Below are 72,089 nucleotides of genomic sequence, written 5' to 3'. Positions count from 1 at the left end.
GAAATAGGAATTGTGCTAATAGAGGGAGAATGATACTTAAGCTCCGTTCAAGTAACTTGCAACACACTGATATAGGTTACACATAAAATAATAAACACCAATATTAGTCTGATCTGACCAGACTTCACATGTCTAAAATAAGGGCTGTAAACCAAATAATTGATTTTTTAAACATAAGTTAGAGAGCCACTATAGTAGCTACAGCATCATTATCAGTCTCACCCACACACCCAAGGCAAATACACAAATACTCGGCTAAAGCCTTGGAGAGACACTATGTCATCACCATAGTGACAGGAGGGAGGAAGGACACAGGTGGTCAAAACACCTGCTGTTAACGAATAAGATGAAAAACATGGCCACTCCCATGACAGTGCATCAAACTATGCTGGGTCTGACTGGGAAAATGTACATTTTAGTGTATGCCATAATGATTTTTAAACGGTATGTCTCCATGAGATTTATCAGTCAATACAGAATTAATGCATGACCTTTTCAAGTCTGTCTAATCCTTCAAATATGATACTTGGTGATCCAAGCATGTGAAACTACATGGTTTAGCACTCTGTGGGGTCAAATAAATGTCAATAATATAAACATGCCTAAGAGGATGTGTGATAGTATCTTTAACAGTGGTATTATCAACACCCTAAGACACTTTGCTCTGAGGACATATCATGTCAAATAATAGTATTCCACTGAAACCACAGCCAGGGAGGGAGGGTCACTGAAATGAAGTTTCTCACTAATTACATGTTCCTGGGGCGACACAGATACCGTCCTCCCCCTTTTGACCGAACCAAGGAGGAACTTTTTTTCTGTCTTTGTTCCCAACACTTGAATGGATTGCCTCTAATTCATCTCAGCATGAGAAATAGCATTGGTGGGCTCAGGAAACAGGCTTTGTGGGATTAAAACAAACCAAGACTGGCAGGGTTACAAAGCTTGACATGGAGGGCTCATTGCCTCAGGTCACAAGGGTTTTTCACATGTCATAGGGACAATGCTGAACCCTATAATACAAGTGAAATGATACACTGATGTGCAGACACAGCGCATGACATATGCCACAACGCCCACAGAATGAATTTGGCTTAACTTTATTCCTTGAATTGAGAAACAAACAATTCAGTCTGAAATGGTCCGGTCTGTTACCAAAACACAGATAGTAGCATAACTGTCCCAGTCCCCATAACAGTCCCTTTAATCCAGTACTCAGCATCACGTTAATTTACATTCAATCAGGTCTGTTGTAGTCCAAATGTAATGATTTAACCTGTAGTATTTCAAATCTACTGCTGATTTATGTTTAGGGTAATTGTGCTGAGGGACCACATTCCGTTTTACACTGGAGGATTCCATGGAGAAGTTGAGTATTCGAGATGGTACCGAGGAGGATTACTATTTAATGAGTTGCAATCGATAACAGGACAACTCTTAATGCCAGACAAGGTTGTAGTGAACATTAGGACTCAGACGAATGTTGCCTATTCTACCATCAGCTAACATTTCTTTCCCATAGATTGTTTACACACAACAATCCATCTTACACAATCATCTACCTAGACTGCGTACTTAAACTGACAGGCAATAGGTTAGGTTACATGTTCCCCACACGTTACCGAGAAACATAACCTCACCACACCACTAGGTTTTAATGTAACGCCTTACCCATAATATAAAAATTATACATGCAACATGTAGGCTAGACCTTTGGTAAAAACTTACAGCAATCACAGTCAGAGAGAGAGAACATCATGTGATATGATGTCATTTTACACTTGTACAGTGACATTGTAATTTGCTCGGACACACATTAGGTAAACCACCAAGTAGGCTACGAATAAATTAGTCTACTCACCGTGACCGATGTGAGGCTAGTAGGAATCACTAGTGTCCCGGTCAAAATTGGGGAATAAAACTAATGCATTTCAGAGAGGGGGTTCTCTGCATCCTCCGGGTAGTGTGGACATCACACTCTGTCCGTAGTCTGCGGTTCCTTCAGAGACCTGCAGGATACTTTAAAGGGCGGCCGCAGCAGCAGCACCAGCAGCGATCGCTTCTGACGCATGCGCATGCAAAAGTGGCACTCAGGTGAAGTCGACCCTCCCGCGCATCCATGTAGACTACGATACCACGACACTAAAAATACAACGTTCAGTGTTGACTTATTGTTTATGTTAGAAAACAGCAGCCTTCTGTGCAAGTAATTTTTTTTATATAAAGGAGTATCACCATACCAAAACATGCATGGAAGGTCTAAATAGAGAGGCCTCTTGGCCTTCTATTTAAATGATGACTTGCCAATAAATAAAAGATTGGCTATGACCGTGGTCAATACAGTATTGTAAGGTGTTCACATAAACAATACAGACCATTGAGATGGGGTTCTATAGAAATTGCTAAAATAAGTAGGAGAAATTATAAGGACAGTAGTCTTAACCTACAGTTTAATAGTACACATGATGTGGATACATAAAATGCAATAATTGATGTAAGTGGCCATGTATTTCTGAGGGATGAATGCAACACATGCACGTTGCTGCTAGTGTTGAAGCATAAACGCTGAATCCACAAAATTAGCCTAATTGCACTCGCATTCAGACATTTACATATGAGCGTGATATGTTGCAAAAGGTTTAGGGCACAATTATTAAATTAAGACAACTCCAATTTGGAATGTAATCCCTTTAGTGGAACCAAGCAAACTAATAGGGAATGCCAATGAACGAAGCCAGGCTGGCATGCGTCTGAGCTAACCGGCTGGAACTTCATGTCTTGAGAACAATTTGTTGATCAGCTTTTGCCTGAGCTACACAGATTTTATTATCCAGGTGTTGCCATATTAAGGTGATTTGGTTTAATGGGTCAGGCAATGAAAATCCAACTTGTGACGGTGTGTCAGATGCGGCTGGATAACATTTTCTTTGTTTTTTTTGCCATGTTAATTCCCTAGGGGCAACCTTGTCTTACATAATTCCAATTTATCTTAGGAACGGCAGACTGGGAAAAAAAAATGCACTCTCACTTCCAGAAAAACAAACACACGAGTTTAAGAAGAAAAAATAGTTTAATTTTTTTTTCTCCAAAGATGTTACACAACATTAAGAGGGTTTCTTACACTCGAAAGCCCATCACTGAACATGCATCATATTAACAGTGTGTCTGTTAAATGATGTGCCACCTTCACAGAGGAGTACACCAAATGGTGAGGTCTTCAGTACAATGCCCATGACAGAGATCATTTATACAAGATTAAAATACAGGAACGTACAAATATAGAGATATTTATATATACTGTATGTATATCTACCTATGCTTACATGTTTGTGTTAGCAAACACAGAATCATTGTACAGGTATACCCCTATGCAGAGAAATGCAATACAGATACACAACTTGTGAAGGACCTCTAGTGCTGCAGGACTATGCTTGTGTTCAGGAACGGGATTCCACTGCAAACATCTTGGAGTTATATTTTTGGACAGAAGTGTTTAAGTGAAACTAACAAAACTTCTTGTAATATAAAGTGGTTTCTTGAGGCTGTTCTAGCTTTAAACAGTGATTATTTTCTGGTCTTGGTTGTAGCATAACAGATTGAAAGGAAAACGTTTTGTGCTCTTCACAAATTTCCCTTCAAAGAGCAGTCCAAATTAAAGCTCAAAGGAATGATAAACTATTTGACATAGACGCTGGAGAATGTGCTTAAAAAGTGTTCAGGCACATCATTCTGTGGTGCAGCAGCTGCACACCAAATTCTCCTGGTAAAGGACAGCTAACACAAAGTACAGGGTAGAATTCCAAACAAACACAAGGTTCATCAGTAGAGGCTTCCTATGTACAAAAATCAGATGTCTTTTGGTTTAAATATTCAAGAGTTTTGTTATCCTTAATAACAGTGTATGGGTACAGAGCTCGATTCAATTCATAGTAACTGTTTTTACTTGAAGATGACCTTTATAAGGCTATCTATGAGTGAATAATAGATTGTGCTGTGTCAGGCTAGGATGTGGGTATGTATTTTTGGCCTGTTAGATAGTCCACGGCCAGGCAGTATGGTCGTTTTCTGGGTGTTTTCATTTCAGTACGATGACCACCACAAGCTGGTCTTGCATGCAACATTAAAAAAGGCACATCAAGTAATTTCATGTCATGTAACACAATAAGGCTGGTCTTTCCTTCTTTAAGAAGTAACAATATACCCAATCAAAACACCCAAATCTGTATCATCTATATAATCAGTGTGAAGATCAATCTCTCCCCCCTACCCTTTGTGGAGCCCATACCCAATAGGATCTGCACTGTAAAAGCCTCCTTGTCCTGACCATCACTCTTCCTTTCATTCAACCTTCCCTCACTTTCCTAACTGAACACCCAATGGGTACATTCTAAAACTGTTCCAATCTTCCTGACATATATCATACGGTTCCCCAGCTGGCCTATATAGCACAACCTAACCAAGTATTCTGAATATTTGTATAGTCTACCTGTTGGTATCGTCCTAGTTACTATGACCTGTCAATGCTGGTGTGAGAGCAGGGTTTAGAGGAAAGGGATTTTTAAAAAAAGTGTGCAGACCCTTGCAAATTCTTTCAGAGCAGATTCAGACTCCAAGCCATACTTCAGTCCCTACATTCATTTAGCTGGGGTCAAAGGTCGTTCCCATAGCCCAGTATGTTTAATGTCAGATTTGTCATATCACATCACAAAAGTGCATGTCCCTTGAGTCAAGTGATTTAGGGTTTTTTTTCCATTAAAGAGTAAAAAAAAAAAAAAAAACATCTTCTCAGATACGAGGACACAATAAAAATCTTTAGTTTGAAAAGTGAGCAATAGAGACAAGGAGAGAAAAATAACCTTTATCTTTTTTTTTCTAAATTTTTCTTTTTTGCCGAACTGATTTAAGGTCGTAGTCAGAAGAAAATGATTAGCAGACTGCCCTTTATTTGGGATTGACAGTTTGCTTGTGAAGGAGTGCATGTTACTTTCCATCTTCAGTTGCTGATGATGCCTTCCTCCCTCTGTGTTTCACACCACGAAGGGCTGGACCATCCATCAGTGCTCCTCCAGCCAAGAAGGGGAATCCCCGCCGGGCATTTTCAGCTTGATGTGGAACTGTTTGAGGGTCTGTTCTAGTTGCTGTTGATTGCCTGCATAATATGCCGCTATAGCATTGTGGAAGAGAATGAGCTGATTGTGCAGTACTTTGACCTGAGGGAGAGAAAGGTACTGGTTAAAAGGGCTAGCCTCATTCAAGCCACACAACCCTATTAATCCTTTTCATTCAAATACAAATTCTCCTCTATCCATAAACCAGCTCTACAAATACACAACCTCTTTAAGCCATTTCATTCAGACTTATCTCTAAAAATGCATTAGTTTCCAAATGCTTGTCTACCTAACTGTTCTATGTCTATTCTACACAACTCCATTTTTAAAGAGAACCTTCCCCAAAAAGCTTCAGAGTTTTTTTTTAACTCTGCCTTTAGCACCTGAACTGGTTGCTTCAGCATGGGCATCCTCATACCATTTACATTTACATTTACATTTAGTCATTTAGCAGACGCTTTCATCCAAAGCAACTTACAAGTATGTATATACATTTTCACATTTACACTGATGGCACACTGCACATCAGGAGCAGTTAGGGTTCAGCGTCTTGCTCAAGGACGCTTCAACAGGGAAACGAACTAGCAACCTTGTGATTACTAAACGACTTCTCAACCTCCTGTACCACTGCCGCCTCATACCTTATTCTCCTCTAGAAACTTCAGTTTGACTGACACATCATTCCGCATCTGCTCGTATTTCTCGCGGTGGATCTGGAACTGCTGTTGGGACTGTTCAATCTTGGGCAGTGTGGTGCCATCCCGTGGTCCCAGGTTCAGCTCCTCCAAGTCAGTGCGGTAGGCATCATACTCAACTCTGCAAGTTCAAGAGTCAAGTCAAGTCAAGTCTTTTATTGTCTGATATACACAGAACAACAGAGTCGGACTGGGCACTGAAATTCTTAGGACAGGACACCGTACCACACTACCATAACATAACAAGACATAACATAACATAACATAATTTTCTCTATTTAAAGCATACAAGATATCCATTTCAAACTTCAGGAGAGCACACATTACATATAGTGGAAGGCATAATGAATACTACTGGTTATAACATCAAATGCATTGTGGACAGCACATTATTCAAAGCCAAACCTTTTCTAAACTGGCCATTCATACATCCCATTAGGCTGACAGCATCGGGAAAAATGGCACCAAATGCTGCACAAGATGAAGTACTGAAACTCTTACCTGGCTGCTTCATATTGTTTGATGTTAATCAGGGTATCCTCAATGGTCTTGTCCACTAGCGTCTTCACAGAAGAGATGAAGAAGGTGATTGCTCCTAAGAGAGTCTCGCCATTTTTGGACAGGAGTTTTTGGGTGTCAGCATTATAGCTGAACTCCTCCTGAAAAGAACACATTATCATTCATCTCTTCCTCACCTTTGCGTTGAATAACCAAACAGTACTAGTAGAATTAGCATATAAATATTAGCTTGCAATGCAGGGATTTATGAAAAATGCTCTATTTAAAGCAGCCAAGGAGGCCATGTACATGAGAGTGAACTCTCTGCTCTCATCAGTCCAGCCTGCTCGTGGGTTATTAATGAGCAGGCAGGTAACCTTTCAATGTCACAGATACACTGGTGCTTAGACAGGACTGCAGGCAAACACCCTCTTGTCAGGGTTCAGCCCAGTACCGCTTCCTAGTTTGTCTTGTTTGTTTTCGTTCATGTGTTGGATTGCCTGTGTGAGTTATTGGGCATGTCTGCACCATGTGCTTTTGTTTACAAGTGATGCTCCCATTCTTAGACTAAATTACCTCCTGGTTTCCCTACATGGCTGATTGGTTGTTGCTTGCCTGAATCCTGCGCCTCATACGTCGCCTTTTTATGTTTTTGCCTAGAACTACTGCTTTTGTCAGTTTTCAAGGATTGTATTGAAACAATAATCACAGATGTTTTATTTTTCTGAACAGCATTTCTTTTTGTATTGCTGCTGTCCATTTAAACCTTTGGTAAGGGGGGGGGGGACTGTGGCGCAAGCAGCAGCCCTGTACCATGAATGGGTCGGAATACCCATGGGGACACGGTTCGAGTCCGATTCACGGTCATTTCCTAATCCCCCTCCCGATCTATCTCCAGCTCACCTCCTATCTCTCTCTACTGTCCTATCTGATTAAAGGCATAAAAATAAAAAAAATAATAAAAAAAACCTTGGTAAGGACATCCCTCTGTGTCTGCGCCTGCACTCTGATCTGAGCTCTGCTGGGGAGCGCTGACACTCTACTCTACTGACACTATGGATTAATTTCTCACGACCGTTCATCATTCTCACTAATGGCGTAGAGAGGGAAATACAAAATGCAATTAAGGAGCAGCGAATAACTCCACCACTCAAAAGTACAAACCATTTGTTACATCACTTCAGTTATTTTAATGACTGAGCTAAACTGCAAGAGCAAACTGATCCATTTACTGTTGACAATTAATTTACATATGCATGCATGGCATGCATACACTAACAGTAAATGTTATGTCAAGATTTAACTGCAACCACCAAAATTGTCCAGTCATTTCTCAGGTGATTCTTACTAATTAGGAAAAGGAAAGGAATTTGGTGTTCCTGCTGTTAGGGCTAGCTCTGCTCATGTACCTCTTTTCTGTATGAAATAATTTACACACACACAAACACTGTCACCTAGTGGGCAAAGAGAGGCACTACTGAACTAATGGCAGATGATTAAGCAATAAACCATAAGTGTGACTCACATGAAGTTCAGGTGATTTCAGACTGAGATCGGCAAAGGCGTCTCCCAACTGTCTTTGGGTCTGCATCATCATAGTCAGCTGGCCGGCCAGTGTCTGAGCTAGCTTGATCACTTGCTCGTATTTGCGCTTGTTGTCGCGGAGAACGTCTATCTGCGACTCCAGCTCCAGATCCACCGTCCGTGACCCCCGTCCCAGCTTCTCAGACAGGATCTGTTTAGTGCACTGTGGGACACAGGAGAAATAGTCAGCTTCTCAGACAGGATCTGTTTAGTGCACTGTGGGACACAGGAGAAATAGTCAGCTTCTCAGACAGGATCTGTTTAGTGCACTGTGGGACACAGGAGAAATAGTCAGCTTCTCAGACAGGATCTGTTTAGTGCACTGTGGGACACAGGAGAAATAGTCAGCTTCTCAGACAGGATCTGTTAAGTGCACTATGGGACACAGGAGAAATAGTCAGCTTCTCAGACAGGAACTGTTTAGTGCACTGTGGGACACAGGAGAAATAGACACTGTTTAGTGCACTGTGGGACACAGGAGAAATAGACACTGTTTAGTGCACTGTGGGACACAGGAGAAATAGTCAGCTTCTCAGACAGGATCTGTTTAGTGCACTATGGGACACAGGAGAAATAGACAGCCAGTGATATGTGACCATTCTATTGCATTCTGTGCTGTAAGTATGAGCCCATATGAACATTTTTGCACTACTTTCCACTACTTGCAGCTCTGTCACAAGAAAAGCACAATGTTATATGTATATGTTATATGTAACCATCCCACCCCCATGTGTACAAGTTCTCCCTATGTGTATTGTTTGTGTTTTTGTATTTATTGTGATTTTTGTATTTATTGTGATTCATGTTTGTTTGTAAGTATAAGCTACTGGATGACATTAATTTCCCTCGGGATCAATAAAGTATCCATCTATCTATCTATCTATCTATCATACGAAACATAACTTCAGAGAGCATAGCTTATGAGGCTTATGAAAAGCCAGTGTATGATTCTTCACTCACCTTGTAGGTGTTGATGCTCCACTTTCTCACCAGTTCCAGCTTCTCCATGGCCGGGTTCTTCAAGTCGTCAGCGAGGACCAACGCCCCACTGGTTGACTGTCCTGTTGCTGCACCTGGTGGAAATTTAGAACACTGGTAAAAGACCTGATAGATGTCTTTAGAACGACACCAGGCGTCACAGAATAGGAGTAATGTGTCAGCATGACCCCGGAGAGAACAGCTGGGCTAGGAAACGATTTTGCAGCATTCCAGAGGCGGCAGAAGACGGAACATCTGCAAGGGGAAGAACAGAGGGAGAAGGGCTGCAAGAAGAACTTGGCAAAAACACCCGGTTAGAGTTTCTCTAAAAACCCACAAGTCCTCACTGTCAGTGCTAACCTGAGTGCTGTGTTAGCATGAACCACCACATTGCAGAACAGTGGTGATATAAACTTAGCATGTGCCACAGGAAGCTTAGCCTGAGGGCTACATACGACGACGAAGCTGCAAATGAAGAGGAAAATCAAGGAAAAGAAGCAGGGAACAGGCGCCATTTCCAAAGGAAGGTCAATTTGGGTAAAAAATTTATATCCACGTCATAACGCAGAATTTTCCTGCTATCTGGAACACAAAACATCTGTCATGGCCTGTGTGTATATGGCTATTATTCATAGATTTTTGGCTCCAAGGTAGTGAAAATATCTCACAAACTGGAGGTGGTTTACATAGTACAATCTTATGACTAGAAGCATGCATCTTCATCTTATTAACAGCAATACAGATGTATCTGAATAGCTGCAGAATAACTGAATTGCTAGGCCAGGGCAGATAACTGATGTCATTCCATGATAGAGGTAGACCTGTATGACGGAGAGGCTTAAGCATTGTCCCACAATTAGTTTGGGCGCTGTGGCCTGGGTGTTCAGTCCCTGATCACCAGTACCTTTCTCCAGCTCCACCTGACTGTCACTGGCCACTCGGGCCAGACGGCTAGCCGCCACTGAGCTGGGGCCGACTGTGGGGGTCGTAGGCTGACTGGCCGATCCTGGGAATAGTCAGTGTTGATTTAGACATTTTCATCCTAATATATTGATGTGCGCATATACAGCAGCAGGTTTAACTGATTCTACATTTTGATGTGGATGGACTGAAGGATGAAGAAACCTGGGTGTTTGTACAGGTGTGTGTGGTAATGTGAAGCCTGTATTAGGGATCCTAGGGAGCAGAATCATACAAGTCCTAATTAGATTGACTATCTATCTGGCATGTGTTTGAACAACATCTCTGAAGCATGATCCACTTGCTGTACTAGTATCCTGAAGAAAAAAGAAAAATCAGCCTGTAAATATTACATGATGTGGATGTCTTGGCCCTCCAGGTTCACTTATTAGAGATTTAGAGTCAAAAGGAATAGGAATCAAATGAAGATCACAGGCGATTCATGAGCGCAGCTTGGCACCTCTCTTTTCAAATGTAAATGCTGGGGCTCTCATCTGATTCACTCTCATGGTAACAGAGTGCATGCAAAGACGTACGGATGAGCTGGCAAACTCTTGAGCAGGACGGACAGGAGAACAAAGACAGATGTGAGCCACGTCAATGAGGGCTTACAGATATCACACAATGGCCGTGATTTTCAACAATACCACAATACCAAGAGTCACAGTTTGATTTACCACAAAACACAATAGCGTGCTAGAAGTATATCACAAAGGAGAGCATTATGGACAAAAGCACTGTACGCTGGCCCAGTGTAAGTCGGGGGAGCGATGGAGAAGGGGATCTGTACCTTTATATGGCCCCACTTCAACAACGCCCTCGGAGGTTGAGCCATAACTGTCAGAGGTGACGTGGGCCTGGGCCATGCTTGGGAAAACGCTCATTCCTGGGTCCTACAGGGGCGGAAGGGACAGGTTCAGTTCAATGCAATGCTATGACACATGTGTATCGCTTACAGCGGATTGAATTTGAAATTTTGATTTGATGAATAGTATATAATAAAACTTCATAGACCTTTCAGTTTCTGACAAAATTATCGTCATTCTTGAATCTGAATCTCAAACCCCAACAATGAATTCTGATTTGAATCTCTGACTTGCTTAAGAATCTTTCGCGAGCAGAGTGTGGTATGAGGTCAAGATGAATAACCAACCATTTCATGCATGTCATGAAGTATAGACCTTCAGCCCATCAGATGAATAACAAACCATAGCATGCATGTAATGGAGTATAGACCTTCATCCCATGCTACCAACATCACATATTTAAAGCATCTTCAGTTATATGATGCTTTCAAATTACACTGATTTCAGTTGACTGAGATCCAAAGAAAAGACACCACCCAGCTCAACATAATAAATATTATAATCAGACAGACAAATGTAGTGAGCTCATTTTCCTAAGTGAAGATGATGAAATATGTGTGCTTTTTTGTTGTCAGCAATGGAAGTGATTTTCATTGCTCTCGAAAATGTTCCAGCGGAGTTGATTAGGGTAAATTGTTCTGAGAGGGTGTGCCAAACATATACTGGAACTGTGACGGGGCAAAGTGCTGATTTCAACAACCTTTTCACTGTAGTCAAAAAGTTATACAAGTGTGTGTCTGTAGTTGTGTGTGTGTGTTTGTGGGTGACTTCCTTCTAGGGCCTGCAAAACTAAACCTTCACAGCAATGCAGACAGACCTAATCCAATGATCTTAATGCTAGAGGTTAGACACCTTACAAATCAGGACTGATATTGTAAACATTCAAATGATCTAGGCAAATCCGTGTGTGCCTTTGTGAGTGGAGTGTGGCTCCAGTGTTTTAGCCCTACCCTCTGAAACACATCATCATGACTGCTCTCCGCTTCACCGTTGCTGGTCACTGAGATCTCAGCTGCTGAGCTTCTGTGCGGCTCCTCTGCCATGGTCTCCTGCAGAGAGGGAAAGCAACCGACCACAGCATTACAGACAGCCAGGGAGGTGTTCAGTTACCCCAGCGAGAAGAGTCAACGAACAACAGCATTACAGACAGCCAGGGAGGTGCCCAGTAACCCCAGCGCGAAGACTCAACCAACCACAGCATTACAGACAGCCAGGGATGTGCCCAGTTACCCCAACGAGAAGACTCAACCAAGCAGCTACATGCAAAATGAGTTATATTTAAGGATGTAGGATTGCCGTATTCCAAATATATTTCATTCCATTTCCAATCATGTATAATTATAGCCTAGCCTAGTATAATGCAGCCTATCAGAAGTCTTATCATCAATTTGCAATTGTGGTTCTGGTCAATGTATAGCTGTGTTTAATTTAAAGGGTTGAATATGAGCCTAGCCAACGCGTTTCTGTACCTTTTTGTTTAGATGACACCACCAAAGCTTTTTTGTTAGTCAACAAGGAGAGGCTTCCACCAGCAGCCTATGCAGAGATAGAGGTCATATTAACTAAGAGATGTCAGAGATGTGAAGGACATGCTAAGTTGGTGTGCAAGAGAGAGAGAGAGAGAGAGAGAGACCTGAGTGTTCAGGTCAAATACTCAAGGGTTAGAATACTTATTTTGTTGCTATTAGGGCTGTAACGATATTGGATCGAACCGAGAAATCGCGACACTCTGGGCCACGAACCTGCATCGCGATGCGAGGAGGCAGAACCGCGACATGCCCTCAGCGGTCACTTGATACAAAAAGTTTGGTTCGCTAGTAAAGGCGGCTGCTTGCTTCAGCGTTGGGGTTAATTGTTGCGCAAAATGTATTCAGTGCAGTTCATGCTCCCAAAGGTTGCGCGTGTTGTCATGAGCCTGCCATTTGCTTGGCAGATAGAAAGCTGTTTCCCTAACAGAAAGTCTGAAGCTTGAAGTTCTTTTCAAACCTTTGCTTGGGTAGCACTGCTAAACTGAGCAGACATGCAGACTACATTTTAGTAATCTCATCACGTAACATTCGTTTTCTAAAAACAATCACATAGTATTGCATGTTTTACTGTAGTAGAAAATACCTTAGCTTAATGCTAACGTATATGGGAAATCCTATAGAGACCGCGCTAGGTATTAGCGTCAATTAATTAACGTTAATGTTTTTGTATGAGCCTGACATTTGCTCTGCAGATAGATAACAGGTTCCGAAGTTTGTTGAATGTTTTTCAAAAGCATTGCTTTGAGTAATAAAAACCTCAATATTTGGTTATAAATTGTTTCTTCATTTTTTTATAGCTCATACTTATTCTAATGTGAATTAGAAAATATATTTTAAAAATCGCGAGGTAAAAAAAAAAAATAATAATAATAATATCGTGGGGTGTATCGAACCGTGGGTCAAGAATCGTGATACGAATCGAATCGTGAGGTAGGTGTATCGTTACAGCCCTAGTTGCTATCAAACAATGAAGAACCATTTGAAACAATTCATTTGTTTATGAAGTATCTCTAAGGTTGAATCTTTTAAATAGACCTATACAATATTAGTCAACATGGCTGTTCAAAGAGAACACAGCCATCCGCAAAATAATTCATGTATTTACTTCAAAACTATATTTCATCAACTGTGATTTTAATAGCTGTGTATATAAGTTGATCTGTAAACACAAGCTTTAGATAAAATAACCTCAGCTTATAAGAATAACCATGGAGATATGTCATCTCAAGTTCTAGTCTCCATGGTAATGATTTCTGCTGGCCTTCAAGACAATGCAGCCTGTCTCACAGAGCATGCCAAGACAGTTCTCCTTGGTATAACATCACACAATGCATACACTCAAAAAGCCAACAGTAAGAAATGCTATCCGAAAACGCATCAGAGTGAACTTCTGGCTGTGGATATGTAAAATTAACTCATTACAAATACAACCCATCTAAAGAAGAATCTTTATTAGTGAGAATCTTCTAATCAGCTTTCAGAGAAAACCATATCAGATTCAACACTGAAGAGTATGTGTAGTACTCAGATACCTGAGCATACAAACATGCTCCTTGGTGAGGTTGACTATGTTAGACTATGCTCCGACATGTGCAACAGGTACTGCTTCTAAGTGCACTGAGCCCACGGACATCATATGACTACAGCACTGATGCCTGCAGTTCCTCTCAAAGTTATACACTTTCACACTCCTCCCCACAAATCACCAGCGCTGCCTACATGAGGTAAAAATAAGACAACACAAAGCACTTTAGCATGCTAAAAGACATAAAACACCCAGAGCGTATGCTATCTTAAAGTAAACCTTAAATATACAACGTTTACAAATGCACTGTTTTAGTTTGTGCTCAAATACAGCTGAAAATGTCACGTCACAGTGTAAACATTTCCATGGCTTGATAAAATACAAACAAAAAACCCTGCAATTCATTTTTATGAGGAGTCAAAAACCAAGCGTATGATGGCTCATATCCTGGCATAAAGCTCCTTATAGCATTTCCATGTTCAGCAACGGAAGACTGGCTCGCTGTATTTGTCTCTGACCACTGTGGTTGCCATCTGACCACCCAGAGGTTTCTCATCCCAGTTTGAACTACTAATTGAGGCTATGTTTTGCTATATATGGGTGGGGTACTGGACGGTGTAACGCACGTCTGACACAGAGATGAAACCCCAGGTTGACACCAGAGGATATGTCAGGCTGATTAAGAGGCTTTTCAGAGAGGAACCTCCTTGGAGAGAAGGCAACCGTCCACTAATAGGAGTCAAGGGACTCATGCTAGCAGGGAGAGCTGTGTTTGTAATATCCAGCAGACCTCCACATGCTACTCAAATAAGAGCTCCAATGTTCTACTGGGGTTCACAATTGATATCTTCATCAATATTATACCACATGTACCGATAAACTCAATAAGAATGACGGAAGAAGAATTTGTTAGTTCTATGGTTATGCACAGAAAACACATTCATACATTTTCCTTTAACAGACGATCACAACTAGTTTATATGTGGGCTGTATATATTTTTTTAAACATACAGCACACAACAATATATCTAAGCATAATCTTGCCCACTTCACATACAGCACACACTTCCTCCAAACCAAGTCTCACGAGCCGGTGTTCATCCTTGAAGGGATAACTACTAGGAGTCATCTTGACACACAGGAGGATTTGCTTGGCAAGGTCTGTGAAGCCGGTCTGGGGTGAAAACGGCACCAGATATATCCGGTAACACACAACATGAATGTTTTAAAGCCACCCGACGCCCACATGCAGACAGGTATCGTCAGCCCTCAGGTAGGCTAACACATCAGACAGACCGAGGGACTGAGGACAGCACATCTGGCCCTCTCTGGGGCATGTACCTCCCGCTACAGACCATGATGTTCATCTGAGTGTAATCCTCTTGGCCCTGACAGTGTTTTTACTCGTCATATTTAAGTCCAAAGACCCAGCCTGAGGTGACCTGAATGGGAAAATACTTCTGGAGAATGGAGAACTTCCATAACAACAATATATTGAAAGAAAGGAGGCTTTATGATTTCATATTCAGGTCAGGTTCTGTGGAAGAGTCAGAGTCAGGGTGTGATCTGTGGGTGGAGTTCTGTGAACCCCCTAGGGATTAGGCCACTACCCTGGTAACACTCTCACCATGCAGCTATGTTGAGGAGGGCCATGTGATCCGCCATTCAGAACACATGATCTGAAACATTACTTTCTCTGTCCACCCTTACTAAACCAACACAACAGGACAGGGACAAAGAATGCCAGGCTTTCCGATTCTCCACACCTCCAAACCACCATGTCAAGCCTCTCCTGTTCGCTTCACATTCTTCTACTCTTTATAAAATAATTCACTAGACAATCATACCATACAGTGGACTGACGGTAAATTGCTGTTGCTAAGTGACAAATAGCCATTGAATATATAGGAAACCTGCGTTTTAAAGTGGATACAACAGAGCCTAAAACTCAAAGTAAATGACAAACGGTGTTCCGCTAATGAAATGAAGAACTAACCATAATGAATTTGTCAAGAGGAACTCTACGTAACAAAGGAAGACACTATTGAAACAGCCATAGCACAAAAATGCAGCTGTAATGTTAAATTCTCATGTCAACAGATTCAAGCACGTTCACAATGAGAGTCATAACAACTGAAACAAAAGGGTGTGTTGTTATCACTGCTTGGAGACCTATACAACAGGCCACTTAAACAACTAAAGCTAGGTTTATGCTGGCCGTTGCTGTCTTTGCACCCTTGGTGTCGTTTTGACTGGTTGCGCACCTCCACAGTTTTGTAACCTGGCGCTTGTGGCACAAACTGTTGCGTCCAGAACATGGATGGCTCATGTTCACCTTTCTGTCAATACCATGACTTCTTTTTCAAAACTCGGCATACAGTGTGTTTTACAAACACACATCAGTTGAGCCTTCCTACAAAATGCACTACAACCACCAAAACACCTGATCTTTCACCTACTGCTAACCTAGAATTAATGTTAGCTAACAAGCTAATTTTGCTAGGAACTATCACAAAACTAACACAAATCTTTTAGGATCTGTCCAATTTAATACACAAATGAATATTGTCTTAATACACTTTAATGTGCTTTAATCTGGTACATAACTTATTTCTTATTGCTGCATTTAGCAGTTTAGATGGTATTTGTCTCAGTAGTGACACCTATTGTTTAGAAGAAAAGTGTATAACATCAAACGCGCCTCTAGCACAAGTATAAAAGGTTATGGCTCATTGATCAGTGTGCTAAGCATAACAACGCCTTGACTTTGCCCAAGGCCAAGGCCAAAGGTGACGCAAGAGATTTCACCTTTAACTCTAAATGATGGCGAAGGCAGACAAAACACAGATTCACTGTTTAAAGACAAATAAAAACTCACTACATTTCTATGAATCCTTTTAACTCAACACAAGTAAACATATTTTCAATCAAGAGAGGTTCAAGACAGAAAGAATGCCGACCAAAGCAGAATAGGAAAAGCATGAGCCCCACATTCACAAACCATGGCTGCTTTGCACAGACACTGGGAAAGCTATGAGAGGAAAGACACACTGATTTCTAGCAAAAGACACCAAGACACAGTGTGAACCTGCCACCACTATCACAAGAGAACACACTACCACCCCACTGATAAGACACCAAATACACCACTGTAGCCCATGAATTAAAACGGGAGGAATTTTCATAGATCTCGATTCATGTTGCTTACTGCTGAGAAACACATTGCTTAAATCGCAATTTTTCTTAAAGCTCCCTTGACGATACAAGCAGCAAAGCAACATGAAGCAGGCAGAGAGGAAGAGAACGACGATGCAGCTGGGTTGGCGAAGGACAATTGTCACCTTTAACTTTGCATCCATCGAAGATTCATTACCAGTGGGAGCAGCAGCTTCACTGTCCTTTAGGGAGGCGTCTGTGTCCAAGTGTGCCTCTCTCTTGTGGTTCAGAGAAGCGTCACCCTCTGCATCCTCACCACTGTCACTCAGATCCACATCATACACAACATCAGCATATTGGTCAGCCCCGGGGCTGTCTGTGCCCCGCAGGGCTCCTTCATGTGGGTCCTGAGCGTCTTCGGGGTATCTCTGGGCCTCCTCGGCTTGGCCCTGAACCCCCACCTCCGACCCGGGGCCCTCAACTTGGCCCCGATCCCCAACATCAGGCTCCACCTGAGACCTTGGGCCCTCGGGTTGGACCTTGTCCCCCACCTCAGACCCAGGGCCCTCGGCTTGGCTGAGCTCTGTCTCAGACCCGGGGCCCTCGGCGTCGACCTGATCCCCCACATCATGCTCCACCTGAGACCCTGGGCCCTCAGCTTGGCTGGGCTCTGTCTCAACACTAATGTCTGTCATCCCTGAAAGCAAACACGTATGATGGCATGAATTAGCTTAAGCTCAGATGGTTAAGGACTCGGGTTGCATGTCTTAACAGTGGTGGAGTACCCTGGGAGGATGGTAAAGCAGATTATAAATAAAAATGGCTGTTGCAATAGCCGTGACTTTTGAGTAAGACGCTACTGATATGGTGCTATTTCATCAAACTAATTTCCTTTTTAAGAATGCTTTGGTAAAATAACGGTGTGATGCTCGCATGAAATAAAAGTCACATTAGGCTCCATTAGGTTGTTAACTACATGGTAATGCCTCTTCTAAATAGGTCTCTGAGATAAGTTGAGAGGGTGAGGAAACTTTTAACATCTCCTTTCATTGACTGAGATGTTATCCAGCAACTCGGTGGTCCAGGGTCTCGTGCTCCATCATTAGAATAATGCTAATAGCTCAGTGCTGCTGATGCATTTTGTTTTCTGTTGATGAGGTAAACATCATTTTGTTTTAGAACTGGGAGAACTGTTGTGGCAACCTTTCAATATATACAAACAAAACTGGTCTTTCAAAAGTCATATTTTTCATTCTAAAGCATGAATGGGACTACAGCTACAAAGAGCTGCATACTCAAGTCATTTTACCTGCCCATAGTGATTTAACACGTAGCATTATTTTGCATAAACAACAACTGATCCCTTGTTTCCCTGCAAATTCTTTTGCATTGAACACATCAATTTCCATCGTCTGCCCTCATTTTGATATTCCCTTAGTGAAAGCTGCTTACTGTATTATTCGTTTTATTCTGCACAGGATAAACAACGTCATTAGTGCTGTAGACAACTCATTTTATACAGTTCATTTCATTGGAATATGGCTTCATTAATTCTAATTCCCATTCGCTCACTTCTCTCTGAAACACAATTGTCAATAGTCTGAATGATCATTTGGTTGATTGTAAATGTCTGAGTAACTTGAGAGGCATTGCTGTTAAGCAGACACTCAAATGGCACATCTCTGTCTGAAAGGGCAAATAACAAATGACAGACAGAGGTTTAAAAAACAGCGTCCGAATTCAAGTAAAACTTGATGTACTGGAGGGCCAAGCTACAAGAGGGGGGATGGTTAGATTCGATACGATAGTTGAAGTACCCTTTACCCAGCCAGACTGGAAGAACAATAGGTCAAAGCAATAAATGTGCAACAAACAGACTCATCATAGATATCATGCAATTTTCTAAAGAGAAGTTTTCTGCTTGTTCCTGGTTGATGCAACAGAGGATCAGCTGAGCACAACTCTTTCCTGCCATGGGCAACAGAGATTGAATGTTAATAAGAAGCGTTTTTCGGCCAATGATGGTCCTTCCGTTTTGATAACCAATACTATCAAATTCTCAGGAGGCCCTCCTCACTATTTTGTCAAGTCGTGAAAGGAGAGTGATAGGACATAACAATGGTTAAATGATACCAGAGGACCGTTGTCGCACGAAAGCGTTCAAAGTTACTAGGATGATAGGGCAGGAGGCAACTGATTAGCGTTTGCAAACACGTCACACTTCTGCGTACGCTTTTCCACTGAGTAGTCCTGCCTCCTATCCAACCAGCACTGAAGTATAATACAATGCCCGGTCATGCGGTTCCTTTAAGGCTAAAGCAGGAAATATTGGACCAAATGTCAGGGACACGTAAACAATATTCTACCGTAACTGTAGAAATGAAACTACTGCCACACCAAACATAACATCGACAACGCGATTTAAGGCTTCTAAATAATAGCCTACATTTCAGTTGACAGGATGACGGCCCCTATACCTGTTGAGTGTGACAGTAGTGTCAGTGTATATAGGACCCCTGTAAAAGCCTATGATAAAAGTGTAGAGTTTGTCTCAGAGTAGGCTAACTCAAACAACCATCTGAGATAGCAACGTTGCAACTGTGTTGTAGGTGGATACATTCAACAACAGTAACAGATATCACAAGTGTCCAAAGCGGCAACTGTATAGCTATACACTTCGATTATGGCAAAACAAAAAAAAGTCTGACTAGCCAGCAAGAAGGTTATCTAGATCCTGACGTTCCAAGAGGGGCAATTTGACAGTCTCGTTTTAGCCGACGTTAAACGTGGCAAGCATTTTGGAGGCTAACATTATAGGCAAGCTAAGTTTGAATGCTCCCTTCAAGCTTCTATCCCCATGTTGTCAGCCCGCACCACACAGCTCAGCAACGGCAGCACCTTGGTTGGCGCTTCTAGCTAAATCCATCGCGCTCTTCTTTCGAACACTGTTCATGACTGATGCATTAAAGTGTTCGTGTATTTTTTTTTACCTGTGGCTGGTGTCCAGGACACGAAATCGCAGCCCGCTCCTATGTGCAATTCTATTTCGTAGAATAGTTTGTCCAATTTATTCAACAGCAAAGCGTTGATCAGTGCCCATTGGAAGTCACTGAAACACAGACCCGGAAGGGGACGGATCCCAAGAAGAGACAGGGAAGCTCGCCAATGCAACAGGATCAACGGCGCATGCCCCGGAAGACAGATAATGGACGCCAGATAACATTTCTGTGGACGGTTATGTGCGTTGCCTGTGTCCCTGACGAGGGAATAGATACAGCCGTTCTCTAAAAAAAAAATGTAAACTCCAAAGAATGTGTGCGGTTAGGATCTATAAACAGTTTTCCAGAGGAATTCTGGAAGCATTTTGTGGGCAAAAATGCATGTTTTGTGTAGCTAGTTAGAGAAGTGCGTAAAATTCAGATTACATTGTAGTCTACCTCATGCCAAAACAACAGGTGATATATGCAGGAATGCACTTGGTTTCATTATTTTCTCTGAGGGACAAAACTTGTGCTTTGTATCTGAATAATAGCCTACTACTGCATCATTGGTATTTCTTCCCCCCCTTGCCTGCCTGTCCCTTTCACTTACATCTCAAATACATGAGTGCTCATTTACCTACAGACATGCATGTGGTTGGTCATTGTGCTTGGTGACAGGTAGTCCTTGACCAAGTTGAAATCAGAGGGGACCAGACTATAAACATAATGAAGGCTGGACCCTAGTGATCAAGTCCTCTTTTTGGTGGCCTACAATACCATGAAAATACCATGGAGTATTACTCAACTGTAACTCACTAATTGTAAAAAATGTCTTTTAAGACAAAAACCTTCCTTGCTCCCTTGAGAGTACTGATTACACATCACAAAAGAGAAAGCCATAGCTCAACGTCTATGCAAACCTTACAAAGCCACAAAAATTCTTTGAATGTTATTTTTTCCATTAATTATACCTGTACGTAAAAGTGTAAATAAACATGAGCATCCCGCAGATATCACTAATTCATGAAGATATGAAGCAAAATCAGGCTACCTGTTGATGAGGGCTTTCAAAAACAAAACAGCCATCCAACTTATAGGCCTGAAACAACAAACCAATATAAATAAAATAAACAGCCATACTGTGAAATATCCATTCACTTGCATCACTATGATTAGTCTATAAACATTTATTTTGGCAACAAAAACGACATGTTTTACTTTCATGTATGATATTACAGCAGCAACAGAAAATAGAAATTTGATCACTGTATTTTCACTCCAATCCACTATTTATCACTATCTCACAGGTGTTTTGTGTGACAAAGTATGTTGAGAAGACAATCTGCATGTCTCTGGAGTCTAGCTCCTGTCTCTTGGGGTCTAGCTCGTGTCTCTGGGGGTCTAGCTCCTTGAAGACAGCCTGCATGTCTCTGGGGGTCTAGCTCTCGTATCTGGGGGTCTTGCTCCTTGAAGACAGCCTGCATGTCTTTGGGGGTGTAGCACCTGTCTCTGGGGTCTAGCTCCTTTGTGATAATAGTACAAACTAGAATGCGTTTCGTGAACGAACTGCGAGAGTGTGCTTGCTCTGTTGCGGCCATGACCGAGAGAACAAGTGCCTTGGAATTGGGGCAGGTGTCAGCTCTCCAGCTCTCCCTGCTGGATGAGCATGCACAAATGAGTATGCATGAGTGAGTATGCATGAGTGAGTAAACATGAGTGAGTATGCACGAGTGAGTATGCATGAGTGAGTATGCACGAGTGAGTAAACATGAGTGAGTATGCATGAGTGAGTAAACATGAGTGAGTATGCACGAGTGAGTATGCATGAGTGAGTATGCATGAGTGAGTATGCATGAGTGAGTATGCACGAGTGAGTAAACATGAGTGAGTATGCATGAGTGAGTAGAGCCCTGGTATGGAAGGTGTCTCTTAATATTCCTAGTTATACAGTTGAATGGAGAGGGACAGAGAGAGAAGAGGAACCGTGCGCAGGTGTCAGTGAGTTGTCAGTGAATCACAGGTGCAAGCCAGTTTAATGAGCCTATTATGATGTCATAATGCTCAAAGTTCTGCCATGCAAGTCTATGGAGAAAAAAGGTGATGGAAAAAGAGGAATAAAAAAGGAGTGGCAAGGAGTACCGCCACGAAAAGTCATAGCAGCTTGCACCGGATCGGGCCGGACGCTTTGGTGTTTGAACGGCGTCTCTATCTCAATCGGGCGAGGAGTAGTTAGCTGCAAGAAAAACTACTAGAATAAAAAAAATAGTAAAAAACGAAGAACAATAGTGTGCTTCCCTTCGGGCAAGCACACTAATAACATGTTTTTGGTTTTGATGTACATGTTGGACCTAGTTCAGAGGAGGCCCTTTATAAGAGTATTGGGGATTCATGTTGTGTAACTCCAGGACTCAAGTTGTAGAGGAGTGACCATTTATCAAGTCTCTGTGCACAGTGCATAGCTTTGTGGAGTAAACTTGTAAAGCCCACTGGCTATACTGTGCTCTGTGCTTGTTGTAAAACGAATAACCTTTGTTACTGGGCATGTAACACCTGTTGCTCGAACACAGGCAGAGCACTTTAACTGTGTTGGCAAATCCTCCTCCCAGCAGCCGGCATGAAAACTTACAGTAGGCTATATATAGGGACTGCTCAGATAAGCACCCAAAGCTATCCATTTTGAAGTGCGGCCCGTTCAAATCGGCTAGATGTGAAAGTACTTATATGCCAAGTAACTATTATTCAAAGTTGTACAATGTCTTCCCTTCAACTCTGTATTGGCTTTAAAACGGAGTTAGATGTAAGCATATTGAGAGGCTTTGAGTTTGGCGATGGTGCCAAACCATACTCTTCATCAATAAGAACAGAATAAACGATTTGATTTAGCACTTTTGGCCTAGCAGCACATGGCAAGGCCAATATAAACCCTGGATTATCAATAAACCTTCCTATTCTTTTTAGCGCCTATCCTGTATTCCAGACGCAGTTATTTTTTAGAATGAGAAATATTACTAATTGCCCTTCAAAATAGCCCTAGCGACACCCATGGTTGCTACACATGCATGGCCTGGTGAAAAGTAGGGAGCCACTGCATGATGACTGTCCCATCGGCTTGGGGACTGGTCACCAGAGGTCATGACTGACCCCTGTGACCCCTGTAGCCTGCTCACACAACAGTAGAACGCATGAGCTTATACGTTCATGCAAATGAAAGAACTGCTTTTAAGTGTGCATCCACGATATCCAATGCAGTCAGAAAAGTGCCTCCCTACAGGTCCACATTAAGAACATATCGAAGTTATACGTTTGGTGTAAACAGATGTGCCACTATAGGGCGTTCACTACATACTCCAATCGTTACATCACTAAGTTCTAAATAAATCAAATGCTAGAAACATAGTATATTGGCATGCCCATTAATTAAACTGTATGTGTTGGAGAAAACAAATACTACAGTTTTAAAGTGTTTTAAAGAGTGTAAATAGTTTATTCAGAAGAAAGTATATAAAAAGAACAGGCAAAGTGGACAAAACAAGACATTTATATCTGAAAGCCAGAATAGAAAGCAGAACAGGGCAACACTGTTCATTTAATTTTGCGCAGTGGGTTCTTGCGCAGAGGGGACTGGATGTTCCACTGCCTTGGGGTCCTGTAGAAACCAAAACAGGAGTCAAGGACATCACCTCTTCCAGACACCAAGCAACAGTATACATGAAAAAAAACAATGGCCTAAAAACATCAGAGCAGGGTAAGGGTGTGTGTGTGTGTGTGTGTGTGTGTGTGTGAAGAGGGATCCTTACTCTTGCCCCAGAGTCACATGAAAGATTTCGTTCTCCTCATCTTGCGGTGTCTCTGCAGGAAAGACAGCAAAATCAAGGCCATTTATTTCATTCACATTTAATTCTGATACCCCCATTACTTTGGGAGAAAATAAAGACAAAAAGGGATAACGTTTTACCTTTGCCCTTGTGATATCTGATAGCACTGAAAGCTTCACCAAACGTCACGTTGTGCATGCTCACTGAGAAGAAAAGTGATACAAACTGTTAGAGTGCAGAAAGACAAAAACAAAGAAAGAACATATCTGTCCGAAAAAGAGAAAGACAGAGAGAGAGAGAGAGAAAAAAAAAGAGAGATTTCTGACCAACTCACCTTGTGGAGTGCTGATGGCTCTTCCAATATTCCCGTTCATCTCTACTGTGATGAAAACAGAACATGAAAACAACACATTTCAATACTTAATAAGAATTTAGACCTTTTTCCTAATAATTGCGTGTGCATGTCCAACTCACCTGTTGAAACAGATGTGTCTACTGACGGCTGTGCATCACTGGTCTCTCTACCTTCAGATAGCCTGTGAGAACACACACATACACCCATATGGGTCCAGATTGAACCAAAGCATATACAGTGTTTGAAATGCCTCTAGCACAAACATCACAATAATAAATACATCTGAAAATGGCAATGCTGGGGGCCAAGGTCCAAGGGCATGCTGCAGTGTTTAAGGCAAATCAAGACCAATCCTTTGAACTCAGATCATAAGAGGTAATATGGCAGACAGAATGTATTCAAATTCTGTATTTATTCGGAGGATAAAGCGGTTCTCCTCTCCAGTTAAAGGTCTGATCTGATTGGCTAAACAGGTGATGAGGTACCTTTGCAGTCCAGTGGGGTTGGAGCTGAATGTAACAGAGGCAGGAGCGCGGCCAGGAGTTAAGCCTTGATCAGATGGTGCAGAGGCGCGTGGGCCACGGTGACTTTTACGCTACGGTAAAGAGAAGAAAGGAGAAATAGACAGAAAAAGAAAAGAAGGTAAGCATGTTGCCATCTATGCAGTGGATTTCTACATCTTTCCTCCACCCACATGTAGCTGCTACTGCTACAGCTAACACCAATGGAGTTACAACACAACTAAAAGAAAATTAGGAGAAGAGGAACTGGAAGAGAAGATGTACAGTGGAAGGACGAGGGGTGGTCTTGGTGAAGGTGAGGCGCTGCAGCTGGTGCTCCAGGGCGTCATCACCCTGCTGTTTCTGGTACTGCTTCAGGCCAAACTCCAGCTCCTCAGCCAGCTGCATGTCGCCCGCAAACACCTCCTTCAGCTCAGCCCGGTAGTCCTCTGTGATCAGCTACACATACACAAACACGTGGAGGAGTTCAGCTAACAAGCCTGCCAACAGACAGAATCCCTGCAGTGGGACTGCTGCACACATACTTCAAATCACTAGTGACGGGAATCACAGGTTAACTCACGATCCAATATCACAATATTTTTCCTACTATAACGATATACATCACCACATAATTTCAAACTATTTCAAGTCCAATTCTAGCCAGCAACTGTTAAAGGTCTATTTAAATGGAATGTGTTAGTAATTGTTCTGGGTTAGAAGATATTAACATACAACTAAATTAATATATACAGTTTATCTCGATATTTCAGTCAGTATATCAATAATGTATCGCAAGCAGAAATATTGCAATATATTTCTTCCCAACCCTACTTCATGAGGACAACAACAGGAAGTGATTTTTTTTTTTTTTTTTTGTTGCTTGCATGCTTCTGATGTTTATCCACAGGTACAAAATCAGTGGCACTTGGAAATGGTTTGTTCCATTCTAACCTGTAGATATCTCATGAGGTTGCCTAGCACAGGTGAACGCTTCTCTTCCAGCATGTTCTTAAGCCCCAGGACAATGGGGATGACGTTCTCCATTAAGTTCTTCTTCTGGGCCTGAAAAGCACAAAGAAAAGAACACGAGAGCCCAAAATATCATCAGTCTCATACTGATGGCCCAGCACCGTGTGAAATACTCCATGTCAGTGGAATTCCCAATGGGATAAGCATATGAACGTTACACAACCCAGTTAAATTGGTTGTGGTACAGGAAGTGGAGAAGGAGTTTAGTAATCAGAAGGTTGCTAGTTTGATACCCTGTTGAAGCGTCCCTGAGCAAGACACTGAACCCCTAATTGCTCCTGATGTGTAGTGTGCCATCAGTGTAAATGTGCAATCCTTGTAAGTCGCTTTGGATAAAAGCATCTGCTAAATGACTAAATGTAAATGTTAATGTGAAATGTAAATTAAATTGAACACCTAGAGGGCATTCTGAGGTTGAAGTGGCCCTTACATGTGAGATGAGCTTCTTCTGCATGGTCTTGACTATGATGGCCTGCTCGTCCTGAGGCTCGTCTGCGCCCTCTGCTGCACTGGTGGCAGACAGCTTCAGCTCCTTCAAACTCAAAACGTCAAACGTATCCGACAGCAACGCAGCGCCGTCCTCGTCCAAGGGCATTGTCTGGTCCACGAAACCAGCTGGAGAAAGGAAGGTGGGTTCAGAAATGAACATTGACACGTGTTTTTTAATGTGTACGTGTGTTTTACACGCTAAAGGTTGTTACCCAGGATCTCCTTGCTGATTCTGTTGGTGGTGTTGAAGCGCTGCTCATCAGTGAAGTGCTTCAGCAGGAACTTGTAGATCTTAAATCGCTTGCCTTGGTTCAACTGGCCCCGGAGAGAGAACCGGGATCTCTCACTTAAAGGAACACAATGCAACAATTATACTTCAGGATTAGGATAAGCAGTTTTACCTTAAAATAACAGCTTGAAAAAAATTGGTGCGCTAAAATGACTTGGATATGGAGAATTGCCTCCGTGCCATTGCCATACCATAGTAGTCCATAGGCATATAACTGCTAAATGTAGGATTGCCTGACGCCGCCCGGCTTTCTACTGTCTGCTGAACTAGTTAGTAGCTTATTTGCCGTCTTGCTGATGTTTGACTGTGTTAGGACAGTTGTTGAGTAACTACCTTGTCATAATGACAAAGTCAGCACATTTTAAGAGATTTTGTTAGTGTTAGCCGCTAGCATATTGTTAGCGAATAGCAATTGATCAGGAATGCTTCTTTAAACAACAGACAAACCACCAGCATTAATTTGTCACCTGATGACAGCTATGATAGATACACAACAGCATTCAAAGAACTTGGGCTCAAACCCTAACTAACCCTAGCACAGCAACATTTCAAACACAGCCGATAGAAAACAAAAATTAAATAAATCTACGACACTTTTATCACTTCACTTCTATCTATTGGGAGTGTTTTGATAGCAATGAGACATGCAGTGAAGCAGGATGTGTAGGCTACCTTTCAGTCTGGGGGAACTGGTTGTACTTGCTGTGCTTGTCATAGGAGTTAAAGTGGACGATGCACTCAACAAAGTGCTGATAGAACATCAGTGGGTTCTTCTTCAGGAGCCGGTCCACCAGACAGTACTCGCAAAGCCTTGAAAGAAAGGGGAGAGTAGAATCAAGCAACATTCAACAAACTAGTTTTCTATTCTATTGAGAAGGATGAAGACAGTGCTTTATGGAGTTCTTTGCCTCTGAAATAATGCATCTGTGTACATTGTACCTCGCAATCTCACGGATAGGATCAGCCATAGCCACTGCATACCGGAAGAAGAGAGAGTCCTTCCACTTAAGAAACTCCTCCTGCAGGCAGTGCACATAGAAGTCATTCAATAACATTTCTCTCTCTCATACATATACAGACATGCACACTCCATAGTTAAAAATATAATGATTATTATTATTATTATAATAATTAACTATAACAGTTAACTTAAATTACAGCTCCAGTCCATGGGTTTCAAAGCTCTCAAGAAGCTGCCAAAAAAATTGGGGCCACTACTTGAATCTTTACAAACTAACCCTCATCTTTGTAAAATAACCAACAACCTTTATCTCAGAACTAAAGTATTTCTCCAGAACTTAAAAAGTGTGTGTGTGTGTGTGTATATGTGTGTGTCTGTGTGTCTGTGTGTGTGTGTGTGTGTGTGTGTGTGTACCTGCAACAGATTGGTGAGCATGATGAGGGTCTTCTCCCTCACGTCGGGCACGGGGTCAGCGAGGCAGGCGGAGATGTTAGGGACGTATAGCGTGGCCATGTTGGTGTAGCGCACGCACAGGTCACACAGCACCACCACCACGTTGCTGCGCACGGTCATGTGCTGGCCCTCCTCCAGCACACGGGCAAAGGCTGGCAGGCAGCGATGGGCCAGCTTCTCATGCTGCAGACACAGCTGGCCTTTAGACACACACACACACACACACACACACACACACACACACACAAAGGGGAAAGAGCGGTCAGTCAAAGACTGATCTGCTAAATTTTGTAATGGGACTGTAAAGAGTATGGGAAGACATTCATGAAGTTGTTACCAATGTCAGAATCAGAGAACATGGTCTGAAACAGCTCACCCAATGCTATTACACAACTGGTTTTATGAAATCTATCCCCCCCCCCCCCCCCCCCCCCCCCCAATTATTTTTAGATTAAATGGAAATCAGAAGCACAGGATGACCACTCAAATGCATTCACTAAGGACATGGGCTACTATTCTTTTAGACCCCTCATCTTTGATAAAAGCGCCTTTTTCGGAGGGTAGAAAAGATGATGGGCTATAACCTCACCTTCAGTGAAGACTTGCAGTCAGTCAGCCTGTTCATTATCATACAGTACATGTACGTATGTTTGGTCATGGATGGGTATTCAGGATTATTGTGTTACAAAGGCCCTATTTCCCATTCTGTTCATGACGCACGGGCACGAGTGGTTTCATTAACTTTGGCTACTCTTCTCCAACAACATATTTGATATTACCGCGTCACGAGAGCAAGAACATAAGCCCACATGTAACCACATGAACATGAAACCAACATACATGACACTAAACATTAACTTAATGTTAAAATAATGAAAAGAAATGAAATGAACAATAAATACATTTAATCTCATCTTGAGACCTTAGCACTCACTACACTGTTAGGCTTATGACTTTATGAGGGGAGACACACACACACACACACACACACACACACACACACACACACACACACACACACACACACACACACCTTACCTAAGGTAACAACTGCATGAGCTTGCACCACAGATGGCATGGGGGTCAGCTTGAACTGAGACAGGGGCTGACTGCCGGGCAGCTCTGTAAAGCCTTCTGCTGGGAAATTGTGGGAAATCACAATGTCTTAGTTAAACAATAAGAAAAAAGGCACACTTACAAAACTTTGCAATGCAAACAAACTCACAGCAATTCTTATACATCCATACAGATTTACAAATCAACCCACTGTGTGTATGTGTGTGTGTGTGTGTGTGTCGGGGTGTTTGGTCTGACCTGGCTGTAGCTCCACAGCCGTGGTGAGGAAGGAGAGCACAAGAGCGAAGACCCGCTCCCCCACTTTCTCAGGGCAGTGCAGTGATGCTTTACCCAGCATGTACAGGTGCCTCGCCTGGTGGGGCCATGACAAACAGATCAACATTGAACACGCTGGAAAACAACTTAAAGCGCTTCTAAAACGTAGATTTTTGGGGGAAATAAGGAAGATCAGTCTAAACTCTGCTCCACGGGGATAATAGCAATTGCTGGTAGTCCCAATTCTGTTCATTTTTCATACCTAACTCTTACTGTATATATCTTATTTATTCAATTATTCCACTTTACATATGCACATACGCACTTTTATTGCTATTTTGCACTTCTGGTTATATGCTAAACTGCATTTCGTTGGCTCAGTACCTGTACTCTGTGCAATGACAATAAAGTTGAATCTAATCTAATCTAAAGTTTTACTGGTTAGCTCTATGAAGCAATGATTTCCAAACCAAAAAGAGACACGGCCTTACCACCATCTGCGTATCCATGTCCTCTGCTGCCTTCACGGCGTTGGATAAATAGTTTTGACAGATGGTCACTAGCTCACCACAATGCTTATTCATGAAGTCCTTAAACTCAGGCACCTTAGAGAGAGCGAGAGCAGAGAGAGAGAGAGAGAGAGAGAGAGAGAGCAGAGAGAGAGAGAGAGAGAGAGCAGAGAGAGAGAGAGAGAGAGAGAGAGAGAGAGAGAGAGAGGGAGAGAGACTGACTTTATTTTCTTTATGCTACTCTAAAATCTAACTGGATCATTTTATCCTTTCCATTTGTTTAGGTGCAAATATCTGACACAGAGTGTACACAGCTTTGAACACATGTATATTTAAGTAGAAAAGCTTGGCTGGGCCTGGAACTAAAATAATCGTTCTCTATGTGGTGACTATGAGTAGGGCCGGCAGACTGCCTGCCCGTGCAGTGAGCGATGTCGTCATGGGGAGGGACGCAAGCGCACCTCTTTGTGTTCCGCACGGCCCAGCCTGCACAGCGTCTCTACCCCAGCATGAGTGATGTCGGAGGGCATGGCACAGCTCCTCAACAGCCCCTTCACCTCACCTGGAGGGAAACAACATAGCGACAGCTGCGTGAACACAACAGATAGGAAGGCATATGGTTCAAAAGGTCTGTGTGTGTCTTTACCACGAACACAAAAAAAAACTAAAACTGGGCTGCGGTCTTAGTCAAAAATGACGTCATACGTCCTTTCCTAACCACTTTTCCTTGACGTCGATGAAAAAAGGGTCATGAGGTCAAGGAAGGATGTGAATGAAAATAAGGAACGGCAGTGCTAAGAGAATCCGACCGCAACGACACTAGGCTACGGAATTATGCGACGGGGGATGTTATTGACGCTGGTCTTTAAATGTTGTTGCAGCAATTCATTGTGGGATGGCATTATCTATTTTCCTTTCATTAAGGATGGTCCAGTGTACCCTATGCTAAAGGAGATAAGGAAGGAAACATTGAATCACCTTTCACAAGCTCACACAATGCCACTTAGATTCTTCCAGGTCATTTGAACTAAGTGAGGAAACTTCTTAAACAAATAAAAGTAGGACCGCAGCCATAGTCTTTATGAGGTAATCTCACACATAAACAGAGAAGAAACACAAAAAGGAGTGGCTATAATTGAGAAAGACAAAAAGGAGTGGCTATAATTGTGCATCCACACACAAAGAAGAGTGACTAACCCACAATCGTTTCTCTGGTGATGTCATTAATGTGCTCGGCAATGTCACCAATCACAGACAGGATGTGGCAAGTGGTGTCCACCCTCACCTCCTTCCTCCTGGGAAGAACATGAAGACAACAAACTTTTAAACATGAAATGATGGGTGGGAGACACAAATAAGAACATGAAGATAGCAAACGTTTAAACATGAAATGATGGGTGAAAGACACAACAAAGAACCTGAAGAGATAGCAAACGTTTAAACATGAAATGGTGGGTGAAAGACTCATCTACCAACATGAAGATAGCAAACGTTTAAACATGAAATGATGGGGGAAAGTCACAACTAAGAACCTGAAGATAGCAAACATTTAAACATGAACTGATGGGTGAAAGACACATCTAAGAACATGAAGAAACCAAAGTTTAAACATGAAATGATGGGTGAAAGACACAAATAAGAACCTGAAGACAGCAACCGTTTAAACATGAAACGATGGGTGAAAGACACAACTAAGAACAACTAAGTTTGGGACTCTGAAGGGCAGCAGATTTTCCCCTGGGTGGTTCAATGTCACCATCAAATGTCCTATTTTTGTACTGACAGCTTCAGTAAAATCAGCAGAATAGGACAATCTAGTCCTCTCGGTCAGCTGGAACACAACACTTTAAGGTGGTACAGTGCAACATCAGCAGTTCAGCATGCTTAGTGAAGCCCTGAGGGCAACTAGGACTCCTTACTGGAGCATGTTGTCCCATTTGTTCAGGATGGTCTCGTAGTCGAGGCCAGGGGCAGCTCTGGCCACTTGGGACAGCAGCATCCAGGCCACAGGGGCGTGCTCCGTCTCTGTGTGCTTGATAAGCGTGTTTACAAACGCTGTGGAAAACTTCTTCTGTCTGGACCACACGCGGAAGGCTTTGCGGAAGTAACATCTGGTGAAAGGGGGAAAGGTTTAGAGGGCAGGTGTTATTATATTTGCAGCGGTATGCTATTTCCAACAATTCATTGTTTCGTAATCAAAGCACAACAAAGGTCATTGCTACTGATTTTTTTTTAAACTGTTTTAAAACTGTTTTAAAAGCCAACAAAGATTCGGTTGCCATAAGTAATGTACCGTAGAGATGAGGTAACGCACCAATAGGGATAGAGACATTCTTACTTCAGTGTAAGGGTGGGGAAAAAAATTGATTATTATTGCTTTAGAATCGATAATAGGTTTAGAATCGAATCGTTGACCTCTGAATCGGAATCGAATCGTGAGGTGGCAAGAGATTCCCACCCCTACTTCAGTGTGTGTGTTTACTGCGTGTGCGTGTTTATTGTGTGTGTGTGTATCACACCCACCCGAGGTCCGCACACTGATCACACATGAGCCCCAGCAGGTCCCAGGCCAGCCTCTGGGCAGCGTCAGCGAAGTGGCGGGGGTCCTTAATGTGCTGCAGGATGAGCAGGTCCAGCAGCTCCAGAGCTTTCTCCTGCACAGACGTCTCTGCGTCCATCACAGACACCACCACCCCACGCAGCCAGGCCACCTGCACCAGGCTCCGGTCCGGACACGCCTGGAGGTGCACACACACACACACACACACACACACACACACACACACACACACACACACACACACAGAACATTTATTAGTGTGCTTGCCCGAATATTTTTTTTATTCTAGTAGTTTTTCTTGCAGCTAACTACTCCTCGCCCGATTGAGATAGAGACGCCGTTCAAACACCAAAACGTCCGGCCCGATCCGGTGCAAGCTGCTATGACTTTTCGTGGCGGTACTCCTTGCCACTCCTTTTTTATTCCTCTTTTTCCATCACCTTTTTTCTCCATAGACTTGCATGGCAGAACTTTGAGGCATTATGACATCATAATAGGCTCATTAAACTGGCTTGCACCTGTGATTCACTGACAACTCTCACTGACACCTGCGCACGGTTCCTCTTCTCTCTCTGTCCCTCTCCATTCAACTAGGAATATTAAGAGACACCTTCCATACCAGGGCTCTACTCACTCATGCATACTCACTCATGTTTACTCACTCGTGCATACTCACTCGTGCATACTCACTCGTGCATACTCACTCGTGCATACTCACTCGTGCATACTCACTCATGCATACTCATTTGTGCATGCTCATCCAGCAGGGAGAGCTGGAGAGATTTATTTTTGAGCTGGAGAGATTTATTTTTGGGCTTTTATGCCTTTGATCAGATAGGACAGTAGAGAGAGACAGGAAGTGAGCTGGAGAAAGATCGGGAGAGGGATTGGGAAATGACCGCGAGTCGGACTCGAACCGGGTCCCCATTGGTATTCCGACCCATTTATGGTACAGGACTGCTGTTGCTTGCGCCACAGCTCCCCCCTATTATTATTTTTTTTAATACGTTTATTTTACAGGGACAATATAGTATGACCACAGAATATTGCCAAGGGTTAATTTACATCTGCGGCAAATGAATGGCCAAACAAAAACAATGTGGAAAAGGCAATCGACACTGTAACAAAATAACAAAAGAGAGCAAGGATGCAGTGCTGGAACCAAGAATGGCCGAGAGCAGCTGACGGGAGGAGAATGGAGGACTTACGACGAGCAGGTCGGTCAGACACTGCATGGCCTTCTTCTTCACCAGGACAGACGTGTCTCTGCAGCGCTCGGACAGCAGGGTCAGGTGCTCCTTACTGCAGACGATCACGTTGTGCTTCAGTAAGCCTGTAATGGCCTGGGAACACACACACACACACACACACACACACACACACACACACACACACACACACACACACACACACACACACACACACACACACACACACACACACACACACACACACACACACACACACACACACACACACACACACACACACACACACACACACACACACACACACACACACACACACACACACACACACACACACACACACACACACACACCAAAGTTAGACCGATAGATAGATTGGACAACCAAAGAAGAAAACAATTTGGGTGGTCATGACAGCCAGGCCATCACCTCCAAAGCAGCCTTTCTGACGCTGGCCTTGGCATCGGACACCCGCTGCTTCAACAGCTCCATGGTGTCCTGATCTGTGCGAGCAAAACACATTTAAAAAATAATAATTAAAAAAATGTCAAAAATAACATTGGTCACCTGCCTGTGACATTTTAAATTCATGCCACCACAATGAGGAAGAGGCAGAACCTACTTTCGTCTGATGTGTTGGCATGTGTGTTCTGTGTGTTCTGAATCGTCCTGAAGGTAGAGAGTCCATGCTGGGTGGTCGTCACAGCACCTAGGGAAGGACAACAACAACAACAAACCCCCCACATTCTTAGTTATTTGACATTACGGTTGTTAACTACACTCTGCCAACCCCAGACAAATTACTATGTCAATTAGAATTACAACGGCGTCATTATGTCTCATTGTCAGAATTTACAAACTCATTTCCCAGCTCACCTTCACTTCCCTCCATCTCCAGTAGGCTCCGGGACTCCACAGCACCTAGGAGAAGCACCACCAACAGTGAACAGGAGGCCATGCACTGATAATGCTATCAACTTTGGGCACCAAAGACTTTTTACCAATTCATTGAAAAAGCAAAAGTAAAGCATAGGATGATCGATAAAAGAAAGTGTGAAATTAACCACCTGCTGATCCAATTACCAACAAAAAAAAGAGAGATAAGAGAGACAAGATAGATTTCTGAAGTCATTTGGTGGTTGTAATTGTGTGGTGGTAATAATGTGTGACCCCCACTTAACTCTAATAGAGCTTTTAAATATATTCTTAACTTCTAAGACTATCAGTGGTTAAGGTAAGAAAGAACTAATGAAAGATTTACTCTCCGGCAGCTGTGTTTGGCCTACTGCAGCATAATACATCATGTTTGAATGAAGAAGGGCCAGAAGACAAGTAAACCCTGTAGTCTGGGTTACAAGCACAGACTCACTAGCTTGGAAGAGCTCGTGCACATATCTGGTGGTGTTCTGTGACTGGAGGTCCAGGCAGCGTGAGAGGCAGTGCAGCGCGTGGGCGCGGACGGTGGGCGACACGTCAGAGCTGCGGCCGAACACCAGCGTCTGCACCAGGAAGCGCTGCGTCAGGAACTCCGCCTGCCCTGCCTCCAGAGGCGGCTCCTGATGCTCAGGCCCCTCCTCCACCACCACCTCCAGCAGCACCATGACAACGTCCAGAGCAAACAGCCGATACGCCATCTGATTGGGAACATGGCAACAAGAGTCAGCTAATGCTTAGAGTCTCAGAGGAACACTGGATGTCACATTTTTTTGTTTTTTTATTTGGCATATATTCGACATTTTGGGAACTCATTTAATTGTACAACGTAAAATGCTGAACAACTTTTTCTTTTTTTCTTGGCAATACAACTTTGTATTGCCAAGAAAAAAAAAAGAAAAGAAAAAGACTTCAGGCCTACGTGACTACAGGTTGGTGGTCTAGATCTCCAGTAGAAATAAGGCGACCAACTTTTGGTCTTCGCCTTATTTCTGGTTATCAAAAAGAAAATGGATCGGTCAAAGTCAACTACATGCCACAGCCTGACAATATATACCACAGTCTGTGTGATCCATCTTACTAAGCTTTTCTTGTTACTGAGCTGAGCCCATCATAGATCAGAGATGTTCCAACATGCAGGAGCAGAGCTGGGGAGAACACCGCGAGCCTCTGTGCTGGAGCAAAATGATATGTGGCATCATTAAATCAGATCCAACCCTCTACATATGTTAAATGTTTTATTGTTATAGTGTTACGGAGTTATATGTTATTTTTTGGTATATTTTACTTGTTATCTGTATGACGTCTACTGTGTAGATGATGATGATGATGATGATGCGGGCCAAGTCTTAAGAATTTTGCTGTGCTGAAGCAATTTGGTGCATGCAACAATAAACACTTTGACTTTGACATGCAAGAGGTCTACTTGAGGGCACTTACCTGTGGTTTCAGAGAGTAGCTGTACAGCCACCGGATGAAGGTTGCCCGCCTTGCCAGGGGCATCTTGGCCACCAGCTGCCCCACAGCCTGAGCCCCTTTGTTACGGTAGTCCGCTTTCTCCACCATCTGCAGCCAGAAAAGATGGTGATAATGATGACTAATGCACACTGTTAAATAGGGCCAGATCTATCCTGTATCTGTAAACACCCCACCCCACTCACTGTGTACATGTTCTCCCTATGTGTATTGTTTTTATTGTGATTCATGTATGTATGTTTGTGAGTTAAATGTATAAGCTACTGGATGACCTTAATTTCCCTCGGGATCAATAAAGTATCCATCTATCTTTCTATCTATAAATGTTAAGGCCATATCATCTTTTTCTGTTGAGTCGACCAACTCCACTAAACCCAGGCTCAGCATGCTCCCTTGAAAAGTGTCTTACTGTGAAGAGTGAGATCAGCTGGTCTAAATGAGGAATCATCAGATCCGACCTTTCAGCTTTTTTGCTTCAACATCTGAACACCTAAACCTTTCAGCCAAGGCAGACTTAGGCATGCCTTTAGTTTGAGTTCCATTCAACGTTACCTTGTCGCAAATGTGCTGAGCCAAGATGTAGAGCACGGGCACGGCAGCATCCTTCAGCTCATCAACAACGTGACTGTGAAACACAATACTGCTCTGTCAGTACACCTCAGCAAAACAAAGCACACAACAATAGCATTGGTGAGGGGAGGCTGAGGCACAATCGGTCATCGTCGTTGCACACTTTAGGCAGTACACATACAGTATGCCACCAAATATCATCAACGTTTTGCTCATAATAATAATTATAATAATAATAATTCATTTTATTTTTAACGCACTTTTCATTCAAAAGAATCTCAGAGAGCAATCAAAACAAAGCACCAGTGACAAAACACATCACATGAACACGCCATGAACACGTCATGAACACGTCATGAACACGTCATGCTCACCTGACAAAGCGTAGGGCCTGGTCCCGCGCAGCAACAACGGCATGCGACGGCAACAGCAGGGTGGGCTTGGACTGCATGTCATCTTTGCTCATCATGAGAATCACGAACAGCAGCCGGCGGAACACAGACCTCAGACACTAAAAAAACACAGACCCCCAGCAGTCAGTACACAAAGTACTCAGTCAGCACACATGTATTTGTAGATAAACATTTTACCATTTACTTTGGATGTACTAAGGCCAATTGTATAGAGAAAAATAACTGTTCAGGCACCGTGTCCCCAACTCCACGACTGGAGCAGAGTATCCACAATCCATGATAGGCCAGCTCCGGCAGGGTCTTCATTCTGTCAATTCTCCTGAACACCAAAGCGTATTGAAAAGTATAAGTGGATGTGTCACTCTCACTAATATAACACAACACCAATACCTACCACACACACACACACACACACACACACACACACACACACACACACACACTTAGTGACAGGCATAGTGGATGTTAAACTTACGCTGAATCTGAAAACAAGATCTCTTCAATGGTTGGCTCAAAGTGAGTGAGCTCAGTCAAAATCTAAATAACAAATAAAATATTAATAAATAAAATCAATATATAATTTATCAAATCCTTGACATCTGTCAGCATCTTAGATCTCATTTTGGGTTTAAAATTCAGGCTGGAAGATGCAACAATACTTTTCTTATAAAAAAAAGAGATCATGTCTATTCTGAAAATATTTTAAAACTATTTATTATTGGCATGTTTCAGTTGGAAACAAGCTACTCACCCGCACACACTCATTAACACATTGGGACCTATGCTGGAGAGAACCACTCTTCAGGAGGTGGAGCAAAGTTTTGACCACAGATTCAATTTCATTTCGTATGCACAGCAGCTCTTGAGTAGAGAATGAGGTCTCCATGTCAACATTTGGGTCGTCATCATCCTCATCGTCCTCATCGTCCATCTGGCAAGGTCAGACATTTGGGGGTTAGTGTACAGAACAGAAGAGAACCTCACAGACTCAGAGATGGAGCTGAGAAAGAATAAGGTGTCTTTCTTGTTAAATTCATGACTATCTTAAATGTGTAAGGCTGCAAAGCCTTCAGGTATTCAGAAACGACTAGCAAACTGCTCTGGTTTCATACAGTGTGTTTCTGAGAAACCAAAAGAAAGACACCTATTCCATTCAAACAGTAACACAGACATGTGATACACTGACACACATCTACGGATGTGCAAAAACACCTCATTTTGGTTCTTTGCCTGAGGCTTGGCACGTTTCCGTCCCTTTGGTTTGCCTTGGGAGTGACTGGGGGGGTCTTTCTTGCGTTTCTTTCCAGACGAGTCTTTTGGCCAACATTTCTGGATGAGTCCAAGGGAGCTCTCAAACAGAATTTGGTGAAAAACTTGATTGGCTACGCTACCTGAGGACATGAGACATACAAACATGTCAACATACAGAAACTCAAGTGGAGAAATATGTACAATGAAACATCGATGGAAGAGTACATTAACATCATTAAATTCATTACCTCCATGCAAAGGAAATCCAATGTCATTACGCTTCCAATTAATTAATTAGTCATGGCTTTTCCTGGCCTGGACATTTGAAAACGTTTATTATTTTTCCATTACCGTTCGGACTGTACATTTAGTAATGCCGATTGTACTTATAAGGACACGCCTTTGTGTTGTTTAGGAAAGATAATCAAGAAATCGCCAGGAAGTATGATCTTACCTGGAATTCTCAACAAAAGTAGGTAAAGCGAAGCTGCTTGCAACGCATGCAGCCTCTCCTCCAAGTTAGAGTTTTTTGACTTTCCCTCAATGATGAAATGGGACATGACTGCCACAAGAGTTTTGACGGAGATGTCATTTTCTTTCAACAAGATCCAGACATTCTGAAAAATGAATCAGTGCCATAAGAGACGTGTGGGTCACACTGAGAAACTCTTGCAAAAGTTTTCATATTAGTTCAGGGCAACACCCGACACAGACCAGAGTTTACCAATAGTAAAGCTTTTACGTTTTTAAGAATCAAGTGGAGATTGCGAAACAAACTACCTGTGTATTTTCTGTTGTGTCGTTTGCAAACGACAGCAGTTCAGTGTGTACAGTTTTGAAAACATTTGTTCCTCCTTCTGTTATTTTTTCCACAATGACAGCGTCCAGCTTTTCTGTCTCACAGAATTCCGCTTCCCATACCGCGTCCACCCAAGCTGCATACAAGATTTACACTTTTTATTGTACTGGTAATTACTGTTAAAACACGTAACAACGCCAGCTATGTAAGTTATATGGCTACGTTAGCCAACTAGCTCCGAAGGTCAAGCTACAATGCTACACTCGGAAGGTGATTTTCGTGTAGGTGCTCAACCACATGTGAAACACACTCGATTACTGAGAGTATAATCTATTATTTTCTTAACAATATACTTAACAACTTAATTATCGCTAACTACCATATCATAGCTATACTGGCTAGCCTGCAAACTAGACCAAGCAATGCTTGAGTTAACGTTGCTATCTCTTTATCATAAATGCCAGGTAGATTGCGGATTCTATTTCGGTAATCAACTTAGCCGAGTTATAACGAGTTATAAGAGGATGAACAAACCTTTTGATACATCTGATAATTTCAACAATTCCAGGGCGTTCAGCTCCATCTTCAAATATACGCGCCAAACAGAGGTAAGAAAACGGCTGAATGGCCCCTGTCAAAAAGCTGTGGTGTTATTGGTGCGAACATCGTCAACAATATATCTCATTGGTTACGAGACCGGAACTGCCATAGACGCGCTGCCAGAGAAAAGGTCATGAAACCAGAAGTCGTCACTTCTCTCCGGTATCTGGTTGGTTAAACCATAGACATCATTATAGGTAGACGCCCCCTTTGGCCTTGGACGTGGGACGGCATAAATTGTCGGCGCCATCTTATTACAGGAGTTATTTCGTCTTCGGAGTGAAGATGCCTGATTCATGCGCCGCTTGGGGGTGCACCACCGTCAGGACTATTCAAACAAGATCGCAAGGAATTACCTTTCACAAGTAAGACTAAACAATTGTTTCTCTTTGTAATTGTAAAATTCACTCATGTCACGTAGATCATGTGTTATGTTGAGAGCTAAGAGCTGTTGAGACAGCTAAGTTGCCACCAGAATCAGACTATAGCTAGTCTAAAGTGAAATGGACAAAAAAAAAAGCCTTATTCTATCGTTCGTCAACAGGAGATAATATTGTCAAGAAATATAGGATATACAGTATAAATATATATATATATAATCTACCACTACTTGCTTGTGAGTAATTACAAGTATGTATAATGTAATTATATAGCATTTATGGTCGCGACGGAAAGCTGCGTTTCGGCTGAGCGACTGGCCTTAATTTCTCTCTGTGATGTTGTTAAGTTATCTGTATTGCGCAGGGCATAACTTGGCGTAAAAGTATAAGTGGAACGTTATTGTAATAAGTATTTATTCAATAATCAATATCATTCAATGTGCACCGTCTATCTTCATCCGTCTCTCTCTAGTATACAGCATTCAACATTCAACTAAACTAACGACACACATATCATACGCGCAGGTATGAGAAACCGTAACACCTCTAATATAATAGCAAAATTGCTATTACCGTAACATATATAAGGGCGTCATCCATAACGACAGTTTAACAGATGCATTTTAAAAAGATACTAGATTAAAACAAAAAAAGGCTCAAAACCTGCCACTGTATATGTAATGGTTCTACAATATATGAAGTTGTCACGTAATGAATGAAACTACGAAAAAAATGTCACAATACTCTACATGCACCTGTGAGATGCACCTGCAGTCAGTCGCCGGCCGAAATTGACGTTTTAAACGTTATTATTTAAATGTTTTTTTTTTTTTTTTTTTTTTTTTTTTAAAAGATACATCTGTATTATGAATCTGACTGACTGGCTAGCTAACCTTTCTCGCAATTGTAAGGTTACCCAGAGACAAGCAGAAGAGGAGGCAGTGGGAAGTTGCTTTGAGAAGGGAAAACTCTTGCGCCACTGCCCTGCTCTGTAGTAAGCACTTTCAGCCGAAGGATTTTGACCGGACAGGGCAGACTGTCAGGCTCAGGGATGGAGTTCTACCATCAGTGTTCAATTTCCCAACTCATCTCCAACGAGTAGGTGCATCCCTTATTTGTCACTCACACATTGCTGAAAATGTTTTGTGTGTGTGTGAGTTCTTTTTTTAATGTTTAGGAATCAAAGATGTATTGTGTATTACACTGTGAGATGCTTACACCTGTTCAAGTTGTTTAAAAGTATTTGTTTTCTTCTATTAAAGAAAGTGGCAACCACAACTACAAATACCTCCATGAAGGCTGAAGAGGAGGATGTTTCTCTGCCATTACAAAACACTTCACCTTTACCTAATGTTGTGAGTATTTGAACTAGCTATGCCCCAAAAAGCGGTGACCATCGTGGCCCTGGTCATATTCATCATTTTTCTCTTCTATTTTAGGAAGTGGCAACCAGAACTACAAAGGCCGCCAGGAAGGCCAAAGGGAGCATGTCCAAGGACGTTTCTCTGCCATTACAAAACACTGAACCTTTACCTAATGTTGTGAGTATTTGAACTAGCTATGCCCCAAACAGCTGTGACCATCGTGGCCCTGGTCATATTCATCATTTTTCTCTTCTATTTTAGGAAGTGGCAACCAGAACTACAAAAGCCGCCAGGAAGGCCAAAGGGAGCATGTCAAAGGATGTTTCTCTGCCATTACAAAACACTGAACCTTTACCTAATGTTGTGAGTATTTTTGTACTAGCTATGAGTAGAGTAGTTGCATCCCTAAGGATTTGTCACTGTCACACATTGCTGAAAATGTTTTGTGTGTGTGTTCTTTTTGAATGATTAGGAATCAAAGATGTATTGTGTATTACACTGTGAGATACTTACACCTGTTCAAGTTGCTTAAAAGTATTTGTTTTCTTCTATTAAAGAAAGTGGGGACCAGAACTACAAAAACCTCCATGAAGGCTGAAGAGGATGTTTCTCTGCCATTCCAAAACACTGCACCTTTACCTAATGTTGTGAGTATTTGAACTAGCTATGCCCCAGACATCTGTGACCATCATGGCCCTGGTCATATTCATTTTTTCCCGTCTATTTAAGGAAGTGGCAACCAGAACTACAAAAGCCGCCAGGAATGCTGAAGGGAGCATGTCAATGGACGTTTCTCTGCCATTACAAAACACCGAACCTGTTGTGAGTAGTTTTGTACTAGCTATGCCTCAGACAGCAGTGAGTATCATGGCCCTGGTCATATTCTAACTTCTCTCTCTCACTTGATCTTTTCCACTCTTTTCAGACACACTCACGTATACACATGCACACAAACGCTGAGATTAAGAAAGGCCAGCTGATAGCATTATGTACTAGCTATGCATCAACCAGCTGTGACCGTGAGTGATGTGATACAATCATCACTCAATACATTTGTCTTTCTTTCTACCAGGAACACACCTATGCAATGCCTGAATCTCCCACTGAGCTGAAGACTAAACTCAGTGCAGCCTTGGCTAGAGTGAAGAGTCTTGAGAAAGAGATGAGGAACACTAAGGCACGAGAACAGAGGGCGAAGAAAATAGTGCATGGTCTTCTTGAGGATCGCAAGAGGACGAACCTCATAATTGCAGAGCTGGAACAAAAGCTTGACTCCTACTCAGGTACAATTTAAATGATACTTTGAACTTCTTGTATATCTTAGGGCTGTAACCAAAAGAATAGTATCTAAGGAAGCAAAACAAATTACTGCAACACCAATGCACACCTTGTGCATTCAAATGCACACCTTGTAACTGAATCTCCTGGATTTCATATATCAGACCTTAACTCCAAATACCAGACAACATCTCAAATAGGCCCCAATTCATGGTTTGAATAGCATCAGGTACAGACAAAATTCAACAATCAGAGTCTAATGGCTCTAGGTTTTGTGTGTCTTGAGGCTAGAGCTATTAGACTTTGATGGTTGGCTTCAGCCACAAAGAGATGGTTATATATTAGCATTCAAATGGACCTGGCCAGACCTCCCCTTTGTGTGCGAATAAAATATAGAAAGCAGCAGACATTTTGTCTACTGTATCAGTGGGTTTTGTTTGTGATATGACTGTTTATTGTCAATTGCACTTTTCAAGGTTATGTTTCTCAATGCACATATTTGAACCCAACTATAAAAAACAGACTGCCGGCCAGTGTCTCAGTATTTTTTTCAGGCTATTTGCAGATTTTGTTATATTTCTCTCAATGATGGTCAATAATTAAGTTGAAGAAGCACTATTTCGAATAGAGTTTTGATTTCTCCTCAGTCTTTTCAAAGTGCGCGAGCTGTGGGACTGTGGTCCCAGCTTCCTTGAGATCATTCACAAGCTCCCCCTGTGTAGTTCTGGGGTTGTTCTGCACCTTTCGGATGATCACCGATACCGCACAAGGGGATGTCTTGCATGGAGCCCCAGACCTAGAGTGATTGACAGTTGTTCGGTGTTGCTTCCATTTACGAATAATTGCTCTTATAGTTGTCTGCTTCTCACCAAGCTGCTTGCCGATGGTTTTGTAGCCCATTCCAGCCTTGTGCAGTTCTACAATCTTATCTCTGACTTTCTTGGAAAACTCTTTGGCTTTGCCAATGGTGGTGAGGTTGAAGGTGTGAAGTATGATTCTTTGGACAGGTTTCTTTTATACACGTCACCAGTTGAGATCAAGTGTACCTTGTTAGACCTAATGAGGACCAATCTGTGTGCTTCTTGGGCACATAACTGGTCATTGGGAGCCAGAGTTCCTGCTGTTAGCTTGGGGTTCAAATACTTATTTTCTGCACCAAATGCAAATAAAGTCATAAATGTTATAAAATGCAGTTTTCTGGATTTTTGTGTTGATATTCTGTTTCTCAGTGTTAAAATACACCTACCAATACAATTCTAGATCACACATTTCTTTGCAAGTGGCCAAACTTCCAAAATCGGCAGGGGTTCAGATACTTATTTCCCCCACTGTATGTCTATGCCAATACCCATAGACATATCACCTCCCTAAGATGGCAGCAATGTTGGCACATCGCAGCAACGTTCTGAAGCAGTTAATAGGGCATCTTTGTATATATGTCGATGCCAATACCTACCAGCGGAGTGAAGGTCTTCTTCTTCTTTTGGATTTTTATGGCAGTTGGCAAGCAACTTATGGTGTGCATTACCGCCACCTTCTGAACCGGAGTGTGTATCTGAACACTCTTAATCCTAGTTTTTGTTTTTCAGAAAATAAAAAATTAAATAAAAACAAATATCTCCAGAGTTCCTTTGTAATATGTTTGATAAGATCTCAGCAGACAATAAATAGGCTTAGATTCTTGCCACTCAGTTCGATAAGGATTTGTGTTTAACACAACAGGATGTGGACACAATGCACGGTCTGAAGCCTTTGTGTGTATGCCCATGTTGTGTCTGTGTATATGTTTGTGCATCTGCATAATATTAAAAGTTGTGCTTTTATTTTGTATTTTTTTGGTCAAACAGAAAAAGGACCATCTCCCTCAGGTGCGAGGCCATATCGCTGTTCTCAATGTGGCAAGAGCTTTAGTGCAGAGGGAAGACTGAAACGACACCAGCGCAGTCAAACAGGAGAGAAGTTATACTCCTGCTCCCAATGCGGCAAGACATTTTGTCTAGAAGGAGATCTCAGACGACACCAGCGCATTCATACAGCAGAGAGGTCTTATTCCTGCTCCCAATGTGACAAGTGTTTTGCTCAAGGGAGAGCTCTCCAAATACACCAGCGCATTCACACAGGAGAAAGGCCTTACCCCTGCTCTCAGTGTGATAGGACGTTTATTGATGCAGGGACTCTCAAAGTACACCAGCGCATTCATACCGGAGAAAGGCCGTACCAGTGCTCTCAGTGTGAATGTAAATTCATTACTTCCAGAAGACTGAAACTACACCAGTACGTTCATACCGGAGAAAGGCCGTACAAGTGCACTCAGTGTAATCGGGAATACCTTACTGCCGCATCACTGAAGCGACACCAGCACGTTCACACAGGAGAGAAGCCATTCCTTTGCTCCCAATGTGGCAAGAGTTTTGCTCAAGGTGGGACTCTCAAAATACACCAGCGCATTCACACAGGAGAAAGGCCTTACCAGTGCACTCAATGTGATCAGAAATTCATTTCTGCCAGTAGACTGAAACTACACCAGAACGTTCACACAGGAGAGAAGCCCCAAGAAAGGTCGTACCAGTGCACTCAGTGTGATCGGAAATACATTACTGCCGTAGGACTGAAACTACACCAGCGCGTTCACACAGGAGAGAAGCCATACTCCTGCACCACTTGTGGCAAGAGTTTTGCTCAAGGTGGGAGTCTCAAAATACACCAGCGCATTCACACAGGAGAAAGGCCCTACCAGTGCACTTACTGTGATCGGAAATTCATTACTGCTAGAAGACTGAAACTACACCAGTACGTTCACACAGGAGAGAAGCCATACTCCTGCTCCCAATGTGGCAAGAGTTTTACCCAAAGGGGAAATCTGAAAAAACACCCGTGCATTCACACGGGATAGAGGCTATGCTCCTAATGTGGCAAGACATCAGTATCATTTAAATGTTTTCCATGGGAAATGGCCAAACGTATGGCCGGACAAGTGTGAAATCAGGTAAAGAGGCTCTCTCCTTTAAGAATTTAGTTTTGTTGTTGTTACAGACAACAGAGAGACAGGAAAAGAAAGAGAGGAAGCTAATGCCAAAAGAGGAGTGAGCAGGTTAGAATATACACTATTGGCTGTAATGTTTCTCCAAAGACCACATCCTTCTGATCTGAGCATTGCTGTGGAGAGAAGACTGAGACATGGGGCCATGTTGAGGTGGATAAAGAAGTATGTGTTGATTTAAAGCCGCTGTGTTAATTTCATATATAAACTTCATTTATTGTGCTGCTGCCTTTCCATCTGGTAGAAAAAAATATATAAAATTGCCATTACACAAAATTGATAAAAGCTAAGTGATGTGCATGTTTGTGTCAACACTTTTAAAAGTTAAAATGCTGCGATTGTTCCAATAATTCTTTTTTTTGTGTTCAATAACATACAGTACTATGTTGAGCTAGTATATTGTGTAAAATGCAAAGAAAAGGCAATGACTTCCATCCTCCCTGACAAATTTATGTCCCCACCACTTTACACTCTGATTTACTTCAAAGTCAAGCCAAATTTGAACCAGCTGTTCCTGTCCTTGTAAATGGTGTGTAGCCAGACTAAGTGAGTACGGCTAGGGATGGCAACTCAGCTGAGCAATAAAGCCATACATCACTGATGCTTTCTGTCTCAGTTTTTGTTCATCAACAAATGCTATACTCCAGTGTCCTGAAGGAACAGCTATCTGCATTGAGAGAAAGACACCTAAATGAATGGGTGTCAGTGGTCTTTTGCTGTATGTGTATTTAACTACATTAATGGTAGGATAAATATTGATAAATATAACTTCCTTTGATTAGTCAACCCTATTTTTGACATGCTCTCAAATCCTCAGTCTTTCTAAACGACATGGATCCTATACTTGTTTGTGCCTCAGGTCTTTCACTTGAGGGTTAATGGCGGTTCAACCGTGAGATATTTTTTGGATTAGCTGAGATTCGAGTTTGCCGTAAAATCCTCATCACCCCAGAGAATAAAGCCTGTTTCTTGACTGATATTCCTAAAACTGAGTGTTCACCAATCTTTTGGTACTTAAAAAAATGACCATCAAGGTTTGTGACCAGGATTTGTCACCATCTGGGATGAGTCTGATGACCGTAGTGTTGTCTGCGAACATCAGGAGTTTAACAGTTGGCTCCTTGGAGGTGCAGTTGTTAGTGTAGAGGGCAAGAAACAGCAGTGGGGAGAAGACTCATCCCTGGGAGGCCCCATGGCGGACTGTCCCTACTGAGCACATTGACTCAGGGCAAATGGAACATCACCAATAGATAACCTTAAACTAGGCTAGCAGAAAAAGGTGCTTACTCATATACTGGATCATCATCACTGCTAGAACTATGTAATGATGGCTACTGATGGAACTACTTAAATGGCTTAACCACGTTTGTCTTCTGTTCACCAATGAGAAGTGTCTTCTCATTGACATTGCAATATGCATTGTGTCCTCTTGATGCAGCTAAGTATCTGTCTGTGTATCAACATTCACAGACGTATTAGCACCATAAGGGGTTGTCCGTCCCCCCAGTAAATACAAATACATTACTGAGCAGTATTCTGTCCGTGTCATGGATGAATGTCTTATACTTATATGCCATACTCATAGAACTTGATTTATTAATTGGGAAAAATGGTATTCATGAACATTGTAGTCAACCTTATGCATTCAAATGTAGGCTACCTTGACCTCTTGCACACTTATCTCTGCAGTCACCGGCAGGTAAAAGTTTTTGACTGTGCTGGTTGACTTCAGTGCCTGCTGATTGGCCTGATGCCCCTTCCTGCCTATGTGCCTTGCCACATCCCTCACACCTTTATGGGCACAGGCGTTATCTTGGCGGCAGATAGAGCACCTGTAAAATGACGGCTGGTGCTTCCTACAGTAATAAATGGCCATTTAGAGCTCCATTCACTATTAAAAAGGCTTCTGTAGGTGGCTGCTCCTGGGACTTTTCTCCCTTTTGTTATGGCTATCTCCTCCTGTTTCTTCCACAGTCTCTGCCTCTTCCACCTGCACTGTCTCTTACTCCTCCGCCTCCACCTGTACCGTCTCTCCCTCTTCCACCTGTACTGTCTCTTCCTCGTCCAACATCTCCTCCTCTAATGTGTTTACGACCTTATCTGGCCTAATCTGGCCTTTTTAGGGGGCTTTCCTCTTTGAGCGAAGGACAGGATGCTCCTTTGTTTTTTAACCTGACATCTTTGAAAGACAGATGCAATGATTTATGCATCCATGGCCAGGACATTTATAACATGCTAGTATGCCTAATGAGTTCGCGATTCACCACTCCACCTGAAACCTGCAGAAAACAGACAGAGGACTTGACCTCTGTGTCCTCAGTGGTAGATATGGCTATGCACACACACACTTCCATTTTTTGCCAGCAGAGGGCTCTACAGTGCTGCAATGTAATTTGTGGTGAACACTCACACAGCCGTTACTAGGTAAGAACTGTGGCTGTGGTGTTTGCCTGCCTGCCTGCCTGCCATGTCTTCACTTTTCTCTCCTGCAGTTGCTCATAAAAATAACTATAAACTAGGAGCCAAGGTCTCAGGGTACCCCAAGATGATTTTTTTCAAAATAAATCATGATTTCTGTGGGACAGGCTGGGACACTGGGGTACAATGGCAGTACACTTGTGGTTCACTGCAACACAAAATCTAGCATTACCCAACCAATTTTTTGTGTTGGTAGATTGGGTCATTTGCACGTGAGTGTAACACCAGATCATGATTGATATCAGACGGGCAGGACACCATCATTTTGGAAGTTTTTCTTTTTAGATTAAGTTTTTGAAGATGAGCAGTTGGCCCATCGCTGCCTGCCAGCCTTCGCCCGTGTGCTGGAGGAGGGAAAGCACCTGACTGTCCACAGCAACGTGGTGGTGGTGCTTTGTGACCTGTGCGTGTGCCACACCAACATGCCCACACACAGTGCTTCGACACTACCCAAAAATCAGCAAGAAGATCCTGCGAGGCTTGTTAGCTGAACTCCTCCACGTGTTTGTGTATAGCTGATCACAGAGGACTACCGGGCTGAGCTGAAGGAGGTGTTTGCGGCCGACATGCAGCTGGCTGAGGAGCTGGAGTTTGTTGCCTGTCTGGAGATTCGATACGTGGCAGTTACCTATGGAGGATTATTGGGGCCAAAACTAAATAAATAAATAACTTAATAAATAACTAAATGAATGGTTAAATACTTGGATAAATACATAATTAGATAACAAAATGAATAAAATGAGATACTAAATATATAAATGTTACATGTACTCGTGTGTGTATATATATATTTACGTTTTCGTGTGTTCACATTTATTTATTTATACCTACATTTATTTATTTATACTTACATATATTTATTTATACTTACATTTATCCACGGTGTAACTTGCTTGCAGCAAAATAAATCCGTCATCCCCCGTCACCAAGTCAGGGGGCGGGTTGAAGCCTCTGATTGGTGGTTCTACTTGAATGACTGCTTTTGACTATTTCAAGATGGCAGCACCCGGTCCCAAAACTCATCTGTATTCGTGGTAGTTATTGTCAGTGGTTGGAGAATTAGCGATAGTTGGAGATTTAGCAGTAGTTGGACATTGAGATTGTTTACTGTTGTTGGTTGTATAGATTATTTGAGATAGAGTTATGGAGCCAGTTAGGAAGAGAAAGACCTTGATCCAGTTGCACAAAGCCAAAGCACTTTCTCCCCCTTTTCAGTGCCCTGCACTGACCAGTTGTCCAAAAGCACTCATTGGTTTTACAAAAGTACTGACCAGTATTCCAAAAGCACTTTGACTCTGTTCCAACTGCATAGATAGTAAAGATAATTAACAGGAGTTTTTATCTAAAGCATCGTTTAAAATTCACTTGTCAGGTTTCGAAACTAAAACACACTGTCTTGCAATACAATGTCGCTTACCGTTGTGCCACCAAACAATCAACAAACAAACTAATATTAGAATAAAGAATAGAAAAATAAAGCCTTTATTGTCATTGTATTCGCCTACAATGAAATTTGAATTAATGGAGATACGTTTTTTACACCAAACGTTTGTGTGCATGTTATTTTAGCAGGCCTTGCGCACCACAACAAATTTAACAAATTGGTATGAGAGAACAAGACATGAAACCGGAAGTCGTCACTTCTCTCCGGTATCTGGTTGGTTTAACCATAGACATATATAGATAGACGCCCCCTTCGCCCTTGGATCGCGTGAAGTGGCGTCGCCATCATGTGAGAGTATTCACTTGCGCCAAAATGCCTTCCTGGTGCTCCGCTTCGGGATGTTCTAGCCAACGAACAACGCAAACAAAATTGAATGGAATTAGCCTACCTTTCACAGGTAAGACTGAACAATTGTTTCTATTTGTATTTTGCAATTATACAATTCTGTTACGTTACATAAATGATGTATTATATTGAGAGCTAACCAACAGTTTGGTGGCCACTAGAATGCGATTAATAGCTAACGTGAAATGGACATAGGGAGCAAAGCCTAACGTTATTATATCGTTTGTCAATAGAAGATAGCCCTAATATTGTCTAGAAATATAGTATATATAGACATTCTACCGTTAGCTTACTTGCTTGTCTGTAATTTCAATGTAATCTTTCTCACGCTTTGAAGGTTTCCCAGAGACAAGCAGAAGAGGAGGCAGTGGGAAGTTGCTTTAAGAAGGGAAAACTTTTCCGCTTCCACCACTGCCCTGCTCTGTAGTAAGCACTTTCAGCCGGAGGATTTTGACCGGACAGGGCAGACTGTCAGGCTCAGGGATGGAGTTATACCATCAGTGTTCAATTTCCCAACTCATCTCCAACGAGTAGGTGCATCCCTTATTTGTCACTCACACATTGCTGAAAATGTTTTGTGTGTGTGAGTTCTTTTTTTAATGTTTAGGAATCAAAGATGTATTGTGTATTACACTGTGTGAGATACTTACACCTGTTCAAGTTGTTTTAAAGTATTTGTTTTCTTCTATTAAAGAAAGTGGCAACCACAACTACAAATACCTCCATGAAGGCTGAAGAGGAGGTTGTTTCTCTGCCATTACAAAACACTTCACCTTTACCTAATGTTGTGAGTATTTGAACTAGCTATGCCCCAAACAGCTGTGACCATCGTGGCCCTGGTCATATTCATAATTTTTCTCTTCTATTTTAGGAAGTGGCAACCAGAACTACAAAGGCCGCCAGGAAGGCCAAAGGGAGCATGTCAAAGGACGTTTCTCTGCCATTACAAAACACTGAACCTTTACTTAATGTTGTGAGTATTTGAACTAGCTATGCCCCAAACAGCTGTGACCATCGTGGCCCTGGTCATATTCATAATTTTTCTCTTCTATTTTAGGAAGTGGCAACCAGAACTACAAAAGCCGCCAGGAAGGCCAAAGGGAGCATGTCAAAGGATGTTTCTCTGCCATTACAAAACACTGAACCTTTACCTAATGTTGTGAGTATTTTTTTACTAGCTATGAGTAGAGTAGTTGCATCCCTAAGGATTTGTCACTGTCACACATTGCTGAAAATGTTGTGTGTGTGTGTGTGTTCTTTTTGAATGATTAGGAATCAAAGATGTATTTTGTATTACACTGTGAGATACTTACACCTGTTCAAGTTGTTTTAAAGTATTTGTTTTCTTCTATTAAAGAAAGTGGCAACCAGAACTACAAAAACCTCCATGAAGGCTGAAGAGGATGTTTCTCTGCCATTCCAAAACACTGCACCTTTACCTAATGTTGTGAGTATTTGAACTAGCTATGCCCCAGACATCTGTGACCATCATGGCCCTGGTCATATTAATTTTTTCCCTTCTATTTAAGGAAGTGGCAACCAGAACTACAAAAGCCGCCAGGAATGCTGAAGGGAGCATGTCAATGGACGTTTCTCTGCCATTACAAAACACTGCACCTTTACCTAATGTTGTGAGTATTTTTGTACTAGCTTTGCCCCAGACAGCAGTGAGTATCATGGCCCTGGTCATATTCTAACTTCTCTCTCTCACTTGATCTTTTCCACTCTTTTCAGACACACTCACGTATACACATGCACACAAACGCTGAGATTAAGAAAGGCCAGCTGATAGCATTATGTACTAGCTATGCATCAACCAGCTGTGACCGTGAGTGATGTGATACAAACATCACTCAATACATTTGTCTTTCTTTCTACCAGGAACACACCTATGCAATGCCTGCATCTCCCACTGAGCTGAAGACTAAACTCAGTGCAGCCTTGACTAGAGTGGAGAGTCTTGAGAAAGAGATGAGGAACACTACGGCACGAGAACAGAGGGCGAAGAAAATAGTGCATGGTCTTCTGGAGGATCTCAAGAGGAAGAACCTCATAATTGCAGAGCTGAAACAAAGGCTTGACTCCTACTCAGGTACAATTTAAATGATACTTTGAACTTCTTGTATATCTTAGGGCTGTTACCAAAATAATAGGATCTAAGGAAGCAAAACAAATTACTGCAACACCAATGCACACCTTGTGCATTCAAATGCGCACCTTGTAACTGAATCTCCTGAATTTCATATATCAGACCTTAACTCCAAATACCAGACAACATCTCAAATAGGCCCCAATTCATGGTTTGAATAGCATCAGGTACAGACAAAAGCCAATAATCAGAGTCTAATGGCTCTAGGTTTTGTGTGTCTTGAGGCTAGAGCTATTAGACTTTGATGGTTGGCTTCAGCCACAAAGAGATGGTTATATATTAGCATTCAAATGGACCTGGCCAGACCTCCCCTTTGTTTGCAAATAAAATATAGAAAGCAGCAGACATTTTGTCTACTGTATCAGTGGTTTTTGTTTGTGAAATTACTTTTCAAGGTTATGTTTCTCAATGCACATATTTGAACCCAACTATAAAAAACAGACTGCTGGCCAGTGTCTCTGTATTTTTTCAGGCTATTTGCAGATTTTGTTATATTTCTCTCAATGATGGTCAATAATTAAGTTGAGGAAGCACTATTTCAAATAGAGTTTTGAATTCAATTCAATCAATTTGAATTCAATTCAATCAATCAGCGATTATGACATATGCATGTATATGTCTATGGCGATTACAGACTAACTATGGAGATTCAAAGTAACATCGAGACAAATCTTTTTTGGGGTACTCCACGTAGATCATAAGGGGGGTGTCTAGCCAGGAAAGGCCATGGCTGATAGCTCTCTGTTTCCTGGCTTTTGTGTGTCTTTAAGCTAGGGTTAACCCTAACCCTAAACGTCTATAGGCGGAAGCAGTAAATTGGGCGTCTACCAATATAAAGTGGGGGAAACAAGTATTTGAACCCCTTATTTTCTGCACCAAATGCAAATAAAGTCAAATGTTATAAAATGCAGTTTTCTGGATTTTTGTGATATTCTGTTTCTCAGTGTTAAAATACACCTACCAATACAATTCTAGATCACACATTTCTTTGCAAGTGGCCAAACGTCCAAAATCGGCAGGGGTTCAGATACTTATTTTCCCCACTGTATGTCTATGCCAATACCCATAGACATATCACCTCCCTAAGATGGCAGCAATGTTGGCACATCGCAGCAACGTTCTGAAGCAGTTAATAGGGCATCTTTGTATATATGTCTATGCCAATACCTACCAGCGGAGTGAAGGTCTTCTTCTTTTGGATTTGTATGGCAGTTGGCAAGCAATTTATGGTGTGCATTACCGCCACCTTCTGAACCGGAGTGTGTATCTGAACACTCCTAATCCTAGTTTTTGTTTTTCAGAAAATAAAAAATGTAATAAAAACAAATATCTCCAGAGTTCCTTTGTAATATGTTTGATAAGATCTCAGCAGAAAATAAATAGGCTTGAGTGGCAAGAATCAGTTCGATAAGGATTTGTGTTTAACACAACAGGATGTGGACACAATGCACGGTCGGAAGCCTTTGTGTGTATGCCCATGTTGTATATTTTTGTGTGTCTGCATAATATGAAAAGTTGTGCTTTATTTTTTTGGTCAAACAGGAAAAGGATCATCTCCCTCAGGTGCGAGGCCATATCGCTGTTCTCAATGTGGCAAGAGCTTTGGTGCAGAGGGAAGACTACAACGACACCAGCGCAGTCAAACAGGAGAGAAGTTATACTCCTGCTCCCAATGCGGCAGGACATTTTGTCTAGAAGGAGATCTCAGACGACACCAGCGCATTCATACAGCAGAGAGGTCGTATTCCTGCTCCCAATGTGGCAAGTGTTTTGCTCAAGGGAGGGCTCTCCAAATACACCAGCGCATTCACACAGGAGAAAGGCCTTACCCCTGCTCTCAGTGTGATAGGACGTTTATTGATGCAGGGACTCTCAAAGTACACCAGCGCATTCATACCGGAGAAAGGCCGTACCAGTGCTCTCAGTGTGATTGTAAATTCATTACTTCCAGAAGACTGAAAGAACACCAGTATGTTCATACCGGAGAAAGGCCGTACAAGTGCACTCAGTGTAATCGGGAATACCTTACTGCCGCATCACTGAAGCGACACCAGCACGTTCACACAGGAGAGAAGCCATTCCTTTGCTCCCAATGTGGCAAGAGTTTTGCTCAAGGTGGGACTCTCAAAATACACCAGCGCATTCACACAGGAGAAAGGCCTTACCAGTGCACTCAGTGTGATCGGAAATTCATTACTGCCATAAGACTGAAACTACACCAGCACGTTCACACAGGAGAGAAGCCCAAAGAAAGGTCGTACCAGTGCACTCAGTGTGATCGGAAATACACTACTGCCCCAGGACTGAAAATACACCAGCGCGTTCACACAGGAGAGAAGCCATACTCCTGCACCACTTGTGGCAAGAGTTTTGCTCAAGGTGGGAGTCTCAAAATACACCAGCGCATTCACACAGGAGAAAGGCCCTACCAGTGCACTTACTGTGATCGGAAATTCATTACTGCTAGAAGACTGAAACTACACCAGTACGTTCACACAGGAGAGAAGCCATACTCCTGCTCCCAATGTGGCAAGAGTTTTACCCAAAGGGGAAATCTGAAAAAACACCCGTGCATTCACACGGGATAGAGGCTATGCTCCTAATGTGGCAAGACATCAGTATCATTTAAATGTTTTCCATGGGAAATGGCCAAACGTATGGCTGGACAAGTGTGAAATCAGGTAAAGAGGCTCTCTCCTTTAGGAATTTAGTTTTGTTGTTGTTACAGACAACAGAGAGACAGGAAAAGAAAGAGAGAGTTAGAATATACACTATTGGCTGTAATGTTTCTCCAAAGACCACATCCTTCTGATCTGAGCATTGCTGTGGAGAGAAGACTGAGACATGGGGCCATGTTGAGGTGGATAAAGAAGTATGTGTTGATTTAAAGCCGCTATGTTCATTTCATATATAAACTTCATTTATTGTGCTGCTGCCTTTCCATCTGGTAGAAACAAATATATAAAATTGCCATTACACAAAATTGATAAAAGCTAAGTGATGTGCATGTTTGTGTCAACACTTTTAAAAGTTAAAATGCTGCGATTGTTCCAATAATTCATTTTATTGTGTTCAATAACATACAGTACTATGTTGAGCTAGTATATTGTGTAAAATGCTAAGAAAAGGCAATGACTTCCATCCTCCCTGACAAATGTATGTCCTCACCACTTTACACTCTGATTTACTTCAAAGTCAAGCCAAATTTGAACCAGCTGTTCCTGTCCTTGCAAATGGTGTGTAGCCAGACTAAGTGAGTACGGCTAGGGATGGCAACTCAGCTGAGCAATAAAGCCATACATCACTGATGCTTTCTGTCTCAGTTTTTGTTCATCAACAAATGCTATACTCCAGTGTCCTGAAGGAATAGCTATCTGCATTGAGAGAAAGACACCTAAATGAATGGGTGTCAGTGGTCTTTTGCTGTATGTGTATTTAACTACATTAATGGTAGGATATATATTGATAAATATAACTTCCTTTGATTAATCAACCCTATTTTTGACATGCTCTCAAATCCTCAGTCTTTCTAAACGACATGGATCCTATACTTGTTTGTGCCTCAGGTCTTTCACTTGAGGGTTAATGGCGGTTCAACCGTGAGATATTTTTTGGATTAGCTGAGATTCGAGTTTGCCGTAAAATCCTCATCACCCCAGAGAATAAAGCCTGTTTCTTGACTGATATTCCTAAAACTGAGTGTTCACCAATCTTTTGGTACTTAAAAAAATGACCATCAGGGTTTGTGCCCGTCACATGCTGTCCCATCTGGCTTGCCACATCTTCCACAGGCATGGAGAGAGGTCAAGCCAGAACAGGGGAGTCTGCAGCAGAGGACAACCAATCATCTGCCTGATTCATTGTGAACAATTTGGGGAAATTCATCTTCTAATTGAAATGTTGAAATAACAATGGTAAAGGTCAGCTATTTGCGATGAGTCTGATGACCGTAGTGTTGTCTGCGAACATCAGGAGTTTAACAGCTGGCTCCTTGGAGGTGCAGTTGTTTGTGTAGAGGGCAAGAAACAGCAGTGGGGAGAAGATTCATCCCTGGGGGGCCCCATGGCGGACTGTCCCTACTGAGCACTGATTGACTCAGGGCAAATAGAACATCACCAACATCACAAGACAAATACATTACTGAGCAGTATTCTGTCCATGTCATGGATGAATGTCTTGTATATACGTATATGCCATAGTCATATAATTTGATGTATTAATTAATGTATTATATTCTAACTAGGAGTGCATCCCATACTGTAGGTTCTGTGTTTATAAAGAGCTACATCTTTAAAAATCCACCTGCATTAATGCACAGATCTTAGTCATCATCAGCTTGACACTCATTAAATGAAATATCTGAAACCTGCAGAAAAAAGACAGAGGACTTGACCTCTGTGTCCTCAGTGGTAGATACGACCATGCACACACACACACTTCCATTTTTTGCCAGCAGAGGGCTCTACAGTGCTGCCATGTAATTTGTGCCGCACGCTCACACAGCCGTTACCCTAGGCAAGAACTGTGGCTGTGGTGTATGAATGGCCGCCTGTCTGCATGTGAGCGTATGTCTTTACTTTTCTCTCCTGCAGTTGCTCATAAAAATAACTATAAAGTAGGAGCCAAGGTCTCAGGGTGCCCCAAGATGATTTTTTCAAAATAAATCCTGATTTTTGTGGGACATGCTGGGACACTGGGATACAATGGCAGTACACTTGTGGTGGTTCACTGCAACACAAAATCTAGCATTACCCAACCAATTTCTTGTGTTGGTAGATTGGGTCTATTTGCATGTGAATGTAACACCAGATCATGATTGATATCAGACGGGCAGGACACCATCATTTTGGAAGTTTTTCTTTTTAGATTAAGTTATTGAAGATGAGCAGTTGGCCCATCGCTGCCTGCCAGCCTTCGCCTGTGTGCTGGAGGAGGGAAAGCACCTGACTGTCCACAGCAACGTGATTGTGGTGCTGTGTGACCTGTGCGTGAGCTACACCAACATGCCCACACACAGCGCTTCAACACTACCCAAAAATCAGCAAGAAGATCCTGCGAGGCTTGTTAGCTGAACTCCTCCACGTGTTTGTGTATTTGTAGCAGATCACAGAGGACTACCGGGCTGAGCTGAAGGAGGTGTTTGCGGGTGACATGCAGCTGGCTGAGGAGCTGGAGTTTGGCCTGAAGCAGTACCAGAAACAGCAGGGGGATGACGCCCTGGAGGACCAGCTGCAGCGCCTCACCTTCACCAAGACCACCCCTCATCCTTCCACTGTATATCTTCTCTTCCAGTTCCCCTTCTCCTAATCTCCTTTAGTTGTGTTGTAACTCCATTGGTGTTAGCTGTAGCAGTAGCAACTACATGTGGGTGGAGGAAAGGTGTTGAAATCCACTGCATTGATGGCAATTTTCTTTTTCTGTCTGTTTCTCCTTTCTTCTCTTTACCGTAGCGTAAAATTCACCATGGCCAACGCGCCTCTGCACCATCTGATCAAGGCTTAACTCCTGGCCGCGCTCCTGCCTCAGTTAAATTCAGCTCCAACCCCACTGGGTTGCCAAGGTACCTCATCACCTGTTTATCCAATCAGATCAGACCTGTAACTGGAGAGGAGAACCGCTATATCCCCAGAATCAATACAGAATTTGAATACATTCTGTCTGCCATATTACCTCTTATGATCTGAGTTCAAAGGATTGGTCTTGATTTGCCATAAACACTGCAGCATGCCCTTGGACCTTGGCCCCCAGCATTGCCATTTTCAGATGTATTCATTATTGTGATTTTTGTACTAGTGGTATTCCAAACAATGTATATGCTTTGGTTAAATCTGGACCCATATGGGTGTGTGTGTGTGTTCTCACAGGCTCTCTGAAGGTGATGCACAGCTGTCAGTAGACACATCAATTTCAGCTGGTGAGATGGACATGCACACATGCAATGGGCTATTTGGCAAAAGATCTCAATTCTAAATTAGTATTGAAATGTTTTTCATGTTTGTTGTTTTCATTTGTGTTTTCATCAGTGTGCAGCACAGCAATTTTAGAGGAACCATTAACGCTTCACAAGGTGAGTTGGACAGAAATATCTCTCTCTCCCTTTCTCTGTCTCTCTGTGTCTATGTTTGAAATTTGACACTCAGACTTAAATCAAGTATGAATGTATTAATCAAGTGCCTTGTATTTATAATTACCTTATATGAATCATGTGCTTATGTAAGCAGGAACATGGCTTTTCTGTGTTTCTGTGTGTGTTTAACCTAAGATAATTAGGTGCCACTTAGTCTGCATATGTGTAAGAGCATGTTTGGGTTAGAGGTGATAAGAAGGGTCGAACTGTGCTTCTTTCGACCTTGGGTAAATCTGACATCTTTGCATTTCAGAAAGCGTAGTTGGGATGACACAAAGGGACGAGCATGGCTATTCTTGGTGACGTTAGAAACCTTTATGGCATCAGAGTTAGATCATTCTTAAGTATATAAACCATGTGCGATGTTAGTGAAATTGCTTCACTTTCATATTTGTGCTGTGAGTGAGCACGATTGCAATGGTCTGTAACAAATATACTGATCTACAACTCTGGAGTCCTGGGATAACTTGAGTGAATTTTCACCTAAGAGTGTCCGCAAGAGGAGGACTCTGGGGGAAGAGTAAGGATCCCTCTCCACACACACACACACACACACACACACACACACACACACCCTTACCAATCTCTGATGTTTTTGAGCCATTTGTTTCACTCGCATGTATACTGTTGCTTGGTGTCTGGAAGAGGTGATGTCCTTGACTCCTGTTTTGGTTTCTGCAGGACCCCAACGCAGTGGAACATCCAGTCCCCTCTGTGCAAGAACCCACTGCGCAAAATTAAATGAACAGTGTTGCCCTGTTCTGCTTTCTATTGTAGCTTTCCGACATAAACGTCTTGTTTTGCCCTCAATTCATGTTCTTTTTTATATACTTTTATCTGAATAAACTCACACTATTTAAACCTGATTGTATTTGTTTTCTTCAACATATACATTTCAATGAATTGCCATTTCTCTCTGTGTCAGTATTTGTACACAGGCACCTGAGGAAGCAGCAGGAAATAAGCAGTAATATACTGTGTTTCTAGCATTTGATGTCCTATGAACTTAGCGAATCCAGTAGCAGATGTGAATGTGAATATGTAGTGGACACTGCATACTAACACATTTGTTTACACCGAAACTGAACTCTAGTCGCGTTCATAATCTTGACATCTGAATAGGAGAAAACATTTGAACACTACAGTTAAAAGTAGACATTATGTTGTGGTTGGAATGCTAGTGACTGAGCAAGACCACTTTCATTCGAGCGCCCACTCCCAGTCCCACTTCCTGTATAGGTTGTAAACTGGATACAACCCAGTGTGGTCGTGGGTCAAAGCACCACATCTTAGACAGAAGAAAAGGAATCGGGCCCAAGATACCACGACCAGGAATCGGGCCCAAGACCAGGCATCCCATTGAGTCCTGAATCAGGGCCACGGTAATCGTAAAATGCAGGTGAAACACTTTTTTGGAAAAATTCCAGAACTGCCATAGACCATAAGTGTTTTGTGCTTTTTATTTGAAGATGTCTGACTCTAGTTCAAGGCATAATTTGGCTGTGATCTAGACGGCCAACTTTTTATTGTGCTTGGTTATTTTATTATATTCCTGTTCCATAACTCTCAGAAATGCTCTTGGTTGTTCCACTGGAATGCCTTTTTTTCAGCCAATCTTGATCGTTTTGGCAAGGACTTTTATTTTATTTAAGTTTTATTTCCTTATTCCAATACAACCTGCCCTTTATTTTTGATCTCTTATTTCTTTATATATATATTTCATTCTTCATTAGTCATAGTATTCTTCTGCATAATTCTATACTTTATGCTCTTAGTCATGTTTCTAACCAGAACATTGGACATGTGTAAATAAACAATTCCTGGAAGAAGCGGGACCTTGTAAAAAAAAAAAAAAAAAAAAAAAAAGGTCTGTGAGGGTGGGAAGACTGGCTAGTTAAGCATATTGGGAAATCCACTTCATAGCTGTCTGCTGGCCAAGCCATTTCTCAAAAACTCTGGTCCCACTTTACAGAGGGTCTCTCCCTATGGTACGGATTAAATGGGCAAATAGCTCAAGGATAGAAACAACATTGCATGTTTTGTTCTTAAGGACACGCACATATCCCAAGCCCAAAATGGACCTGAGGAAACCAATGAGAGCAAGCATATGGAGGAAGCAGTGTGTTTGGTGATTTCTGTGTTTTTCACTTAGCATAGCACAAGACTGCAACACTGAGGAACTTACAACACTGTAAGTGGCCACATTATATATAATATATCCCCCTCATGGATAATATTACAAAGACATGCATTGCTATAAAGTCTGTTCTAAGAAAAGGCCCATATGCCTTTGGCTGCATTGGAAGTGGGGGAATATAGGGAAATGCTGGTGTAAATGTAACCGCTTTTCATGACGAATACAACCTCAAAACAAACTTCATTAAGAGAATCAACACGCCACCAATAGAGGTTATTCTACACATCAAGTAATTCCTGCTGACAAAGTATTTAGAGAGGTTTAATTATTCATCATTGTTACGAACATATTTTCAAACATCTTGTACTGATTGAATTGTATTGTATCTTTAACATTTCTTATATGATGCATTGATTAGTTGCATCTAATGGTTAAAAGTCGACTACATGACATCAAATATTTTCATTAATGCAAGAAAATAAATGTATTGCTTTAACATTATTTTAATGCACCATAATAAAAGTAACATACAACATACAAAGCAATGACTCACCAGCTTGAACAATAAGTTCTAAGCTTGAGGGTGGCCGGCAAATATTTTTGGACTTTCGATTTGCTGTCTCTGAAAACTATGTACAAGAATAAACTGCTTTATCTAGGTATTTACAGAGTAGTACATATCGTTAGAAAATAGCATACCACAAATATGTGGCATTTTGGCAGTTGACCAACATTACAATGAGTCAAATGCAAAGACAGTTACTAAACATGACCTACACCACTGTATACGCATGACACATAACACAGGCATGTGTCTGTGGTCGGACGAATAAGGAACTTGGACGTGAACTCTGGGGTGTCCAATGGATGGGAAATAACGGCCCTGTAAAAATCCATAACTACGCACTTCCAACATTCCAGAACCACATTGCGTCAGCAGTATAAGGAGCCCTAATTGTCAAGGTAAGAGACAAACACCCGAACACAGATTAAACACAGATTAAAGACACTAATACTGTAGCAGTGCAGTACGGAGGCTCAAGTATACAGAAGGCAAAACAATCACAGAAAACAAAGCAGAACAGGACATACAAAAAAAAGTGAATGATTCATGCATTTCCACTCAAATCTGACAGGATTCTAGACCTAGTTAGGGTTGGAACTAAAACATCACACAACACGGATCAAGTCCTTGAATCACAAGGGGCGAGCTAGGGGAGAGCTACAGGTATTTAAGAAAACTGAGAATATAGCCAGCTATCTCTCGCAAAAAAAGATTTGTAAAATATACCTGCAAGCAGCGATGAGGAAGCCAAGCAGAACAGCAGGCCAGAGTTGCCATGGAAACTTGATGTCATTATGTCAAGGGCATGGCTGTGAGCACTCACAGCAAGTTTCATGTCAACCAAAGATTGCTGAAAGATGACTTCCTGTTTGGCGTCTTCACGGCCCAGTCCAATAGGCTGTACGAATGGTTTTGAAAATTCAAAATCCGGCGGATTACTTCCGTGGGTTTTGTCTGAAGACCATCTTTGCCAAATTTAACAAGGTTTGTGGCCACTGTTTTTAGATTCAACCCAATGTGGCAGCCACATAATTTGTCCGACAAGATAGGTTGTCATGTCCTGTATTTGGGATGTCTCAAGAAATCCCCAGACACAACAACCATTTTCATAAGGCCACATACCACGTTTGGTGTCAACACATTAAACAGTTTGCTGAGATATTACCTCACTTCCAGGTTTGGCTGCTTCGCCACTAATTTTGATCGGCTGTAACCGACAAATGGTTTTGAAAAATAAAAATCCATATAACAGCTTTTGTGGGGCTTGGTCTGGAGATCGCCTGTAGTAAATTTGGTGTATATTGGACAACATTTGTGACCTGTGAGAAACTTTTTAAAAACGTTCTATAAAATCCAAAATGGTGGAAATCAGCATGATCCAAGGAATCCAACGGCACCACATTTTTAAAAAAAATTGCCCATTAGATTCAAAAGCAACGTACATAAACAACCTGTCGGTGGTACTAGAACACTCGAGGCGCACAAATGAAACTTGGTGAAAAGATTCATAAGACTGTCCCCAGTAAGTGTGCCAAATTTCAAAACATTTTACAATATGGTTCAAAGGGCTGCCATAGATGCCAGTGGCAGAAGAAGAAGAAAGAAGAAGAAGAAGAAGGAGATAAAGGTGAATAATAAGAAACGGTAGAAACACAATGGGTGTCTATGCAGCTTCCCTGCTTAGCCCCCAGAAAGCATTTATATTGTTTTCCACTCTTAAAAATGGACAAGGATTAAGAAATAATTTGAAACCATGTGCGTTTATGTTGATATCAATTTTGCTATAATGTAATTTGACGGCCTTATCCATGGAATAATTGATGTTGGATATCAAACTTCGGAAAGTTGGCGATAAGTCTAGTGCTACTGGTTGGTTTAGCTGTGCTTTGTGAATACCTACCTATGCTTTACAGGTCTGAGAGCAGTTTATTGAATGGAGTAGGTGAGTTGCAGAGCCCAATGCTAATTACCATTTAGGAAATGTGGCACACCAATACTGGTCACACTGGGAGGGAGTTACCACATAGAGAGGACATGTTGCAGCCTCCATAACAGAAATGTATGAAATGAATAAAAGCACTGAATGCCTATCAAAGAGATCACTGAGAATGACCGGCAAGAATAGTTGTTCTTTCCCTGAAAGATTCCGATACAGAGCCTTACTCTGGGAGTTCCGCTGGAGTGCTAAACTGGTAGGGGTTGTTTCACAGCAGCCCAGAGGTCAGTGGGGTCAGGGGTCAGGGGTGTAGTAGCAGGGGGGGGGGTTTGGGAGTGGTGACCCTTGACCCCTAGCACTGCAGCTTGCGAATGCTGCGCGAGATCCTCTTGAACTCCCTCTGACCGCGCTGCCAGCGCTTGAGAGAGGTGATGACCAGGTTGCCATCCAGCTTCTGGCCCATGACCAGGTAGGCGGCGTGGATGTCACTCATCTCGTCGCACACACACTGCAGGCCGTCCCTCAGCCACAGCACCGTCTTCTTCAGGTCGCGCTCCGTCACGCCGTTCAGCTTGTAGATGGTTTTGCTTTTGGTCTCGGGCACAATCTTGGTGTCGCCGTTGATGTAGGAGATCTCTTTGACCTTGATCTTCAAAGCTGCAGTGAAGAGAGAAACAGGTGAAAGGTCCTAATATTGGAGTGAAAGGTGAAAAGAACTCTGGACGGGGCACACAGTCCCATGCTACACAGCGCAGAGAAACAGTGTGATCGGTTTTTTTTTACAAGTAATGTCTTTTCCTAATCTATCTGTAATGTCAGACATTTCACAGCTGTTAGCTTTGCACAGATATGTACAGTTATGCTCGTGACCTGATGATAGAACGCTACCCCTACGCTTCACTGAAGGGGTAGTCACTGAATAACACGGGCACTAAGTTGACCCAGGCCCTTCATTTTCACTGGAGTATAGAATATGTTTTATTATTGAGTATGGTACCCTTCCATCACTCATGTGCAGTTTAGCTAGTAATGAAATATATCACTAAGATATCACTAGAAATACATTGTGCTTCAGTTTCTCTATCTAATTTATATGATGGTAAACTCGAACTTACCAAAGTCATTCTTGCAAAGGTTGTCCACAATTTCGTTGTCGTTCTCTGATTTTTCTTTGCAAGCCTCACACACTCGGGGCACTGAAATAAGAGAGCAGTGTTAAATATATTACACCACTGTTTAGTTCTGCAACAGGTGGACAACAGATTGGTGGATGTTTCGGGCTTCATTTTACTAAGATGTCATTGGAGTCAACAAATGGCAAACTCATGTTTCCAAATTCCCCAAAAAAGGAATGCCAAAAATATGGATTATGTGTCTTGCCTTTGACAGAGAAATCACTTTAAAGGTAAGACGGACGACTAATCTCTAGTTAAAATACATGTTAAGAGTACCTGCTCATTTGAGTAAGATGCTGCATTTTACATCACATTGGGTACGGTGAGTTACTGCTTTTTAACAAGGCCAGTCGTATATAGTTAACATTTGAGAGAGTATGTACGCTACCTTCTTTGGTGACCGGCATCAAATGATCAGCACTTGCTGGAGGTATGCACAGATCGTTGTCGAGTGGGAAGCGGTCGCAATCGAGCATGTCCGGCCATGGAAACCCGAACGCAGCCATGACCGGAGCGCAACCCTCTTTCACACTTTCGCACAATGATCTGCATGGCTGAATGGGTTCGTCCAAATCATCCAAACACACCGGAGCGAACAGAGAGCAAAGAAACTTCCTTGTGTCCGGGTGGCACTGCTTCTGAACCAGAGGAATCCAAGACCCTGCTTGTTGCAGAACCTCATTCATGGTTTCGTGTCCCAGAAGATTTGGGAGCCGCATATCGGTGTACTCGATGTCATGGCATAGAAACATATTTGCAGGTATGGGTTTGCAATTGCTTTTCTTTTGAAATAGCTCGGGCTGTCCGAAAGCGTATATCCCGTGAATTGCTTCCATGCAGGCGGGTAATGTCAAAGCCAAGATCAATGGCAGCATTATGTTCTTCATTGTTGCAGGTTGGTATAAAATATGCAAGCCTTGGAATTTAAAACATAAAACACCAAGTTTTCCTTTTTGGTGTTTTATCGTTAGATGAGCAGTTCGACTTGGTCCTGTTTTTTCTCAAAACATAAGGAGTGATCCATTGAAAATGAATTGTTTGAGTTATAACCTGTGGTTTTCTTCAAGAAGAATCGGGGAGGAGTCGAGGGAGAACCAGACCATTGGTCAAGTTGGATCTGGTTTCATCCCGAGGTATCAGGTAAATTCAACTGCTCCGTTAAATGTCAAACAATACTAGACAAGTTCTTTGCCATTAGTTTGTTAAACAGCCAGTAAGGTCAATTACCACTAACAGTCGAGCGCAGTTGTCTGCTTTTGACGGCCAAGCATCGATTTAACTTTCACATTTCAATTCGACTTTCATTGGACAAATAGGAGAGGATATGTCTTCAGTCTCCTTTTGGAGACAAGTGCATCAAATGCATTTTTTAGGAACTTGGTTTTGGATTTAATCATCCATTGTTAACCTTAAGCTACACTTTAACATTAAGAACATTTATGAATTGTATAAAACTGCCTGTTGCATTACTATTACCAGTTACCACATCCTTCAAACACTACCAAATATAAGGTTACCTTGACGACTTTAAATGCGCACACCAATTTGATTAGCGTGAAATAAACTTGAAACTAATTATAATGTTGTAATGCAGAACTCCTAATGCTGTAATAATAATAATAATAATAATAATAATAATAATAATAATAAACAAATGTATACCACACATATTTTTTCTTTATTTGAACTTCTTGACATTTAGTCATGTCCGCATGCTATACCCTCTTGACAAAGAAATTAACAAAAAATAGCTGCAGTATCACTATGCCAAAATCTGTACGTGTCCACCTTTGCAAAACCCACACCCATGTATATGTTTTGTCATTTTAATAAATGTCACTCACTTCCAACTCTGACAGATCTCATTTGTCATCATTAGAGTACATTTTCAAGGCTTCTCAATCAGTTTGTCGAATGCTGAAGTACCCTTTTCTTGTGCAGGTCAGTGTGTGTGTGTGTGTGTGTGTGTGTGTGTGTGTGTGTGTGTGTGTGTGTGTGTGTGTGTGCACGTGTGTGTGTGTGTGTGTGTGTGTGTGTGTGTGTGAGAGAGGCTTAGACGGCAGCGTATAGTGAAACTCAATCCCTGCCTTGTGCTGAGGGGCTGGTTCCTGTCCTATTCATCACCTTCTTTAGGTTCCTGTTCAGGCCTTCCAGCTGCAGAGTGGTTCTTGTCAGGCCTGACAATCAGCCTCTTTTTTCCATCCAGGCATGGAGGTCACAGAGAGTATTCAGTAGAATCAGTTGAGTTGACATCACTCATGCTCACAAGGTCTGCTTAATTCTGGGTCAGCAACCTAAATCTGACCTGTGTTGTGGGGAAATGCTGGTGGCTTGTGTGTGCAACGTGGCTCAGAAGCTGAGACCATTAGGCTTTTTTTGTGAAGTAAATGTGCCATCACTGGCTTACTGGATCACAATAGAAGTGTCCTGTGAAGCCATCGCCTCTTCTTTTGAGACAGAGAAAGGGTGACATCTGTCATTCAGCATGTCTAAATTACTGTTACTTTGTGTAAAGGTGCCGTCCTCGATCCTAATCCCATACACTTTTTGTCAAAGTCTTCAAATTGCACTTCATAGTCATCTAGCTGTCCATTCAGTGTTTTGTTTGGGAAAAAAAACTTTGGGTTTACGTACATAGACCTGACTCTGTAAACACAAATAGGGGCTCAGACGGAGCCAATCAACCAAACAATCCCAGCCAATCAACACAGTGCTTCAGGAGCACGGAATGGAGGGGTGTATTCTGGTTGGTTTCCTGAAACTGAATCATGGACCGCAGCTTTAAGGAAGAGTGTTTCGAGACTTTAACGAGGGTAACTCTTAAAATGACAAACCTGTATTGTAAGATACTGTTGTGCAGTATGTGCGACATATTCATGCACAGGACAATTGGTATATTACCGATAAAACAAAGTGTCAAAAAATGTAGTAGAACACCAACACAGAGTTCCAATGGAGACCCACAGCTCATGATAAAGACTCTCTTCAACACTTCTCTGAGAAACCCATCACTTCCTAGGCACAATTCCTTGACCCCCAACCCCCACACCCTTATTCGCAGAATGTCAAGAATTTTACAGAGTCCATAAAGTTTGAGCCATCAGCCGGCCAACAAAAACAAACTCAGAGTGAAACATGCCCTGCTTTCTCATGGAAAAAAATGACAAACGCGATCCCCGTGCTCTAAGGCGCTGCTGTCCTGCAGAGGAAGTGCTGGCGGTATCTTCCTGGGGTGATGCCATCTCATATTCCGCTCTCTCTTCCTCTCCACTAACACCCGTCCCGCAGAGAGCACGGGCGGCCACCTGGCTCAGCCGCACTGTTCAAATAAATCAGGAGATCCAAAAGGTGGGAGAGTAATTCAATTGAAGCAAGAAAGGATTTTATTACTAAAGGTTGGCAGTTACCTGGCTCTTAAATATGAAAATTGAAATTGTTCATTGCCAGTGATAAAATGGTAGAGGAAAGGCTTTGTGGAACATCATGTTCCGAAAGTCATGAGTTTGGAATGTGGTCCTTGTGTGAAATGTTTAAATAACAATGAGTGTTTACAAATACTGGAATACTAAATTGAATATTTATTATGTTTCACGTTAGAGTGATGTTTATAGATCCATCAAAGTAAAGTAAACAGCGAATCAAAATGTTTGGCCAGCTAATTCCTAATTTGGTTAATTCAAATATATTTAATCATGACGGGTCAGAAACTGATCCGTTCAGTTGCTGTCCAAGGATCTGAGCCAGTAGTCAAGTGATTTTTTTATTTATTTTTACTCAGTCATTGACAGTGCACCTAACTAAAGTCCAAATTCTACAGTCTTTTATTAAGGGTACCTCTGGTACCTGTGTGATGTCTTGCATTCTATGCAGGCTGCTCTAAGGAATCCCCTATGAGTGCCAAGCCCTCATTAACCTCGGGTTATCCACTGGGTTCCCCCTCCCTGCAGGCTCTTATGGGGTCCTGCAGCGGGACGTCTAGTGAAATGGTGGTTTCCTGCAGTAAAGTAATGCCACAGCTCCTATGCATTTTTGCAGACGCATACAGGGGGGGTGAGGGGTAGGGTGGGGGTGAATTACTCCTGAGCAACTTTGCTCCCCTTGCACTCTCTAACCTCATCCTATGTCTGCTCCTTCAACTCACTCACATTACCTAGGTGTCTACCGAGGCTTCCCAGGGCTGCTGCTGGCTGCAGGGCCTGTCAGAGAAGGGGGCATGCTTTTTTCAGGTGAATGGGGCTCTGTGTGGAGGTTATCCATCATCTTGCTCCTTTCAAGCATGAGAAATGACTGCTCGGTCAGACTTGAATCATGCCAGCAGCAGGAAATGACATCGCTGGGGTAAAATGTATCCAACTTCAGTCAGAAAGGTCTGTGAGTTTGTAAGATTAGCTAAAAGAATCATTTTTTGGTATTAGTATTGATTTATCCCATTACTTTACCTCCACTAAGTGGTAGTTATCACATCTAATCACTGGCCCTCACACCAAACTGTACACAGGCAGTGGCATAATTTTTTCACAGATCAGCGCAATGGCTATGTGGGCCTCAAATACTGTAAAGTTATGACTACTGTTACTCATCACGTTCTCAGCACTCCAGGGGCGCAGAGGATGTTTGGAGATTCACTATCCAGAACACTTGGCAGGTGGAGCTAAGAGCTGCTTGCAAAGTTGTGCAAGAGAGCAGAGACTCCGAAGATGAAATCAAAACATCTGATGTCATGGAACGGCTCTGTAAATTCAAACCAGAAATGAGCATGGCTTAAAGCGGAATGGCTTTTTTCTTTTGTTACCAGGCAGACACACACCTCAAGTCGACAACATATGAGTTCTCCTGATGTGTGTCTGTACACAGTCAAAGGTATGAAGCGTCCAGCAACAGGCAGTCAGAACTTTAAAATCAAATGTGAAGTAGGTTATCTTGCATGGTTGCGCAGGCTGCTCTGTATCGCGTCGATGTTGTTGAATATCAGAGCCGCTGTACAGCAGGTTCTCATTATTTCCCCGGCAAGAGAATGAGGCACAGCCTGCAGCCTCTGCCCCGGCATCTCCCTCTCATCCTCTCCTCCCTCCCGCCCCTCTTCCCCTCGCTCCCATCCACTCCTCCATTTTGGATTGAGAATCACAGGTCACAGCACTGTCACAATCGGTTAGAGGATGCATGTTTCCTCCGGCTGGGGGCCGAGGCTCCAACCCCACGGGATGCCTTTGAGGAGTCAAGCTCCTTGAGCGTCAGCGAAGCCGCCCGTGCTGCGAACAAGGGCTCTCTCTCGGCCCGCTGAGCTGAGCTGGGGCTGGTTAGAAAAAAAAAAGCTGGGCCAGGATTTTATGCTCCTTACATCAAAGTGTTATTCCCTTTCTTTGACGCTAAATGAGGGGAAGACTTGTGTGAGCTGTGTGAGTGATTACAGTGTCACACAGTCATTATTCGACTGTTTACAGAGCAGGGCTTTTGGAATGATAGATTAGGTTTCACAGCTCAACAGAGGGAACAAATTCAGATCATTAATCGTGGTTTTACAGGAACAGAGGTGAAACATGGGAAGGCTGGTGGTGGGGGACAGGAAACACTGTTGTGGAAATAAGCTGGAAGTTTTTGAAAAAGACTGCTATGATGGGCCATCGGTTTGGACGTGAGGGCAGATAGTTCTTTTCATCAGTGCGTTTCGACATTCACGACTGGAAACAGCGATGACAGAGGAGCGATCAAGTGGTTTGACACTTTAACAGAGGCCTGGCCACATAAACTGCATGATGAACTCCTTGTTTTCTATGTTTTATTTGGTGTTACACACAGAAGGACACAAAACAACACATTGTGACTTGCTTTCTTACGTTTTGCTCTATCTTCATTGGTGTTTGTTACATCTATAATCATTTGTAAATGTGCGTTAAAATTAAGTAGATGGGAGTATAAAATCTGAAGTTGTGTTGAGTTTAAGGCTCATAAACATGCTGAGGCTCATAAACAGATGTTTTCTGCCTGGGGTTTTCTGAACTGAGTATGCCATAATGGAAGGAGCTGTGTGCTAGGTGAACATCCTTGCACAGTCAATGCGAGGCACACACACACACACACACACACACACACACACACACAAGAGAACACTGACAGACTTGCATTTGAGCTGCAGTTATTTTGACATCTCCTATCACCAGAATGGATAACTACCTAAGTTATCTTGTTTTGCAACCATATTCTTCTTTAATAACCATCTATAAAAAAAAATAATGCTGGTTCTTTAGCTGATTTAAATATCATTTGTGAAAAGACAATTCATTTACAGTCATTAAAACTGCCCAGAGTTGATTGATGCCTCACTGCGGAGACAAATGGATTAGTTTCAATTAAGCTGATGTTTACTGAGATCAGTGAAGCCCAAGTCTATTCAAGGCTGCGGTCATGATGTTAGGGCCCCTCGGGCCCCCCACAGAGAGCCAAAGTGTTCTCCTCAGTGGGCACAGTGAACTGCACAAGAACTGCTCACGCTAATGAGCTTGTTAGAGTCGAGCCCCGCTTCAGCTCTTGGACATTTTGGCCAGAGAAATTCAATGGCATTGCAAACTTGATCAACGTGAATAAAGTTCATGAGTCATATAGATAAGGCATATGTTGTGTAACATACAGTATATAAATATTAACTGCCTCTAGGATAGTATTGGGCTGTAGTGGACTTGGTGTGGCTAGGCTAGTCAGTGCATAACAATGCTAAAACACTAGCCATATGAGTCAAACATTAGTGGATTGACCAAACTTGCACAAACACACACACACACACACACACACACACACACAGACACACACACACACACACACACACACACACACACACACACACACACACACACACACACACACACACACACACACACACACACACACACACACACACACACACACACACACACTCTCATTATGGTTAGATGTGCTTACACCAGCTGAAATGATGTGCACCTGCATAGTTGGCACTGCTGCTATCTTTATTCAGTTCCTCCAGAGACCTGAGCAGATCTAAACTTTCTGAAGATAAACAAACCACAATAAAAAAAGCTCAGATCAGTGATACACAACATAGAAATATCTATTACAGTTTTTTACGATCGGATACACACAATTTTGACTGCTTTGTTTTGCTTTTCAATCGCCTCACACAATAAGCACAACCACACACCCAATGAGCAAAAACATCAGATCCATTGCAAAATGAAACACTCTTGTAAAATCTATACACTTATTTAACAAAACCATATTTTGTTACCATATGAAACAGACACATTGCATATAATGAATTCTGTTTGTACCACTTACACACTTCTGTTATAAACCTAAAACACTTTTAGCAATACTACTTCTCAGTGATTAGAGTAGTGTAAGTGAAGTACACAGAGAAAGACCAATGCTGATGAAAATATTATTTACGTAATTCTCTCCATATACCCAAATCAGTCAACATGTTAACATGGAGAATCACAACAAAACATGTCCCAGTTTTCATGCTACTTCAGTAGTGTGCATAACATTGTAAGCTCAGCAAATATCAGACAAAGGTGAAAAGATGTTTCCAATACAGGTTACAATTCCATTTACAGTAAAATGTACAGATTTGTCAGTGTCGCCAGTGTTGACTGAGAGACCTGATGGGTATTACTGTATTGAAAATGGCATGGTCACCGATAATGTTTGCTTGAATTTCTCTGAGCCTGATAGCATTACGTATTTGCCAAAAGCATGTTTATGATCTCTATATCTTGTTCTTGCGTGAATATGGGCCTGTCCTCCTTTCAAGTTTACTGTATTTGATACATTTTGTCTTCTTCTTCTTTGAGCTCATTTTCCTCCTGCTACAGGTCTTCCTCTTCCTCTACTTCCACCTTGACCTCAGCCTCATGGCATGGCCTCGGCCTCTTCCTCCTTCTCCTCCTTTGTGGATTCCCCCCCTCACCCTCACACTTCTTCTTTTGACTCCTTCCATTTTGGTTGAAGACAGATTACAGTTACTCATCTGCTGCATTTCTATAGTGCTTACAGTTTTTTACGATCGGATACACACAATTTTGACTGCTTTGTTTTGCTTTTCAATCGCCTCACACAATAAGCACAACCACACACCCAATGAGCAAAAACATCAGATCCACTGCAAAATGAAACACTCTTGTAAAATCTATACACTCATTTAACAAAACCATATTTTGTTACCATATGAAACACACACATTGCATGTACTGAATTCTGTTTGTACCACTTAC

The 72,089-nt window shown here is 42.2% G+C and overlaps 4 protein-coding genes and 1 long non-coding RNA gene across 5 annotated transcripts; 2 read left to right on the top strand and 3 right to left on the bottom strand.

Moving 5' to 3' along the window:
* Positions 1–3,226: 3,226 nt before the first annotated feature.
* arfip1 (ADP-ribosylation factor interacting protein 1 (arfaptin 1)) lies at positions 3,227–19,986 on the bottom strand. Its single transcript, XM_080859715.1, has 10 exons — positions 19,890–19,986; positions 17,085–17,596; positions 11,640–11,738; positions 10,614–10,716; positions 9,768–9,869; positions 8,846–8,958; positions 7,827–8,048; positions 6,305–6,462; positions 5,750–5,924; positions 3,227–5,210 (listed from the first exon to the last, which is right to left on the bottom strand). The coding sequence occupies exons 2-10, from the start codon at positions 17,592–17,594 to the stop codon at positions 5,055–5,057; spliced, it is 1,638 nt and encodes a 545-aa protein (XP_080715841.1). The 5' UTR covers positions 17,595–17,596; positions 19,890–19,986; the 3' UTR covers positions 3,227–5,054.
* Positions 19,987–23,429: 3,443 nt separating this feature from the next.
* On the bottom strand, positions 23,430–39,408 carry ncapd3 (non-SMC condensin II complex, subunit D3; the record flags this gene model as incomplete). Its single annotated transcript, XM_080858881.1, has 35 exons — positions 23,430–23,526; positions 23,678–23,729; positions 23,836–23,898; positions 24,030–24,074; positions 24,170–24,231; positions 24,536–24,645; positions 24,836–25,009; positions 25,505–25,615; positions 26,013–26,197; positions 26,284–26,417; positions 27,033–27,170; positions 27,300–27,379; positions 27,736–27,969; positions 28,808–28,908; positions 29,089–29,203; positions 29,598–29,711; positions 30,077–30,177; positions 30,813–30,910; positions 31,535–31,726; positions 32,139–32,353; positions 33,384–33,518; positions 33,813–33,886; positions 34,006–34,072; positions 34,240–34,304; positions 34,753–35,017; positions 35,757–35,882; positions 36,345–36,417; positions 36,737–36,873; positions 37,010–37,094; positions 37,251–37,312; positions 37,527–37,706; positions 37,988–38,166; positions 38,481–38,643; positions 38,807–38,961; positions 39,360–39,408. 35 exons carry the CDS (start codon positions 39,406–39,408, stop codon positions 23,463–23,465), a joined length of 4,203 nt encoding a protein of 1,400 aa, XP_080715007.1. The 3' UTR covers positions 23,430–23,462.
* Positions 39,409–39,681: 273 nt separating this feature from the next.
* On the top strand, positions 39,682–58,775 carry LOC308381653 (uncharacterized protein; the record flags this gene model as incomplete). Its single annotated transcript, XM_080859240.1, has 13 exons — positions 39,682–39,790; positions 40,717–40,903; positions 41,068–41,160; positions 41,245–41,346; positions 41,431–41,532; positions 41,727–41,816; positions 41,899–41,991; positions 42,242–42,452; positions 53,446–53,508; positions 56,776–56,891; positions 57,004–57,177; positions 57,354–57,463; positions 58,712–58,775. The coding sequence occupies exons 1-13, from the start codon at positions 39,711–39,713 to the stop codon at positions 58,773–58,775; spliced, it is 1,485 nt and encodes a 494-aa protein (XP_080715366.1). The 5' UTR covers positions 39,682–39,710.
* LOC308381998 lies at positions 49,684–50,868 on the top strand. Its single transcript, XR_013969042.1, has 5 exons — positions 49,684–49,806; positions 50,092–50,284; positions 50,449–50,541; positions 50,626–50,727; positions 50,812–50,868. It is a non-coding gene; the product is annotated as an uncharacterized lncRNA (long non-coding RNA).
* Positions 58,776–62,299: 3,524 nt separating the features above from the next.
* sfrp2 (secreted frizzled-related protein 2) lies at positions 62,300–64,768 on the bottom strand. The gene is made up of 3 exons (XM_080859736.1): positions 64,232–64,768; positions 63,784–63,864; positions 62,300–63,325 (listed from the first exon to the last, which is right to left on the bottom strand). The coding sequence occupies exons 1-3, from the start codon at positions 64,728–64,730 to the stop codon at positions 63,021–63,023; spliced, it is 885 nt and encodes a 294-aa protein (XP_080715862.1). The 5' UTR covers positions 64,731–64,768; the 3' UTR covers positions 62,300–63,020.
* Positions 64,769–72,089: the final 7,321 nt, after the last annotated feature.

The sequence above is a fragment of the Sprattus sprattus genome, assembly GCF_963457725.1.
Source record: "Sprattus sprattus genome assembly, chromosome: 20".
In the NCBI taxonomy this organism is placed as follows: domain Eukaryota; kingdom Metazoa; phylum Chordata; class Actinopteri; order Clupeiformes; family Clupeidae; genus Sprattus; species Sprattus sprattus.
This window is presented reverse-complemented; position numbering and strand designations above follow the sequence as displayed.

Bases quoted from the DNA above. Each gene is read 5' to 3' on its own strand.
- sfrp2 (XM_080859736.1), bottom strand. From the start codon at position 64,730: ATGAAGAACATAATGCTGCCATTGATCTTGGCTTTGACATTACCCGCC. The intron at 63,865-64,231 runs GTAGCGTACATA...CTCTTATTTCAG, and splicing joins GATGCCGGTCACCAAAGAAG to TGCCCCGAGTGTGTGAGGCT. The intron at 63,326-63,783 runs GTAAGTTCGAGT...TCTTCACTGCAG, and splicing joins CCTTTGCAAGAATGACTTTG to CTTTGAAGATCAAGGTCAAA.
- arfip1 (XM_080859715.1), bottom strand. From the start codon at position 17,594: ATGACAGACATTAGTGTTGAGACAGAGCCCAGCCAAGCTGAGGGCCCA. The intron at 9,870-10,613 runs GTACAGATCCCC...GACTATTCCCAG, and splicing joins TGAAGTGGGGCCATATAAAG to GATCGGCCAGTCAGCCTACG. The intron at 6,463-7,826 runs GTGAGTCACACT...TGTTCTTTTCAG, and splicing joins TGAAATCACCTGAACTTCAT to GAGGAGTTCAGCTATAATGC.